The 72,089-nt window shown below is 38.0% G+C and overlaps 1 protein-coding gene and 1 pseudogene across 1 annotated transcript; both read right to left on the reverse strand.

Annotated features, from left to right (window-relative positions):
- Positions 1-21,463: 21,463 nt before the first annotated feature.
- LOC149158479 (uncharacterized) lies at positions 21,464-26,019 on the reverse strand. Its single transcript, XM_089437752.1, has 6 exons — positions 25,902-26,019; positions 25,628-25,777; positions 25,307-25,431; positions 24,305-24,418; positions 24,102-24,174; positions 21,464-21,501 (listed from the first exon to the last, which is right to left on the reverse strand). Exons 2-6 carry the CDS (start codon positions 25,767-25,769, stop codon positions 21,464-21,466), a joined length of 492 nt encoding a protein of 163 aa, XP_089293878.1. The 5' UTR covers positions 25,770-25,777; positions 25,902-26,019.
- Positions 26,020-26,692: 673 nt separating this feature from the next.
- Positions 26,693-53,135, reverse strand: LOC149158480 (uncharacterized; annotated as a pseudogene).
- Positions 53,136-72,089: the final 18,954 nt, after the last annotated feature.

Here is a 72,089-nt window from a genome sequence, read left to right on the forward strand (position 1 = left end):
TGGGATTTGCATGTACCACATCCGTAGCTCATCCTGAAGTGCTCCAAGAGAATAAGATTAAGTTTATAGTCCAAATATTATTGTGAGATAATAATATTTGACTTTTCTATTTTTGACTTTGATCACTCACACTGTGATCACTCACACTTTCATCAAAAATAGAATTCCATCTATTTTTTTCCCAACTTGATCAATCATCCATAAACAGCAACCTGCAATCCATAGACATGATCCATATGTCTAAAAATAGACATAGTCTAAAAATAGACTTGCGCCAAAAATAGCCTGCGGGCCCACTTAGTGAAGGCGACTCTTTTCACTAAGCTCCATCATCTTGTTGCAATCTCAACAAGCATTTCTTGTTGCACACTTTTCAACACATGTATCTCATCCATGCTAAGTTTGTCCAAGTCTAATCTATCTTCTAGGAAAAAATAATTTAGGATTAAATCTTTTTGGAAGAGATATTAAAACTTTCGCACAATAACCTTTTTATCTACTCGTTCTCCTAGTCCTTCCAGAGCATTTGTTACTTCATCCACTCAATGAAAATAAGCTACAATATTCTCGTCTTCTCTCATCTTAAGTTGCTCAAATTGTGCTCCAAAACTTTGAAGTTTTTCTTCTTTAACCTTTGACTCTCCTTCAAATATGTTTTGAAGCTTGAACCAAAGTTCCTTGGATATTTTACAACCCAAACCCTTAACATATACAAATTCAGAGAGTTCACTCATAATGGCATTATTGACTTTGGCATCATTCTCGACAAGTTTCTTAACTTTTTCATTTAATGGAGGAGAGGATGGTGTAGTGTAACCATTTTCAACAATGTCCCAAATATCATATTCTTGTGCAAGTATATATACCTGCATCCTTGCACTCCATAATGCATAGTTTCTCTCGTTGAACATAGTAACTCTGTTTTCAGTGTACTCCATGATCTCCCTTCAACGATTAGACTGATTGTACAGGGACCCGCTCTGATTCCAATTGTTGGAAATACTGAGAGGGGGTTGAATCAATATTTGACTCACATTTAGTTAATTTTTATTTTAAAAACATTAATTAAAACCATAAATCAATAATGCACAAAACCAAAGACAATATACACCAAAATTTTAGGTGGAAACACTTCTGGGAGAAAAACCATCTAACACTTCTCTAATAACTTGTGAGTACATCAATGCTTCAACTCCAACTGAAAGGGAAGCCCCAACTCCCTAGTACTCTATAAAAACGTTCAATTTTCTAGTTGCAACTAGAAGAATTCTCCAATGCCTTGAATCTATTAGTTGCTACTGATAAGGTGCTCCAACACCCATGCAAGCTCCAACTTGCCCTACCACCACCCTACCACCTTGAAAATGATAATGGATTTGACAACTATTATGGGCTCCCGTACTAGGGACAATGACCTTATAACAACCCCTCCCACATTCACCCACTTTTACAAGCTCTTTAGGGTACACATGAGTTGAGTGATACTATGACATGACCTGACCTCCAAGTTCTAGTTATGGATGTGGGCCTACTATTAAAGCTTACTTCCATCCCTCAGGGAATACAGATCACTCAGGAGATTAATAACCACCCTAGGTGATCAATCCCTGAGATGGAACTCTTTTTCACTTACTTAACTCCACAACTGCACCCTTGACAGCTCATGCATGCAGTTATTAGGCCCCAACCACACCATTGTATAAGCGATTATGACCTGAAATCCTCATTTTTGTGCTTGCAATTGCAAGATCTGTGCCACTTTTTCAGGCTAGCCTCCAGACCATTTCCCAAAACTACCTATAACTTTCCACAAACATATGGTAAACATGAATGCTACAGGTCATAAATACATATTTGATCATAAACTTTTGAAATTCATCTGAGAATCACCAAGAAGGCTCAATTCCCTCTAAATCTAGCCGCAACAACAAGTTTTAGCCCATGCATTCATCAATCATTCAATAGATTATCAAATCGTGAACAAGAGCGATAGCTAGAGCACATCATAGAACCTTGCATATAACCAACATATAACTAAAATAGAAACCATGACTAATCAGCCACAAAACACCATAATAACCAATACATGTGCTCATTAATCACATTAGGAAAATATTTCATATTGACATATGCCAAATCCAACCAAGTTAGGGACTTCCACGTACCACCCGACCATAGATTGAGTTGAACAAAATATTTCTTTCATCCAATCACCCTCGTTCCATATTCAAAGCATGAACGTAGAATCGGATGGAATAAACCAAGACATAACCAAATAGGGAATCCAAAGGTTAAACCACCTCCACCCTCAATCTACCTTGATCTCACCTAAACTGCTCTTGAGATCACAAAACCAAACCAAGCTTGTATGCCTCAGAATTCCTTCACCATACCCAGAGGAATTTTCTTGTCTCCGTCCACTTTTCGAGGGCTTCCTATATAAGATGATCTCCACCCCCTACCCTTGGGATTTTCTTGAGACCACCTCACTCAGATCCAAAATATTTCAACATTCCAAAGCTCAACCAAGAATATATCCCATCACACCATGGTTATCTAGGAAATGGAAAGGAAAGGCTGAAACCACTGACAATATAGGAAAATACCATGACAATGACATCAAATGAAACAAGTAAACAAATGCATGTACCATGCATTCACATCCCAACAAAAAAATCACACAGGCAACCTATTACCTGCAAAATCTTCCGACTGAAGATGTTGATCCAACCTTCTCCCTGTGCTCCCTTACTTTCCTTTGCTTGCTTGCTTTCATGTCAACAAACCCAAGTGAATGCTAGAGTGCTCCAAGAATTCTCTAAGTGTGTTGGGGTCTATTAGAGCCAAAATCTAGACTAACAAAAGCAGTGAATTGTTTCTCTTATGCCTATTTATCATTGATCTCTCTTTTTTTTCCTTCATTTTCCTTCATTTTCATAATTAAATGCTAATTATTGCCTCTTTTCCTTTGCCAATTTCCAATGCCATTAATAAACCACAAGTGATGCCCACTATAGTGTTTTTCCACCATTCAACTTGGAATACGTGTCCCATTACCTTAGTCTTATTGTTTTTGCCTTTAATATCCTTTATTACATGAAACTTCAACCCGGGGCTGTTACAAACCCCTCCCCCTTGGGGGAACACCATCCTAAGTGTTCTATGACACCTATGACCAACAAACTACTGAAAACAAAACATACTTCCTATGGAGCTTTAGAAGATAGCTCGTTGCAGTATCTACAATAACATCCTACTGAAAACAAAATAAACATACCACTTATTGGAGCTTTAAAACACAACTCAGTGTGGCATTTACATCAACAACCACACACGCACAAAGATATATATATATATATATATATATATATATATATATATGAAAAACTCATTTTCTTCAACAAACAAATAATGAAGGATACAATGCTCGCATCTGATAATCTCCTAGGTAGCTTTAGCGAGACCAAAGTGCTTCCACTACACTTTAACTTGCTTTATTGCTTGGTTCCGAAGCATGAGTTGTTTCCATTATAGAATGTATTGTGGCTCTGGTTGGAACTCTCCCTCTGGTTCCAACTACAATATAAAGAAATGAATCACATGATCAACATCATGCACATATCTCAAGTAATGAAACGTGGAAAACATCATGTACTTTCACTGTTGGTGGCAATGCATTTTTGTAGGACACTAATCCAATCCTCTCAAGGATCTCAAAAGTCCCACAATAATGAGGTGCCAACGTGACACATGATCTAATCCTCAAGGAGCTCCTCTTGGGCTTGATGTGCAAGTACAAAAGCTCTCCATCTAAAACTCCTCAAATGCCTTATGTTGATCCGCATAACTCTCTTTCATATCCTGTGTTGCCTTCAAATTCCTTTTGATAACCTGCATCTCTTACTCCATCTCAACCAACATATCTGGTGCGATCAGTACCCTGTTCACTGGATTACTCCAGCTGATAGGACTATTACAACTCCACCCATAAAGAGCCTCAAATGGACTCATCCTCAAGGATTCCTAATACCCATTATTATATGCAAACTCTACTAGTGGAAGATACTCTTCCCACTTCTTCTACTGATGCATGACATACACCCCTAACATGTCCACAAGAATCATGTTAACCCTTCCTATATGTCCATCTGTCTATGGATGATAATTTGTATTGAAGGCTAACTCTATCCCAAAGGTTGCAGACAATTCCTTCCAAAACTTGGAAGTAAACTTGGCATCTCCTTCTAATATGATCTTCTTGGGAACACCATGCAACCTCACTATCTTCCTGATGAAGATTTTAGCTACCTCACTGGTTGAATTTGTAGACTTTACTGCAATGAATTGAGCCACCTTGCTCACCCTGTCAACCACAACCATGATGGAATCATGCTGCTTTGATGTCCTTGGAAATCTTGTAATGAAGTTCGTGGAAATGACCTCCCACTTCCATTCCAAAATCAGAATGGGTTGTAATAGACCAGTTGGGTGCTTTCACCTATTGAAAATCCCTAAAATCCTAGCAAAAAAATTGGCCACTTCCCTCTTCAAGTTTAGCCAATAATAGAATTCCTTAAGAACTTTCAAAGTCTTATGATGTTGAAAATGCAACAAGAAAATCTAGTTTTGACTTTAACTTGGTCAAACTAGATTAAAATTCAAATTTCTATTTCAATAGAATACTTGGAGGTAGTTAAATAAGGTGACATGGCTCTTGTCACTTAGTTAACTTAGTAAATTCAAGTTGGGGAAGCTTAAGTAGCAATATGTTTAGTTAATTTGAGTTATTGTCAGTTTAACTAGTTCTATCTGTCAGAAGAACTAGTGGAGGTCAAGTTGTGGAAGTGGAACTTCAACCACACTCAATGATTAACCAGTTAACTAATCAAGCAACCCAAAATAATTTTTGCATGCAAAGAATTCGTCTCAGTTGATATGGAGATTCTAAGGCAATGTACTATCAGTTATAGCATATTCCCATGTGTACAAGCGACGCATGCAGTCAGAGATTGACCTAAGGCTATTGCACTATTCCAAAGTGTGAAATTCCTAAAAAATAGGGGCAATTTACCAAGGGAACAATGCAAGGAAATAAGAGCTTGGGAAGGATTGAAATTAGCTAAGTGTTGGTCAGGTTTAGTCAGTCAGGCAGAGGGATAAACTATACACTTGCAGGGTGGGCTCAAGTTTGAGCAAGCATTGTATTTCTTCTCCATTCTCTGATTATTGCAATATAGATAGTTTTGAGCAGTTGCTTTCCCCTAGATAAATATTTGTGCATGTGTGATGTTTCCTTTTGCATGTCTACGACTCTTGTTTTAGATGGTGATCTGACTTCTGAAGATCAGTAGAGTAGCTTCAAGCCTTGTGATTTAGCAAATTTCAAGAGCAATATTGAACCTACACATTAATTTCTACATGGTATCAAAGCTAGAATCATTATAGAGCAGATATTTCGAAGTTGTCATTGCAGGAGGTTCGAATTTGCATATCGGGGTTGCAGGTTTTCTTCAGGACTAAGAATATGGATTTAAATGGACTAAGGCTCGAGTATGCCCTTGAGGGAAGCTCAAATTATGTTGCATAGAACGACCACATGGAGGCAGTATTGGAGGAAATGTGTTGAAGGAATTCATTGATAATGATATTACGAAACCAACAACATCTGATGAAAGGGATCTAACAGAATGGAAGAAGTGTGTTGCTAAGGTGAGGAGGATCATATTGGAGGGAGCACGAGACCATATTGTCTCAAATATCCACGCGAAAGAGACTTCATATGCAATGTGGCAAACGTTGAAAAATTTGTTCCAGAATAATAGTGACCACACGAAATTGGCACTCAAGGACAAGCTTCAAAATATCAATATGCAGAGGAATGAGACCATTCCATAATACCGGAGCAGGTTCACATAGTGCCTTGATGAACTTGGTCAAGTTGGTGTTACTGTAGTAGAGGATGCTTTGGTGATCCTGTCCCTTCTAGGCTTTCCCATGAGTTGGCACATCTACCAAGATTCAGTGAACGGGAGGGATAAACCACCAAATTGGGAACGCTTATGGTCCAATTTGGTACAAAAGGAGATAAGGTGGAATACCAGAGACAATACTTCATCCAAGGGATAGGATGAGGAGAACTGTGCCTTGGATGCAAAGGCAAAGAAAGGGAAAGGTAAGAAATCCCAATCCAAAGTAGAATCGAGTTAAGGGGGAAAGAAGAGAGAATTGTATAGAGTCAAGTGCTTTCACTGTCATGAATTCAGGTAATATGCAACAAACAATCCACACAAGAAGGCAAGAAAGAAGACCGCAGGAGGAGTAATGATTGAAGCCTTGGATTCATAGTTCGAGCTTGATTTTACTCTCATTGCATGCATGTCCAATACGGTGATGGGAAGTTTGTGATATCTCGATAGTGGTGCATCATTCACATGATGGGGAGCAAAGATTTATTTAGTGATTTGGAGGAGAAGGATCTCTAGATGCACATCGAGATGGGAAGTGATGGAAGGTACAACACAACTAATATTGGTACCATCACCTTTCAAAGGCAGTAGGGCTCCCCTCTCAGGCTCAAGGATGTGATGTTTGCACCAGGTCTAAAGAAGAATCTTGTCTCCATTACAATATTGGAAGATCGTGGCTATGATGTGATCTTCAAAAAAGGAAAGGCATTCTTGAGACACATAGCCACGAGACAGGTGAAGAATATTGAGGTTTGGGTGAAGAACCTCTTTAAGCTAGATGTGGAGGATTTTGTTGCATTGAGCACAAAGGTAGAGAAGGTGCAAAGCCACAATGTCGATGAATTTTGGCATATAAGACTTGGCCATTTGCGTCATAGCACTTTGAAGATCATGCAACAAATTACCACAAGCCTCCCCAAAGGATAATTAGAGTATGAGGACACATCCAAAGGGTGTACCTTGGGGAAGTACACAAAAGCCACTTTCCATGATCAGGACAACAGAGCACATGCAGTTCTTGAAAGGATCCACTATGATGTTTATGGACATTTCTTGACAACCTCCATGTCCCTACACAAGTATTTTATTATCTTTATTGATGACTATTTGTGGAAGTGCTAGATATTCTTCATGTGGAAGAAGGATGAGACTTTATGTTGGGTTGTGTTATATTCTTTCCACAACTAGCTCCCCTAGTTAACTAGGGGGTGGATCCTCCCCTTCGTTGCACTGACTCCATAATAGGGGGGTCGTAGGGGGTTTTAGGGGGGTGATTAGCCCCCCTCTACGGGTTCTGGGGCAGCGCCCCAGGGAAATTTTTTTTGGACCCTATATTATGTGGGCAGACCTACCTATGGTTTTTGTGCATGGTTTTCGCACATGGTTTTGGGCACGATGGTTTTCGGTCCATGGTATTGGATGCTTCGACATGTATATATATGTATTGTAATGTTGAAAGGAATATAATGAAAAAGCAAGTTGGTAGTCCCGGTTTTGGGATCCAGGGGGAAATCTCTGTGTATATGTGTTTTATGTGTTATGCTCTCGCATTTTTATTTTCTATGTTTTAGAATTCGTATGTAGGTAGTCTCTGTACGAGGTTATAACCTACATATTGTATCAAAGTTGTTTTGGCTTTAGGGGGGCGTCTTTGTTGCTGAGGGTTTCGCTCGGGCCTGTGGTAGATCCTATTTAGTGGGAGATCTACGGGATCAATTCTGGTGGTGAAAAAAGATGGCGAGTAGTGGAAAGATAGAGATCAAGAAATTTAATGGTCAAAGTTTTGAGTTATGGAAACTCAATATGGAGGATTTATTGGTAGATAAAGATCAGTGGATCATGGTAGATCCAAGTACTAAACCAATGGGAGTGTCCGATGAAGAACAGAAGAAGTTGGATCGGAAGGCAAAGAGCACAATATGATTGTGTGTCTCAGATTCAATATTGTTGAATGTATCAAGGGAAGCTATGACTAAGGCTTTGTGAGACAAGTTAGGGACTTTGTACCAATCTAAGTCTCTGGTGAATAAACTATTCCTAAAGGACGAAGAATCAGACTCTACAAAAGAAGAGGAATCAGAAGATGAACATCCACAAACTCCGGTTGTGAGAAGATTAGTTCAAGAAAGAAAGCAACCAAAAAGGTATAGTCCATCTGCTTTCTGTTCAAATTTTGCTTTATCTATTACTGATGATGATCTCATAATTGTGAAGGAAGAAGTAGATTCAGAGTATGGAAAAACTCTGGAAAGAGGCCATGGTTTATGAAATGGAATTTTTGCACAAAAATGAGGCTTGGGATTTGGTGGAGTTTCCGGATGGAAGGAAACCCATTGGCAGCAAATGGGTGTTCAAGAAGAAGACAAATGCAGAAGGAAAGGTGGAGAAATGCAAAGCTTGGTTGGTAGTAAAAGGTTATTCCCAGGTGCCAAAAATTGATTTTGGTGATATTTTTTCTCCTATTGCCAAGGTAGCTTCTATTAGATTACTTTTATCTATTGTTGCTGCTTTTTATTTTGAGGTAGAACAGATGGATGTGAAGACAACATTTCTTCACGGGGATCTGAAAGAGGATATCTACATGAAGCAACCTGAAGGCTTTGCGGTGAAGGGTAAGAAAGAACTAGTATGCAAGTTAAAAAAGTCTTTGTATGGTTTAAAACACTCACCAAGGATGTGGTATCAGAAATTTGATACATTTATATGGGGACTTGGCTTCACAAGAAGCAAAGTAGATCATTGTGTGTATTTTTAATTAATTGGTGACCGTGTTATTTATTTGGTCTTGTATGTGGATGATATGTTGTTCGTTGGAAATGACAAAGAAATTATCCATGATTTGAAGACCCAATTGTCCTCCAAATTCGACATGAAATATGTTGGTGCTGCAAACTATTTTTTGGGCAAGGAAATTAAAAGAGATCAGGCAAAGAGGAAGCTCTGGTTAAACCAAAGGAAGTATGTCGATACAATACTGCAGAGGTTTAATATGCAGGATAGTGAACCGGTGAAGGTTCCTATTCCTGTAGGTGTAAAGTTATCTGTTGAACAGTGTCCCAAGACACAAGAAGAGGAAGAGGACATGTCCCATGTTCCATATGCAAGTGCAGTCGGTACCCTGATGTATGCGATGGTCTGTACTAGACCAGACATTGCACATGCAATGGGAGTATTGAGTAGGTTTATGTCAAAACCAAGGAAGGAGCATTGGACAACAGTGAAGCGGGTTTTCAGGTATTTGTGTGGCACTAGTGATTATTTTTTGTGCTACCAAGGAAGACTAGGATTGGACAAAGTTTTGGATATTCGCGGCTTTGTTGATGTAGACTGGGCTGCAAATATGGATCAGAGAAGATCTACAAGTGGGTATGTGTTTAACCTATTTGGAGGTGCAGTCATTTGAATGAGTAAGAAACAATCTGTAGTGGCACTATCAACTACAGAAGCAGAATATATGGTAGGCACTCATGCAAGAAAGTAAGCAGTTTGGTTGCAAAGATTGTGTTCAAGTATGGGGTTAGTACAGGGATCTATAAGGATAGAATGTGACATCCAAAGTGAAATGTTTTTGGCAAAGAACCCTGCTTACCATTCAAACACAAAGAACATTGATGTTCAGTATCACTTTGTGAGGGATATGATAGAAGACAAAAAGGTGTTGTTGGTAAAGGTGGACACTTTGAAGAATATTGCAGATGCATTGAGAAAATTTGTGAGCTCTAGGAAGTTCTCTTGGTGTAGAGAAATAATGGGTGTTGCAGGGCTGGATAAATGACTAAGCTCTCCTGTGGAAAGAAAACAACAAGTGGGAGAGTGTTGGGTTGTGTTATATTATTTCCATGACTAGCTCGCCTAGTTAGGCGGGGGGTTAGAGGGGGCAAGAGCCCCCCCTTTGTTGCACCGACTGCACAGCGGGGGGGTCACAGGGGGGTTTGAGGGGGGTGGTTAGCCCCCCTCTATGGGGTTTGGGGCAGTGCCTTGGGGAAAAAAAATTTGGACCCTATATTAGGTGGGAAGACCTACCTATGGTTTTTGTGCATGGTTTTTATACATGGTTTTGGGTGCGATGGTTTTCGGTCCATGGTATTGGATGCTTCAACATGTATATATATGTATTGTAACATTGAAAGGAATATAACGAAAAAAACAAGCTGGTAGTCCCGATTTTGAGATCTAGGGGAAAATCTCTATGTATATGTGTTTTATGTGTTATGCTCTCACATTTTTTATTTTCTATGTTTTAGAATTCGTATGCAAGTAGTCTCTGTATGAGGTTAAAACCTACACTTTCTCTAAGTTACTAGAGTTCAAGGCATTGGTGGAGAAAGAAATGGGAAATAATGTGAAGGCTCTTATGAGCGATAATGGAGGTGAGTACGTGTCAAATGAGTTTAATTTTTTTTGTGAAAACGAAGGATTTCAACGAGAGTTGACAGCACCCCACAACCCACAACAGAATGAGGTGGCTGAGAAGAAGAATTGAATCATTGTGGGAGCAACACAGGATATGTTGCATGACCAAAGCCTACCTCTGCACTTGTGAGATGAAGCATGCAACACAACGGTCTATTTGCAGAATAGGAGTCCTCATTAGATTCTTAGCATGATCACACCAGAGGAGGACTTCTCAGTGAGGAAGTCGGATGTGTCGCACTTCAGGATCTTTGGAGCCTCTTATTATTGCCATGTCTCCAAATATTCAAGGAAGAAGTTAGAGCCAACAACAAATTTGGCGGTATTTGTGGGTTACATAGAAACTCCCCAAAACTGTCATGTGTATTTTCCATCCCTCAAAATGACAGTTATGCAACGAGATGCCACTTTTGTTGAAGACAAATCCATGCAATGCTCTCTTGAGAGGAAGCCACAGATCCCACCATAGGAGGAGCTCTTAGCTCCAGAGGAGGAGCCTCAGGATGTTGTGGAACAACCACAAGTTGAGGAGTAAAGAGTGGAGACATCCACTCAAGGAGAATGGTAGGACGAGAACTAGAGAAGTTGAGAGACTTGTGCAGGATGCAAGGGAGAATGTGGGTGCTCCTTCAAATCAACTTAGGTAGAGAAGGTCATTAGATCAGTACACTGGCTATATTGCTCTTATGATTGAGCTAGTAGAGACTGAGCCATTCTCTTTTGAGGAAGTAGTAGAGCAACCAGTATGCATTGATGCAATGATGGAGGAGTACAAATCCATTGTGAAGAACAATATTTGGGAAGTGGTCCCAAGACCAGTAGATAAGTTAGTTGTGGTTTCAAGATGGATCTTCAAGGTGAATCAGGCAACAGACAAAAGCATAGAAAAACACAAGGCCAAATTTGTAGCCAAGGGGTACTCTCAGGTGGAGGGGATTGAATATTAGGATACCTTTGCTCATGTAGCAAGGTACTCATCCATCGAATCAATCCTTGCTTTGGCTGCGTAGATGGGGTGGAAGATACACCAGATGGATGTGAAAACTACATTCCTCAATGGATTTATTGAGGAGGAGGTGTATATCGAGCAACCAGAAGGCTTAGAGACTTATGACCGAGAGGCTCATGTGTGAAAACTAAAGTGAGCATTGCATGGTATCAAACAAGTACCCCGTGCTTGGTACACCAATATTGATAGTTATCTCACCGGTTTGGGCTTCACCAAAAGTGAAGCAGATGCAAACCTTTATAATATTTTCGTAGAAGGTAAATTATTGATTATTGTTTTATATGTTGATGATTTGATCCTTACAGGTGATGAGAAGCTAATCATATCTTGCAAGGAGGACCTTGCAAGAGAGTTTGAGATGAAGGACATTGGTCTCATGCACTACTTCTTTAGATTGGAAGTATGGCAAGGTGATGGGGAACTATTTGTCTCTCAAGGAAAGTATGCCAACAAGATAATTTAAAGGTTCTACATGGACATGTGCAAACCCATGGAGACTCCTCTAGCGACCAACTAGAGGAAAGAGGATAGCCACTTCAAGTGAGGGAGTGGATGCGACTGTTTACTGGCATTTGGTGGGTTTACTCATGTATCTTATGAACACACAGCCATACATGTGTTATGCAGTCAGCTAGCTTAGTCAAGCTATGGTTAGGCCAACCAAATTGTTTTGGAAGGCAACTAAACATGTTCTACGGTACCTCAAAGGAACTACCTAGTTTGGACTTTGGTATAGATGGAAAAAGGGAGTGAAGTTGTGTGGATTCACTGATGCAGATTGGGCAGGAATTCCATTAGACCGGAAGAGTACATCAAGTGGAATTTTCAATGTTGGGCTTGCAATAGATTCTTGCTACAGCAGGAAGCAAAGACCAATGGCACTCAGCTCAACAGAAGCAGAATACATGGCTGCAAGTCAAGCAACATGTGAGGCAATATGGGTGAGGAAGATAATTGTTGGCTTGTTTGGTTAGATGATGGATCCTGTTGTGATTTACTATGATAATCAAAGTTGTATCAAACTTTCTAAGTATCTTGTTTTTCACAATCGATCCAAGCATATTGATATCTGGTATCACCATCTACGGGATTGTGTGCAGAGGCAAATTATGTTGTTGCAGTACATTCCAACAGAGGAACAAGATGCAAATATTTTTACAAATTGTTTGTTAAGAGGCAAATTTGAGTTCTAGAGGTGCATGTTAGGGGTGGTTGATAATCCCTTTCTTGCTGAGAGGGAGTGCTGAAAATGTAGCAAGAAAATCTAGTTTTGACTTTTCCTTAATCAAACTAGAATAAAATTTCTATTTCTATTTCAACATAATACTTTGAGGTAGTTAACTGAGGTGAAATGGCTCTTATCACTCAGTTAGCTCAGTAAATTTGAGTTCGGTAATCTTGAGTTCAATTATACATGATTGATTGCTAATTTATAGCAATCTATTTTAGTTAATTTGAGTTATTGTCAGTTTAACTACTTCTAATTGTCAGAAGAACTAGTGGAGGTCAAGTTGTGGAAGTGGAACTTCAACCACACTCAATGTTCAACCATTTAACTGAACAATCAGCCCAAAATAATTGTTTCATCTAGATTATTCGAGTTACCTAGTTGAGATGGAGATTCCAAGGCAATGTAGTATCAATTGTAGGATATTCCCATGTGTACAAGCGATGCATGCAGATAGAGATTGACCTAAGGCTATTGCACAATTCCAGAGTGTGAAATTCCTAAAAAATAGGGGCAATTTCCCAAGGGAACAACACAAGGAAATAAGAGCTTGGGAAGGCTTGAAATTAGCTAAGTGTTAGCCAGGTTCAGTCACTCAGGAAAAGGGATAAACTATACATTTGCAGGGTGGGCTCAAGCTTCAGCAAACATTGTATTTCTTCTTTATTCTCTGATTAATGCAATATAGATATTAATGGGTTTTGAGCAGTTGCTTTCCCCTAGATAAATCTATGTGTATGTGTGATGTTTCCTTTTGCATGTCTATGATTCTTATTTTAGATGGTGAATTAAATTCCACACATCAGTGTAGTAACTTCAAGTCTTGTGATTTAGCAAATTTCATGAGCAGTATTGATTATACACAATTTTTACATATGATATCTCGGGTGAGCTAAATATGGCTTGATGTGAAACTCCCTCAACATGAGCTTCTTCTAATCACTACTATCTGGCACATGAATCTTGTTCTTGAATCTCACCAAGCCATCTGTCGTGAAGTGATACTCCATATCCCTATCACCATCACCCTACTGCTGCAATCTTTGCATCAACAGTTGATACTTGTCATAATGCTTCCTTGCATGCAAGATTCATTCATGTAAATCTAACCCATATGAACTCACAGCTGAAATATGATTTACCTGTAATATCCTGCTAAGAGCATCCACAACTTGGTTCTCCTTGCCCCTGATGTATCCGATCTCAAAGTCAAACTCACTGAGGGTAGCCAACCATCTAGCTTGCATGAAATTCATATTAGGTTGTTCAAACAAGTACCGTAGTCCACCATGGTCACTTAGTAGAACAAACCTCATACCAAGGAGATAATGTCTCCACATATTCAATGCATGAATAATAGTTTCCAACTCAAAATCATGAGTGACACAATTTTGCTCGTGCTCATTCAACTTCCTTGACTAATAGCATACCACCTGTTCTTCTTGCATCATGAATCCACCAAGTGCTTTCTTGCAAGCATCTGTACAAACTACAAACTCCTTATTAGGATCTGTAATCTTCAAGACTTGATCATGTAAGCAAATGCTTCAATTGATCAAAACTAGTTGCACACTCATCAGTCCATTCAAATTTCTTTCCTTTTCTCTGCAAAGATGTAATAGGATAACCAATCCTTAAGAAGTTTCTGATAAACCACTTGTAGTATCCTACTAGTCCCATAAATGATTTGACCTCATCCAAATTCTTAAGAGTTAACCACTCCATGATAACGTTAATTTTTTTCGAATTCACTGTTATCCCTTCCTTGGAAACAAAATGTCCCAAGTAATGAATCTGAGACTGAAATAAACTGCATTTGCTGAGCTTGGCATACACCTTATGCTCTCTCAACAATCTCAATTCTGCTATTAGATTCTTTGCATGCTCCTCCTAATTCTTGGAGTATATCAATATATCATCAATAAACACTATCACAAACTTGTCCAGATAAGGAGGCAACACATTGTTCATCAAACACATAAAGGTAGTTGGACCAATGATAAGAGTAAAAGGAACCACTGCAAACTCATAATTCCCATACCTCATGCGAAATGAAATCTTGTAGATGTCTTATTCTTTGATGTGCACCTGATAATATCCTAATCTTATATCAATCTATGAAAACATTATTGCTCCCTTCAGTTGATCAAACAAGTCATCAATTTGAGGCAAAGGGTACATGCTCTTGATCGTCACCTTGTTCAACTTCCTATAATCAATGCACAATCTGAGAGTACCATACTTCTTCTTTACAAACAACATTGTTTCACCCCAAGGTGACACACTTGGCCTTATGTATGATCCCTTATCAAGCATTTCCTTAATTTTCAACTTCAACTCCAACAACTCCAGAGTGCTCATCTTGTAAGGTTCCTTAAATGCTAGTGTGGCTCCCAGAACCAACTCAATAAAGAAATCCACTTCCCTATGAGGCGGTAACTCTGGAATCTCTGCAGGAAATACATCCAGAAACTTCTGTAAAACAATATATCTCTTCAGGACTTCATTATCCTCAACATCCTTCCCTTTGTCACTGGAAACATGAACTACAAACAATAAATACCCCTTCCTGGGACTAGCTTAACTTGCATATTTGTAACCATTCTTGCTAATGTAGTCTTCTTCTTTCCTTGCAAGATTCTCCTTTCTCCATCATCATCCAAGCACTCAATAGCCTTCTCATAATAATCTACCTTGGTCTTGTGAGTAAACAACCAATCCATGCCCAAAATAATGTTAGATGAACCCAAAGGAATCACATTTAGATGTGTTGATGTAGGCATACCATTCAACACAAATGCACAAGATCTCACCCAATAATGAACTCTTCTCTTGGTCCCTGTAGCTAACTGCACAAACCAAGATTTTGCATGAAGTTCTTTACTCAAACTACACTGGTTCACCAGGTCAGGACTAACATAACTATAATTAGATCCATGATCAATAAAAATGGAAAAAACTTGATCACAAATATTACCTTCCATCTCTACAATGGATTTCTAATGATATACTTGCATGTTATCAAGTGCTCCATAGATCTGAGGAATGCTTTGACCAACATCCCCAACTGTTTGTGCCTCCTTAGCACTATAGATTTGAGGCCTACCACCTTGGTACAATGGACAATCCTTTTTGTGAGGGTCTTTACCATAAATCCAACACTACAACGGTCCCCTAATGTTACCTTTATCTTGCTGCTCTTGAAGTTGGGACTCATGTCATTTCTCGGCTACATTAAAATTATTATAGGGAGCCACAATTTATTTCTTACTTGCATCCTGAGATATTCCTCGCTTATTAGGCCATTTTCTCTTGGTATTCTCACTCCCTCTCTAGTCACACTTGTACCCAGGTTGCGCTTTGACTACTCATAACAATGCTTCAATTTTCTGGTGGCTTCCTCCAATGACTAAGGCTCATCAAAATCAATCATGTCTTTAAATGCTATTGGCAACCCACTGATGAACCTTTGAATCTTCACTTTATCATCCTTGAGGTAAGGCACATGCCTCAACAACTCCAATAACCTACTAGTGTACTCATCATCTATCATAGAACCCATCTTCAACTCATAGAACTTCTTAGCTTTGTCATCATAATGTCTTTCAGATAGGTACTTCTTCTTAAAGAGTCTCCCAAAATCATCCCAAATCAACTCCTCTTCTCTAATACCCTGACATTCTTTACATCTTCCCACCAAATATCTGCGTTCCATTTAAGACTAAAGGTAGCTATCATAGCTTTCATTTTCTCTGAATAGTCACGCAATCTAAAGAATTTCTTCATCCCACGTAACCATGCTTCTACTCTTCTGATTTCTTCATCTCTCCATAAAAATAGGAGGCTTTAATTTCTTGAATTCCTCTGGCACATACTCTCTCCTCCTATGGTGTTGGTGGTGATGGTGATGGTGTATCCTAAAAGAATAACTAGAATACAACCCATATGTACCAATCCTCCTGTTAAGTTTATCAAAGAATCTTCCACTCTTGACTGTATCCTCCCTATCCAACCTGTGTTTCCTCTGAGACCTGCTACCATCTACCCCATTAGCCTTCTCCTCCTGCTTCTACAACTATGAAAAAATTTGTAACATCACTGCATTAAATTTCACCTGCTTTTCCTGAGCTCTGGAGATCCTTTCTTGTGCCTCAATCAACCTATTATTAACTACGTTGCAACTTCTGATCTCTACCCTTAAAATCCTCAATGTATCTACCAAATCAAGAGAATACTCTTCTCCTTACTGCTCAACTGACTTTTCCCATTCCATGGCATTCACATCAGGCCTATAAGGGGAGTCATGTGAATTATAGTCCACCATCTTTCTCTTCATCTTTGACCTTCTCTTTCTTGCAAACATTTCATGTTAGATAAACCGAATAGAAATCATAATAAAAATCATACCTTTATGAAGTTCAGGGGAGGTTATCACATCTACACAAATTAGTCCAAATTAGCACGATATATATATATATATATATATATATATATATATATATATATATATATATATATATATATATATATATATCTCAACATCATGCATGATAACACAAAAATACAACACTAACTATGCACATGATAACCATGAACACCACAATGCATGCATAATAGGCACATATACAATTAACATGCAAGCATAACAACATGCATTTAGCCCATCCGGTCTAAGTCTTTGAACCTAGAAGCTTTGATACCAATCTATAACAACCCCTCCCACATTTACTCATTTTTACAAGCTCTCCAGGGTAAACATGAAATGAGTGCTACTATGACATGACCCGACCTCCAAGTTTCAATTATGGAAGTGGGCCCAATACTGAAAGCTTACTGCCATCCCTCAGGGACTATAGATCACTCAAGAGCCTAACAACCAGCCCAGGTGATCAATCCCTGAGCAGACACTCTTTTTCACTGACTTAACTCCACAATTGCACCCTTGACACCTCATGCATGTGGTTTTTAGGCCCCAACCACATCCACAAGCATGTCTACCAGTGGTTATGACCCAAAATCCTTAATTTTGTGCCTGCGGCTATGAGATTTGTGCCACTATTTAGGCTAGCCTCCAAACCACTACCCAAAACTGCTTATAACTTTCTAGAATTATAAATAAGGCAATAACAATGCCAACCATTTAAAAATTGAGTGAGACCTTAACTAAAACATGCCTAGTGCATGATATAAATTTCATCAAACATATGGTAAACATGAAAGCTAGAGGTCATGAATACATATATGATCATAAACTTATGAACTTCATCTGAGAATCACCAAGAAGGCTCAATGCCCTCTCAAGCTAGCTACAACAACACTTGTTATCCCATGCATTCATCAATCATTTAATAGCTTATTAAATCATGAACAAGAGTCATAACTAAATCACAGCATAGAACCACACATATAACCAGCGTATAACCTGAATATAAACCATGACTAATCAACCATAAAAACAACATAATAACCAATATATGTGCTCATTAATTACACTATGAAAATATTTCATATTGACATATGCAAAATCCAACCAAGTCAGGGACTTCCACGTATCACTCGACCATAGATTGAACTGAACCAAATATTTCTTTCAACCATTCAGCCTTGAACCATATTCCAAGCATGAATGTGGTATCTCATGGGATAAACCAAGAAAATGACCAAACACAGAATCCAGAGGTTAAACCACCTCCACCCTCAAGCTACCGTGATCTCACCTAAACTGGTCCAGAGATCAGAAAACACTAGTACAAAATGGCTAATTAGTTACTAAAAAAGCGACTAAAATTTGCATATAGATGACTATTTTTCAGTTAGTGACCAATAGTAGCCAATTTACAGTATCTTATAATGCAACCAACTTTTAGTCGTTTTTAGCTTAGTCATTAATTGACTATCTCAATTTTATCGTCTATTAGTATATTTAGTCATTAATTTGGTCATTAATTTATTCATTGACTTAGTCATTAATGCCACAATTAATGACCAAATATACAACAAAATATATTATTATATGATCACCCGAGAAAACCAATTAATGACCAAAAAAATATGACGAAAATGTTTGTCATGTTATAAGATACTATAAATTAGCTACTAATAGTCATATATATGCATATTTTAGTCATCGTTTAAAACCAATTAATGACCAAAGAAATATGACTAAATTTTCGTCATGTTATAAGATACTATAAATTAGCTACTAATAGTCATATATATGCAAAATTTAGTCGTCATTTGTAATCACAAATTTATCATTTGTAGTAGTCATTTCTTTTTTGGTAGTTTCATATTCAGTTTGTGAGAGATTTTTCGGTGAAAATCACATGAAATACCATTTGTCGACGCGTTTCGAACCAACCAGTGTGGTTCATTTATATAAATGATTAATTTAATAGTTTATATCAATTTCATTTACTTTCATTATTAATCATTATAAATGAATAATTTAGTCGTATATTCATTTTATTTATGTTCATCATTAATCAATATAAACTACTAATTTAGTAGTTTTAGATTGATTTTATGTGTTCATTATTAATCAACATAAATTAATTAGTATGATTTTGCAACTAAATTTAAAAAATGTCATGCAATGTGCATGTTCATCTAATATGAAAACACAAAGTTACATATGTTAATTACAATACTAAACAATATCAAGTGCAACTATAAATAATTTTAACCACATAAATTATATTATATGAAATGTCAAGTATTACAATATGAGTTTCTAACTTAATATTTGTTGGATTGCAATTTACACATGAAATGTTATTTCATCACTTCAAAACATTATCATTGTATTACCAAGGCATTGTAGGTGAATTCACCAACTCTGAAGACTTGACCATCAGCCTCTTTGTGTGTGTCTTATGCGGGATATTGGCTCTAAGGGTATCACTAGACCATTTCTCTTCTCTCTCTCGTTTTGCATTTGTCACTCCAACGTTATTGTTCTTCTCTTTCTTCAATTCCTACTTCTTACCATCAATACTGAGTTCCTATTCTGAAAGCAAAAAAAGTTACAATGAAGAGTGTAAGACATGAAAGACGATTAACACTAGAATATAAACTGAATTAGTCTATAAAGGATTTATACGACATATACCTCAACATCGCGAATGTGAAAGCCCATTTCCCCCCATAAAAGCAAGAAACTCGAACAAGTTTTCTTCAGTTGGGTGTTAGTGGCCACTATGTGGCTAGATGACCTGTATAAACAAAGCAAATAAAAAATTACCATAGAAAATAACACCTTATTAACTTAGTATTCAACCTTCAGGGAAAGATTAGGCACAATCATGCCAACTAAGTTACATGCTAAAAATCTAAAGTTGTAGATAATTCGTGAAAACAAATAATCTGAGGTGTGATGTCTAAACAACATGTGCTCAAATAAAAATTTATTTCCTAGAAACATATGGCAAAAATTAGACAGTGAAAATGGGAGCAATCAAGCTCCAAAATGTTATATGCACATCCTTGAATGTCTCATACCTTCCTTTGCAAGACTCAAACCTAGTAATTCATAAAGTATAGAAATCAAAATTGAAAAATATGATAGAAGGCCAATCTAACGTGACAAAAATAGCTTGTCAGGTAATCCAAATTTTCAAAAGTCACAGGTCAAATTAATTTGAATTCTCAACAAAAGAGCTTAACCAATTATTGGGGAAGGTGACCTATCAACCTTTACAATCAAACTTCAATAATAAACATCATTCATGCTAGAAGGCTCCATGAAAAAACAATGATTGTGAAAAAGATATATCTAAAATAAAAGTTGGCTATTTACTCATCCAACTATATGAGTGGCAAACTAAATGTTTCATCTTTGCCCCCTCTTCTAATTTTCATAGATATAAAACTACCCAGTTTATGCCACCATTTCCACATAAAAAAGATAACCGATGCATTTCCTTCATTAAGATGATTTTACAACTCAGTTTTACCTAACTACAAATGTATAATGAAGCAGAAGTGGTGGACACCATAACAAACCTGTAAAATTGAGCTATGAACCATGTTGAAGCTTAACAAACATTATTGATCTAACGCACCACACCTTAAATAATATCTATGTTTGGTAACACCTTTTTCACATTTGAAAACAATCCCTTTGTCTTGTCTTCTTCAATAGTAAAGCTTAGGAATAACACTATAGCTTTACTACTATAAAATACCTCCAATTACTTATACATGTATGTCCTATTGATAGTCTTTGACCAAAGCATGTTTCAATCATAGTCCACAATGTTAATATAATCACATCTACTCAAATAAAATAATATTGAACCTTTTTTCCAAGGAAAACCTCACATTGAAACCCAAGGGGTGATTCCCCACATTCTATCACATTCCTATTAAACCCATCAGCGAAGACTAGCACACCTCATCCAACAGGGATTCAAACCAGACACATTCTAGCTTTGAGCTAGCCATATATTCAGAAGCGTTGGTAACAACAGTTGAACTAAACCCTTAAATTTGTTGTTTATTTACAAGAATGCAACATGTCAAGGTTGTTCGACATTCTGAACTGAAACTATATTTTAGCTCTGCATAAGATATTAAAACAATATGAACTATCACAGAGAATTAAAATGCTTAAAACAACATAATGATATCACTTAAAATACAATGTTTTTGGATACTGCAAATGAGTATACTATAGCAGAGTTCTGCAAGTATCCACCACATCAAAGTTTATGACAAAATCTTACTATAATCAAAGACACCAAAAAAATTAAGAAATCAAAACCTAAACATCTTTAAGCTTGATAGAAAACAACCAGAGACTTGATAGTTTACAAAAATATATACATCCATAATAATTTATGATGCTTATCCCAACATTGTACGCTTTCTATAACGCAAATGAACTACAAAACAAACCCAAAAATGTAAGTTATTGCAGTGAAAAACTGTATTAAATTGCAATTATGAGAAAGGAAGAGTTTTAATACCAAGACAATAAGGACAAGTTGACAGTCACAAAGAACAATCCACCTAACAAATATAAAACAATTGCAAAAAATTCCAAGAACTATATTAAATTGGAATTATGATAAATAAATATTTTTCAATACAGAAGACAACAATGACAACTTGACGGTCACCAAGTACAATCCACCTAACAAATATTTTAGTTTGGAATAAGGAGCTAAGTGAAAACATAAATTCATGAATACAATCCTCCACTGTGATAAGAAATTATGTGTTGACCAAATAATAGATACAATTGCAACAAATTCCAGGAACTCAGATTTACCTTGACCTAGTTTATTCAATGTAGTTGACCATTTCTTTGATGATTTTATGTAAGAAGCAAGTACTCTTTCCATCTGCAATCCAGTGGAATAAAATATCAGTAAGTAATAAGATACACCAAGTCATAATAGAAATAAGAACAATAGATTATTGGCATTAAAAGACAAGCATATGCTAGAGTTAAGAGTTAACAACAATGCAAACTTACAACATTCCTACTAGAAGAATGCATTGACAATAATGCTCTCTAAAACGCATAAATCTACAACCTTATCTTTTGGCAATGTAGATGTGAAACTAAGGCCAAAGTCGATTAGGACCTGTTTCAAAAACATTATAATTTACAAATATCAAATATTCATTTTCCATAACATTATATATTGGAAAGATAGTTTAACATGCTAAACATAAAAGACAATCCAAATCATTATGCGCTATGTACATGGCATCAATTGAGAAGACTTTCCAAGCCACTAAAGACAAGTTGTATATGCATTGAGTTTGAACAAATCTAAGGAAACTTAATTTTTCTTTTAGATTTCCAAGAAAAATGGGAATTAAAAAATTGTGCATGTCTTTATGGTTTGCAAACACAAAGATATACACGTAGTTAAAAGGAAGTAAAATTTGTAATTGCATTAAATGATTTTCATAGTTTAGGTTAAAAAACAAAGTCTACAATCAGCCAAGGGAAATATTTTTCCAATAAATGTATTTATATTGGAAAAAGGCACCATTCAAAACAACTTCATACCAACTGATTGGAATCTTGATGAATTATCATATTTGATGTTGTCATATCACCATGCACCAAATCTCGATCATGTAAAAGTCCAACAACTTTTCCTCTCTATTGAGAAATATCTCCTATTTGTTCCTCTGCAGTTACAAAGCAATCAAGGATCTTTCTTGTTTAGCTAAGACAAACATAAAATTACAGGCATAGGGGATCAAAGGAAGACCAAGTAAATTGGATCTAAAACAAATTAAAAACGGTTATTCCAAGCCAACAATGGCTATCCTTAAATTCACACTGTAGATCATATTACATTTTAATATGACTAGAAAAACATACCATAGCTAGGGAGTGATCCTAATGAAAACACCTCTTTCATATATAGACCCTCTATATGTTCAAATGTAAGGGTGTGAAGCTCAGAATCTAGGGAAAAAAGAGTGGGAGTTGCAACTCCAATCTTTCTAGCCTTAGCAATGCAATGTGCTTCCTAGAATCACATTTTTATAAGGATCCCACTCACAACCACCTTAGGCAACATGCATAATAATCTATCTCCTTATAGCCATGAAGTAAACATAAAAAAAAAAAAAACAAACTAATTTGTCTCATACATTGAGCCCATAAAGACATTTCAAGGTCAACGTTGAATCCAAAATCGGATGCCTGTACTTCTTGGAGAAACACTCTTTAATAGTGGCCCTCCTTCCTAACAAAGTTGCATTCAAGTATTCTCTGGATACAAACAGTTAGACTCTGAAACAAAAAATAATACAGAAAGCCAACACCCTAGCAAAACTCAAGGAAACAATAAGACAACCAACTAATTTCACTCACGACCTCTGCACCCTACTTCACCAGCTTCCTTGATGGAAAATGTTTCTCCTCACATTTAATATCCATGAGAAATTTGTCTACAATATTTTGTGAGACAATACAAATCACGTTGATTTGAAGTGATGGATAGATAATAGATATATAATTTACAAGTGCTAATTTGTATTAATCCTTGCAAGCACAATGCACAAATGCATGTTATATGGTAAGAAAAATATTAATAAAATGGACATCAAAAAATCATAGATGGGCCTCGGCTGTTTGCACATATGTAGGGTTCAAAAAAGTTTTGTCGACATTTATACATATGGAAGTAAACAATGGAATAACCTAAAAAAGTGGTCCCTAAGAAGAAGAATCTCATATTTATGCATTGTGCCAAATGATAGATACAATTGCAACAAATTCCAGCAACTATATTAAATTGCAATTATGAGAAATGAAGAGTTTTCAATACAAAAGACAACAAGGAGAAGTTAAAAGTCACCAAGTACAATCCACCTAACAAATATTTCAATTGGGAATAAGGAGGCAAGTGAAAACATAAATTCATAAATACAATCCTTCACTAGGATAAGAAATTATGTGTTGTCCAAATAATAGATACAATTGCAACAAATTCCAGAAACTCGTATTTACCTTGACCTAGTTTATTCAGTGTAGCTGACCATTGCTTTGATGATTTTCTGTAAGAAGCAAGTAGTCTTTCCAACTACAATCCAGTGGAATAAAATATCAGTAAGTAATGAGCTAACCCAAGTCATAACATAAATAAGAACAATAGCTTATTGGAATTAAAAGACAAGCATATGCTAGAGGAGTTAACAACAATGTCAACTTACAACATTCCTACTAGAAGAATGCATTGACAATAACGCTCTCTCTAAAACATATAAATCTATAGCCTTATCTTCTGGCAATGTAGATGTGAAACTAAGGCCAAAGTCGATCAAGACCTGTTTCAAAAACATTATAATTTACAAGCAGGTGAAAACATAAATTCATAAATACAATCCTTCACTAGGATAAGAAATTATGTGTTGGCCAAATAATAGATACAATTGCAACAAATTCCAGAAACTCGGATTTACCTTGACCTAGTTTATTCAATGTAGCTAACCACTGCTTTGATTATTTTTCTATAAGAAGCAAATACTCTTTCCAATTGCAATCTAGTGGAATAAAATATCAGTAAGTAATAAGCTAACCCATGTCATAACATAAATAAGAACAATATCTTATTGGAATTAAAAGACAAGCATAAGCTGGAGGAGTTAACAACAATGCCAACTTACAACATTCCTACTAGAAGAATGCATTGACAATAACGCTCTCTCTAAAACATATAAATATATAGCCTTAACTTCTGGCAATGTAGATGTGAAACTAAGGCCAAAGTCGATCAAGGCCTATTTCAAAAACATTATAATTTACAAATATCAAATATTCATTTTCCCATAACATCATATATTGCAAAGATAGTTTAACATGCTAAACATAAAATACAAGCCAAATTATTATGCGCTATGTACATGGCATCAATTGAGAAGACTTTCCAAGCCACTAAAGACAAGATGTATATGCATTGAGATTGAACAGATCTAAGGAAACTTACTTTTTCTTTTAGAAATCCAAGAAAAATAGGAATTAACAAACTGTGCATGTCTTTGTGGTTTGAAAACACAAATATTTACATGTAGTTAAAATGCAGTATAATTTGTAATTGCATTAAACAATTTTCATAGTTTAGGATTAAAAACAAAGCCTGCAACTAACCAAGGGTAAGATTTTTCCAATCAATGTATTCAGATTGGAAAAATGCATCATTCAAAATAACTTCATACCAATTGTTTGGAATCTTGATGAATTATCATATTTGATGTTGTCAGATCACCATGCACCAAACCTCCATCATGTAAAATTCCAACAACTCTACCTATCTGTTGAGCAATATCTCCTATTTGTTCCTCTGCAGTTACAAAGCAATCAGGGATATTTCTTGTTTAGCTAAGACAAACATAAAATTACTAGCATAGGGGATCAAAGGAAGACCAAGTAAATTGGAGTTAAATCAAATTAAAAATGATTATTCCAAGCTAGCAATGACTATCCTTAAATTCACATTGTAGATCATATTGCATTTTAATATGACTAGAAAAACATACCATAGCCAGGAAGTGATCTTGATTGCAAAAACACCTCTTTCATATATAGACCCTCTATATATTCAAATGTAAGGGTGTGAAGCTCAGAATCCAGGGCAAAAAGAGTGGGAGTTGCAACTCCAAGCTTTCTAGCCTTAGCCATGCAATGTTCTTCCTAGAATCACATTTTTATAAGGATCCCACTCACAACCACCTTAGGCAAAATGCAAAATAATCTATCTCCTTATAGCCATGAAGTAAAGATAGAATAGAAACAAACTAATTTGTCTCATACACTAAGCCCATATATAAAGACGTTTCAATGTCAACGTTGAATCCAGAATGGGATGCCTGTACTTCTTAGAGAAAGACTCTTTAATAATGACCCTCCTTCCCATAAAGTTGCATTCAAATATTCTCTACATACAAACAGTTCGACTCTAAAATAAAAAATAATATAGAAAGTCAACACCATAGAAAAACTCAAGGAAACAATAAGACAACCAACTAATTTCACTCATAACCTTTGCACCCTACTTCACCAACTTCCCTGATGGAAACTATTTCTCCTCACATTCAATCTCCTTGAGTAATTTGTCTACAATATTTTGTGAGACAATACAAATGACCTTGATTTGAAGTGCTAGATAGATAATAGATATCTAATTTACAAGTGCTAATTTGTATTAATCCACACAAGCATAATGCACAATTGCATATTATATGGTAAGAAAATGATTAATAAAATGGACATCAAAAGATCATAGATGGGCCTTAGTTGTTTGCATATATGTAGGGTTCACAAAAGTTTTGTCAATATTTATACATATGCAAGTTAAGAATGGAATAACCTTAGAATGTGGTCCCTAAGAAGCAGAATCTCGGCTTTATTCATTGTGCCAAATGATAGATACAATTGCAAAAAATTCAAGGAATTATATTAAATTGCAAGTATGAGAAATGAAGAGTTTTCAATACCAAAGAAAACAAGGAGAAGTTGACAGCCACCAAGTACAATCCACCTAACAAATATTTGAATTTAGAATAAGGAGGCAAGTGAAAACATAAATTCAAGAATACAGTCCTTCACTGGGATAAGAAATTATGTGTTGACCAAATAATAGATACAATTGCAACAAATTCCAGGAACTCAGATTTACCTTGCCCTAGTTTATTCAGCGTAGCTGACCATTGCTTTGATGAATTTCTGTAATAAGAAAGTACTCTTTCCAACTTCAATCCAGTGGAATAAAATATCAGTAAGTGACAAGCTACCCCAATTCATAACATATAAAAGAACAATAGCTTATTGGCATTAAAAGACAAGCATAGTCTAGGGTTAAGAGTTAACAACAATGCCAACTTACAACATTCCTTCTATTAGCACGTCGTAAATCCCTTAAGGCTGAAGAAAGGGATCCTAGAGGTAACCACAAACCACTCGTAGGTTAAGGTCTAGTCCCCCTAACCTTGAAGAGGGCTCTATCACTGGATCAACTATTAATCAAAAACATCGATATGATATGGATTTTAGACTGGTTATTAAGCTTAGAGGTAGATGACATAAAGTTCAATGAAAATTGTTGGGAGTGAGGGCCACTGAAGTATGATTTTATAGAACATCAGGACATGCATCCATCTAGAAAATAGATGCAAGGAAGGCACATATTTCAATTCAATTGTCAATTGTAGTATAGCGAAGAATGAGGGAAACACATAAATATTCATTCAAATATAACAGAGCATAAGGTTATAAATTTTGCTACACTACTTATAACCAGATATTTAGAAGAAACATGATAGAGCAATAAATAATTTTATCATGTATAAGATCCAAAATTGTCCTCAGCATATAAAGATGAATTCAAGACAACAGTTTCGGAAATGGATATTAAATTAACATAAGGAAAACACAAACTTGAAACCACACACCACATGAATCTTTGAAACGAATAGCAAAGTCTGTTCTGAGTTTTAATTAAAATGTTTACAATACAGGGCCTCTTCCTACCCTCAAAAATTCCCCATTCTTCCTATTACATTATATACTTAGCCTTTAAATATGATTTTGTCCAAGGGCCAAATACATTGCATTTACCCATTAAGTGCATCAAGGGTGCATTTTATAAAAATAACAAGATTAAGGTCAAATATAGGAACAACATTGCACTTAGAAAAATCAATTTTATCCTCATCTACACATAGTCTTTTGGAAAATCTCGAACTTCCTGACACCGTGCCAAAAATCCTATTAAAAATGGGAAAAAATCCTCTGCTTTAGGAATGGGAAAAGAAGAAACAGTGGCCCATTCGTGTTGTGCAACAAATGTGTGATAGTCCTTGTTGGCATGCCTTAATACATTTCTTTGTCTTGCGACCAAGGGTAAGACAGCGGGCCGATACATCGGAACTTTATAATACAATTTATGTTGAGTGTCACTTTGAACTGTGTCGGGATGAAACTTTGCGATACGCTTAGCCCAGGGCTTAGGCAAAATCTTTATGACTCGATGGGGGCCAATTCTTTGAAATATCGCTACAATGTATGACCCTTTGGAACCATAGAACCAATTATAATAACCATTTCAGGACTTGGTGAAAGGGGTCTGATTCTAAGTCAATTCGCCGCTTTACATATCAAAGCTTTTAATCGACACCTTTAACTTAGGAGCAACGATAATGCTTGAACCTCTGATCATTGATGTGTGATGTGGCTGATCCATGTGGAGAGGTGATCACGTGCTTAGAATTATGCTCAAAAATCAAAGTGTCAAAATCTTCTCAAACTCAACTTCAGATTGAAGAGCTCATCATTCTGAATCCAATAGTGTGAACGCCACTCAAATCCAAGTTCGTGTGCAGAAGTTAGAACAAGTGAAAGTTCAAGTTTGACTTGCCTACATGGCAGGATTGGGATGATGTGGCAACTCCTCAACAAATAAGGATGCGCCAAGTGGCATCCTGCCATTGGTCCTCGCAAATCGCATATCACAATGGTAGGCGGAAAAGTTGTTTCAAATCGGCCCCCGATAGGTTGGGTTGCGATGCAATCAAATCGCAATCGCAATCGGTGAAAGGGATCAGAGAACGGGTATCAACCCTGACCCCAGCCCCCAGCCTCGGCAAGGTTAGCGATGCGATCACATATCATAATTGCAACAGTAATAGGAATCGACCTCGACACAAGTTAAGTCCCAAATGCGAAAGACCCCGAACACAATAACATTATATGTCATAGTTTAAAACTCTAGCAGGTCCGTGATATTGCAATCGTAGTAGTAACAGGAATCGGCCCGATGCAAGTTAAGTCCTAAATGCGAAACCCGGACGTGATAAAATTATATGTCACAGTTTAAAACTCAGGCAGGTCCGAAATATCACAATCACAACATTTCACTGGGTAAACAAAACCTTACACTCGCTGAAACCTGCCGATTGCGATATGCAATAAGGCAGATAGGATATGGCCCGCAGTGTGGCAAAATTCTTGCTCAGTTAGCGGATTTTGTGGCTAATTTGTAGTTTTTTGCCGATTTTAGAGCGTTTTGTGGAATGATTAGAGGAAGAACTAGGAGAAGTCATAAGAACTAGGAGAAGTCATAACTCCTTCAGTTCTTATCCAAATTTGATGCAAAAATAGTCAATTCTAGCATTTTTTGGTATTTTGAACTCATTGAGATAGGTTTCAGAGGCATCTAAGCATTGAAAGCACACTTTTAATGTAATTTGAGCATAATAGAAAGGCCCAAGCCATTGGAAGTTGGACCCAAGCCATTGGAAGTTGGACCAAGGAGACGTAGCCCAGGAGGGGTGGACTCCTTTATCATGTGCTTGTTGTGTGTTATATTTTGATGTTCATTGTTGTTATATTGTTGTTGTTCAGCATATGTTTTTGTATGTTAAATTGTTCACAACATTTACATAAGAAACTCTCATGAAAATTTGTTAATTAAGCAAAAGTTTTGAATCCTTAAGCACTTGAAAAGCAAATGATAAGAATCTTGGGTTTAATTATAAATGGGAAATTAAAATAGCATTACTAATCTGCTCCATTTCAGATCAAGTTGGTATCAAAGCACTGGTTTTTCTTACTAGATTTGCTTTGTGAAAGAAGGAATTAATTGTTTGCAAGTTTATGGCATGCTCACAAGGTTAAAGCTCAAAAGAGGTGAAGGAAAGCTAGTTGAAAGCCCTGAAATTGGGTCAAAGGGAAGAAGAGAAAGGTTGCCAAATTCTTCTACACTAGTTCAGCATCAAGTTGCAGTTGAGACCAACACCATTACAACCTCAAGTTGTAGTTGAATCTTTAGAGACAATCTCTCATGAATGATCAGGTGCTCAAAATTATGCTCAAAAATCAAAGTGTTATAATCTTCTCAAACTTAGCTTTAGATTGAAGATCTCATCATTCTGAATCCAACGGTGTGAACATCACTCGAATCTGAGTTAATATGCAGAAGTTAGAGCAAGTCAAAGTTCAAGTTTGACTTGCCCACATGGCAAGATTAGGATGATGTGGCAAGTCTTTAGTGAATAAGGAGGCACCAAGTGGCAACCCGCCATTTGTCCTCACAAATTGCATCATAGCTGTAGGTGGAAAAGGTGTTTCAAATTAGCCCCCGATAGGTTGGGTTGCGATGCGATCAAATCGCAATTGCAATCGGTGAAAGGGATCAGAGAATAGGTTTCGACCCCGGCCCCAGCAAGGTTAGTGATGTGATGCGATGTGATCACATATCGCAATCACAACAATAAAAGGAATCGGCCCCAACACAAGTTAAGTCCCGAATGCGAAAGACCCTAGACATGATAATATTATATGTCATAGTTTAAAACTCTGGTGGGTCCGTGATATCGCAATCGCAACATTTCACCGGGTAAACAAGACATTCTGCCCGTCAAAACCCGCCAATTTTGATTCGCGATAAGGCTGACGGGATATGGCCCATGGTGCGGCAAAATTCTTGCCCGGTTAGCAGATTTTGTGGCTAATTTGTAGTTTTATGCTGGTTTTAGAGCATTTTGTGGAACGATTAGAGGAAGAACTAGGAGAAGTCATAACTCCTTTAGTTCTTATCCAAATTTGATGCAAAAATAGTCAATTCTAGTAGTTTTTGGTATTTTGAACTCATTGAGACAGGTTTCAGAGGCATATGAGCATTGTAAACACACTTTTGATGTAATTTGAGCATAATAGAGAGGCCCAAGCCATTGGAAGCTGGACCAAGGAGACGTAGCCCAGGAGGGGTGAACTCCTTTATCATGTGCTTGTTGTGTGTTATATTTTGATGTTAATTGTTGTTATATTGTTGTTGTTCAACATATGTTTTTTTATGTTAAATTATTCATAACATTTACATAAGAAACTCTCATGAAAATCTGTTAATTAAGCAAAAGTCTTGGATCCTTAAGCACTTGAAAAGCAAATGATATGCATACTGGGTTTAATTATGAATGGGGAATTAGCACAATCTGCTCCATTTCAAATCAAGTTGGTATCAGAGCACTGGTTTTGTTTACTAGATTTGCTTTGTGAAAGAAGGATTTAGTTGTTTGTAAGTTTATGTTACGCTCACAAGGTTAAAGATCAAAAGAGGCGAAGGAAAGCGAGTTGAAAGCCATGAAATTGGGTCAAATGGAAGAAGAGCAAGGTTGCCAAAGTCTCGTACACCAGTTCAACCTCAAGTTGCAAAAGTTGCAGTTGAGATTCCAACACCAGTACAACCTCAAGTTGTAGTTGAGTCTTCAGAGACCATGTCGCATAAAGGAGAACCTATCATGACAAAAGATGAGAAGACCTTTAGAAAGGCTTTCTTTGATATGACAGAGATGTTTAAGGTCCTCTACGAAGAGAGGAACAAAAAACTACAAGGAGAAAGTTCCAATCCTCCCAATGGAGAAGGCTCTTCAGGAGGAGGTAATGGAAAAGAAGATAAAGGAAAAGGAAATAATGGGAATGGAGACAAGCCTCCACCATCTCCACCATCTTCTTCATCTTCTTCTTTGAAATAATCTTCACATTCTTCCACCAATACCACCGTTACTAATACTCATCATCATTCTTCAAAAGGGGTTGGTAAATCACCTTTTTTAAAGCTTGATTTTAAATTCAAGTTTCCTATGTACAATGGAGAAGTTAATGCAGAGACATTGGATAACTGGATTCGTCAGTTGGAGGTGTATTGTAGAATTCAGAACCTTTAAGAGGATGATATCAATATTTAGTTGGCTGCTTTGAGAATAGAGGGTTCAACACTTATATGGTGGGAAGCAAGGACTCAAGACGAGATCAAAAAACATGGTAAGATCTTTATTACTTAGTATAATTTCATTGTTGCTATAAAGAGATAGCTCTACCCTTTAGCTCATATGAAAAAAGCCATTATGAATTGGAAAAATTTTAGATAGTTGAAAGGTCAAAATGTGCAAGAGTATACTCAAGAGTTTAGGAAAAGAGCTCTTATGCTAGGAGTAGACTTACAGTCACAAGTTACCTTGCTGAAATACATAGGAGGGTTACATAGCTATATTTGACATACTATTTTTTTGTTCAGTCCCACAAATCTTGATGAGGTCTGCGTTCAAGCTACAAACCTTGAAGTAGGAGGGAAAGATATATAGGAAGAAGGTAAGAAGAATCCATTTCAGAATGTTGAAAAAGGGAAGAAGTTTAAAGGACATAAGAAGAAAAATGCTTCTATTAAGAAAGAAGGGGAGAGACCCATGTGCAAGAATTGTTCCAAGGAAGGGCATGATGAAGTGCAATGCTGGAAGCTTCATCCAGAATTACGATCGAAGAAATTCAACAATAAAGGGAAACAAAATACCAATGTTGTTGCACAACAAGACTTGGGTTCAGACTCAAGGGATGAAACAAAAATCATAACCACAGTCACCAACGGAAAAGTCATGGAAAAATCAAGAAAATAGACAGTCGTAGCAAGTACCAATGCAAAAAATAATACCCACAACATTTCAATTGAGGAAAACCGAATAGATTTATTCCATATATGAGTCATTTCCAAACATATAAAAATCGATAGGCTGTTTGGCAGTGGATCACAGGCCAACTTAATTTCTGCGGATTTGGTTAAGAAAATGAATTTGGAAACCGTGCCCCATCACAAACCGTATCCATTGGGATGGATAACCAAGGATGCTAATTTACAGGTCACACGGAAATGTATTTTCAGGTTTTCCATCATTGCTAATTTCATTGATGAAGTTGAATTAGATGTTGTGTCATTGGATATCTCAGGAATTGTGTTGGGAAGTCTATATTTATATGTCAGGAAGGTTGTTTTCCACAGATTTGAGAACAAATACCATTTGTTCAAAAACGGAGTGGAGTACATTGTGAGAGCCCATCATAGGAAACTTAATATGTCTTTGGCAAGCATAAGTGAAATGAAACGACTGGTTAATTCCAGCAAGAGTCTCGTGCTCCTCATGATCAAGCAGAAGAATGAAACGAAGAAGGAATGCTTTGCAAGTTGTGATGTGAAGCTGAACACTGAATCGATTGATGTGGTCAATAAATAAGGGGACATGTTTCAAGAACCAAAGGGAATGCCACCAAAAAGAGGATTTCAGCATGAAATTTAGCTACAACAGGATTGTCCACTCCCAAACATTGGTATGTATCAAATGCCAATTTTGGAAAGTTTAGAAATTAAAAAAACATGTCTAGGAATTGTTAGATAAAGGAGTAATCCATCCTTCTAATTCGTCATGTGGTTCACCAATTGTATTAGTACCCAAGAAATATGGAACTTGGCGCATGTGTGTAGATTATCAAGCTTTAAATAAGATCACAATAAAGAATCGATAGCCACTACCCATAATAGATGATTTGCTAGATCAGTTGAAAAATGAAAAGTATTTTACTAAATTAGACTTGAGAAGTGGATATCATCAAGTAAGAATAGATGAGGAGGACATTTGGAAGACTACTTTTAAAACCAAATAAGGATTGTTTGAGCGGCTAGTTATGCCTTTCGATCTTTGCAATGCTCCAGCTACATTCATGAGAGTTATGAGTGATGTTTTAAGATCCTTTCTTGATGAATTTGTAATTGCCTATTTATATTTTTAATATTCAACAAATCACGAGAAGAAATGTCAAGCATGTTAGGAAAGTGTTGGATGTCTTGAGAAAAGAACAGTTATTTCTGAAGATGTCTAAATGTGAATTCAGGAAAGGTTCCTTAGTGTATTTGGGCCACATAGTTGGAGGATGTGAGCTGAAGATTGATCCCTCTAAAGTTTCGGTCATTGTGAATTGGACAATACCCAAATGAGTCACAGAAGTAAGGAGTTTTTTAGGAGCAGCACAGTAATGGAGGAAGTTTATTGCTAATTTCTCCTCCATAGCAGCTCCACTATATGCATTGACCAGCATGAAGGTTATCTTCCAGCGGGGAGGAAAACAACAAAAAACATTCGATGCTTTGAAACAAAAGATCAGTTCAACCCCAGTTTTGGCATTGTCGAATTTGAAACAACCATTTGAAATACAAACAGATGCAAGTGACTATCCCATGGGTGCAATTATTTTATAGCATAGTAAGCCCATTTCATTTCATTCTAAGATTTTTAATGGTGTTGTTATTAATTATCCTATGTATGAGAAAGAGCTTTATGCATTGGTACAAAGTGTGAAGAAATGGAAGCATTATTTGATGGGACATGAAACCATTATTCACACCGATCATCAGCCTCTGCAATACCTACAATCTCAAACTAAATTGCAATAGTCAAGGCACTTTCGTTGGATGGGATTTTTACAACAATTCCACTTGGTAATTAGGTACAAGAAAGGTATATATAACGAAGTTGTTGATATTCTTTCTAGACTGATTGAAAATGTAGCCATTTTACTCAAGAATAATTATGTTTTTCCTGAAATTTATGTCGAACAATATGCACAGGATGTTGATGTTCAAGAGGTATATTTAAACTTGAGTCAAGGCCACCAAGTTAAGGAATTAGACTACCATGTTCATGATAATTTGTTGTATCATTTGGGAAAACTTTTTGTTCCATAGGGAGAGAGAGTAAATGTCACAAGGGAAGTGCACACTTCTCTTATCGCTGGACAGTTCGGTGTAAGTAAAACAATGGCAAATCTTCAAAGGTATTTTTATTGGCCTCGAATGCTTGAAAGTGTGTCATGTTTTATAAGAGGTTGTTCATTGTGTGCAGTTAGTAAGCCTAGTAACAAGAAACTAGGATTGTACACACCACTTCCAGTGCCTTCACGACCATGGGAAAGTGTTTCTATGGATTTTGTAGGAGGTCTTACTTTATCAAGGAAAAGTCATGATTATTTGTATGCAATTGTGGATAGGTTCAACAAGATGTGCATATTAATGCCTTGTAAAAATAAAATTACAGCTCAACAAACAACTCAAATTTTCTTTCAAAATGTATGGGTTCATTTTGGATTGCTTACTTCTATTGTAAGTTACCGTGATTCTCGATTTATTGGGAATTTTTGGTCAAGTTTATGGAACTTGATGGACACCAAATTGAAGAAAAGTACAGCCTTCCATCCACAAACAGATGGTTAAATTGAAGTAGTTAACTTGACAGTCATTCATTTTCTAAGAGGATATTCTAGCAAACATCCTAAGTTGTGGGATGAATAGTTGCATTATATTCAACATGCTTACAACTGAGCAAAACACACTTCTACTCTAACTTCACCTTTTGAGGCATGTATTGGTTATTTTCCTAAACCACCTTTGGATTTAAATTTTGAGAAATATGTAGTTATAGATGGACATAGTGACATAGATAGAGAAAAGAAATTCATTGAGCAAATTCAGTTGATTCACCAAATAGTTCAAGAACAACTAGAAAAGAGTCATGGCAAGTATAAGGCAAGGCATGATAAGCATCGTGTGGATCATCAGTTTCAAGTAGGTGATGAAGTTTGGCTATACATTAGCAAGGAAAGGCTTCAAGGTGAAGGTAAAAATCTAAAACCAATTCGTTATGGTCCATTTAAAATTTTAGAAAAGATTGGTAATAAATCTTCAAGCTTGATTTTCCTTCATATATGAAAATATATTATGTTGTTAATGTTGAAAAATTGAGATTGTACGAACCTCCTTTGATTGAAGATCATGGAGAGAATGTTCAAATTCCATCTATTGAAGACTTTTCTCCAGAATTCCTTGATGTGCTTAAGCAAGACACTATACTTGACAAAAGGACAAGGACAACTAAAAGGGGAAGTATTGATTATCTTCAGGTGGGTCTCAAAGGTACACATTCACCAAAGGCAAAATGGATTGAAGTGGGGAAGGTGAGGGAATAGTACCCTCATATGTTCAATAATTGAAAGTGATCCTTTTGGGATCCAAAATGCTTCTAGTGGGGAGGAGTGATTAGGTGATCAAAATTATGCTCAAAAATCAAAGTGTCAAAATCTTCTCAAACCTAGCTTTATATTGAAGAGCTCGTCATTCTGAATCCAACGGTGTGAACGAAACTCGAATCTGAGTTCATAAGCAGAAGTTAGAGCAAGTCAAAGTTCAATTTTGACTTTCCTACATGGAAAGATTGCGATGATGTGGCAAGTCTTCAATGAATAAGGAGGTGCCAAGTGGCAGCCCACCATTGGTCCTCACAAATTGCATATCACAGCAATAGGAGGAAAAGGTGTTTCAAATCGGCCCCCGGTAGGTTGGTTTGCAATGCAATCAAATGACAATCGCAATCGAAGAAAGGGATCAGAGAATAGTTATCGGCCCCGACCCCGGCAAGGTTAGCGATGCAATGTGATGTGATCACATATCGCAATTGCAGCAGTAACAGGAATCGGCCCCAGTGCAAGCTAAGTCCCGGATGCGAAAGACCCTGAACGTGATAATATTACATGTCATAGTTTAAAACTTCAGCGGGTCTGCGATATCGCAATCGCAACATTTTGCCGGGTAAACAAGACATTACGCTTGCTGAAACCCGTCGATTGCAATCTGCGATAAGGCCAATAGGGTATGGCCTGTGGTGCGGCAAAATTCTTGCCCGATTAGCGGAGTTTGTGGCTAATTTGTAGTTTCCTATCGGTTTTAGAGCATTTTGTGGAATGATTAGAGGAAGAACTAGGAGAAGTCATAACTCCTTTAGTTCTTATCCAAATTTGATGCAAAAATAGTCAATTCTAGCAGTTTTTGGTATTCTGAACTCATTGAGACAAGTTTAAGAGGCATCTAAGCATTGAAAACACACTTTTGATGTAATTTGAGAATAATAGAGAGGTCCAAGCCATTGGAAGTTGGACCAAGGAAACGTAGACCAGGAGGGGTAAACTCCTTTATCATGTGCTTGTTGTGTGTTATATTTTGATGTTCATTGTTGTTATATTGTTGTTGTTCAGTATATGTTGTTTCAATGTTAAATTTTTCATAACATTTACATAAGAAACTCTCATGAAAATCTGTTAATTAAGCAAAATCCTTGAATCCTTAAGCACTTGAAAAGCAAATGATAAGCATATTGGGTTTAATTATGAATGGGGAATTAGCATAGCATTACTAATCTGCTCCATTTCAGATCAAGAGGGGATGAGGGAGGGCCCATGCCTTTGTTAAACCTTTCTCTGCTTTATAAACCTTTACTAAACTTTTCTCCCAACTTTATGATTTTAACACATAAAACATATATTAATGTTACCTCCCCTTTAACATGCCAATAGCCCTCGGTCCTTTGAGCTCTTTGTAACCGTGGGCCACCCTATACATCAGAGAATTGCAATCATTTATTTTAACTTTATACAACATTGTGCCTCAACCTGTGATCCCCGATATGTGACCTAACATCATCCTCTGCCACGTGTCACCCTGTGAGTGGTGACATATGTCACGCTGAATTGCCCCCTTAGGACCCCTTAAAATTCTAAATCTGCATGCCACATGTCCACCGTACCTCCATGTCATTACTGACATCATATGACACGTGGCATATCAGAACCAATCATGCACTACCACGTGTCTCTCTAGAGGAGAGAGAAAAGACCCTAAAGTGCTCTGATTTTCCAACAAATTCTTTTGTTAAGTTATATTCGGCCCTCCCGATGCTTTAACACTAGCGGCTCTAACAATATCGCATATCGCACTTTTCAAAATTTGTCACCCATATGACATGCAAACACCGATTGTCGATTGCAATACGTTGATGTGCCTTCATTGTTGTTATGTGTGATATGTCCATGACCCTCCGATGCACTGATTGGACCCCACCGATATGCCACTTCGTTGATTTGTTGTTTTGTTTGCGCTATGTATCAGACCTTTGATCGCTAATATGCGATATCGCCTATTGTTGATCGGTAATATTCTTTTATCCTCTGCTACTTCTCCTTTTAAAACTTCAGTATGCGAGATCCAAGATTTTACACTTAGGCATTTTTCCTTTTTTCTTTGGTTTTGATGAGCAAATTTCAACTTACTCTATCTTTTGAACCAGAAATCAATTTGAAGAACTGGATATACAATTGAAAAGATACTTCTGAGAACTTTATCATGAAAAAATCTGCAACAAGATTTGAACCAAACTTTATATGCAAAAAACCCCCCAAAACTTCAGACTTGTTTTAACCATAGGACTTCAAGGATTGAATGGCTCCTTGCACAAATAAACCTTTAGGCTATGACACCTTGGTGTTTTTTTTTTTTTTAGCTTAGTCTCAGAGTATCCACAATAGAAACCATATTTCTGTCAACGTTTCAAATCCCAACAGGGATCCATCATCAGGACCAACCTGAATGATGATAGAAGAAGAGCTTTGTGAAAGGAAGATTTGCAGCTCTTCTTGCTATCTTCACCCTGAAATTTTTGAGTAAAATAGTTTCACTCCATGTATCCCCTCCGTACAGGGAAATGATTTTGGATTTTAGGCATATGTGGTTCATTTTTTTTAGCTTAGTCTCGGATTATCCACAGTAAAAACCATATTTCTGTCAACGTTTCAAATCCCAACAGGAATCCATCATCAAGACCAATCTGAATGATGATAGAAGAAGAGCTTTGTGAAAGGAAGATTTGCAGCTCTTCTTGCTATCTTCACTCTAAAATTTTCGAGTAAAATAGTTTCACTCCATGTATCCCCTCCGTACAGGGAAATGATTATGGATTTTAGGCATCTGTGGTTCATTTCTTTTGAGCTTAGTCTCAGAGTTTCCACAGTAGAAACCATATTTCTGTCAACGTTTCAAATTCCAATAGGGATCCATCATCAGGACCAATCTAAATGATGATAGAAGAAGAGCTTTTTTAAAGGAAGATTTGTAGCTCTTCTTGCTATCTTCACTCTGAAATTTTCAAGTAAAATAGTTTCACTCCATGTATCCCCTCCATACAGGGAAATGATTCTGGATTTTAGGCATCTGTAGTTCATTTCTTTTGAGCTTAGTCTCAGAGTATCCATAGCAGAAACCATAATTCTGTCAATGTTTCAAATCCCAACAGGGATCCATCATCAGGACCAATCTGAATGATGATAGAAGAAGAGCTTTGTGAAAGGAAGATCTGCAGCTCTTCTTGCTATCTTCACTCTGAAATTTTTGAGTAAAATAGTTTCACTCCATGTATCCCCTCCATACAAGGAAATGATTCTGAATTTTAGGCATCTGTGGTTCATTTCTTTTGAGCTTAGTCTCAGAGTATCCATAGTAGAAACCATATTTCTGTCAATGTTTCAAATCCCAACAGGGATCCATCATCAGGACCAATCTGAATGATGATAGAAGAAGAGCTTTGTGAAATCTTCAGCTCTTCTTGCTATCTTCACTCTAAAATTTTCGAGTAAAATAGTTTCACTTCATGTATCGCCCTCGTACAGGGAAATGATTATGGACTTTAGGCATCTGTCGTTCATTTCTTTTTAGCTTAGTCTCAGAGTATCCAAAGTAGAAACCATATTTCTGTCAATGTTTCAAATCCCAACAGGGATCCATCATCAAGACCAATCTGAATGATGATAGAAGAAGAGCTTTGTGAAATCTGCAGCTCTTCTTGCTATCTTCACTCTGAAATTTTCGAGTAAAATACTTTCACTCCATGTATCCCCTCTGTAAATGGAAATGACTCTGGATTTTAGGAATCTTTGGTTCATTTCTTTTGAGCTTAGTCTCAGAGTATCCATAGTAGAAACCATATCTCTGTCAATGTTTCAAATCCCAACATGGATCCATCATCAGGACCTTGGTGTTTCATAGGCTAAATAGACAAAAACGAATGGTAGGATACCAACACCATTGATTCCTATTATGGGACCTTGACATCAGCTCCAATGGGGATGGCATCCTCCCTGTGAGGTGCCAAGAACAAAAAGCAAACTAGTGGCCTAACCATTAGGTAATGGAGTCAACATAAAAACTAAAAAATTAACTGATTGACTGAAAATTGAATAAGTGAATTACATAGCTAAAAAATTTAAAAGAAATAAGAAATTTGACAGCACATCACCAAAGTCTTACGGCCTTCTCCTCGAACTTCAAACCATGATGATAGTTGTCCACACCTAATGAAAGTATATAAACTAGGTGATCTCTTCTCTCCAATGTATCCAGTCAAGCAAATGTATACTTGCCTAAATTTTGCTCATACTTGCCTTGAGAAGACAAAAGAGGAAAGAGAATGGCAACTCAAAATTCAACTGATCCTGAAAACCAACATTGATAAAGAGTGCAAGCTTCCATAAACCCTGCAACAAACTGGCCATGGAATGACAATCCTCTTCTTTCAATGGTTCCAAGAGGTCAACAAAAGAGTCTTCAAAAACATGATTGGTTACCTTCACTTGATGATTGGTAAGAGGACTCTGTTCTAGAGAAATGGGAACACTCAGTTCATTAATCTCGCCCTCTTCAATTGAGGCAACCACCTCATCCACAACAATAATGTGCACATCCATAGGATCTAGGACAACCTGCTCTTCTTCAGTAGACTCTTCATTTTCTGAACCTGGAGGTAGATCTTCATATGAAAGAGGCTCTAAAACAACCCCTTCTCTTTTGTTGCTCTCCTCTTCTTGATCATTAACATTCTGTTGAATATGTTCATCAGGCTCAGGAAGTCAAACATGTTGCATTTCTTCATCGACCTCTGTTTGATCAGTTTCATCTTCAGCTGCAGAAATCATTGCCTGTTGGGAATCTTCGTGAATATCAAGGCAACAAGCCTCTTCTATTTTCTGTTCTTGAAATTGGGATTAAAATTCCCAAAGAGATTCTTTAATTTCATCATCCATACATACTTCGTCACCATAAATAATTTCTAGATATTGGAAGAAATCTTCAAAACATGCACAACATTTTTCAGCCGGAGGCATGGGAGGACAATTTTTTTTTTTAATTCTCATAAAATATTGTGTGAAAATCTGTAAGAGAACACAAACTGGCATATGGCAAGCCTTCATACCGAGATCTAGCTTTGTCTTCTAAGGTTTCCATTAACATTTTCATTAAACAATCCTCAGGAAACTTAACCCCAAGATTATGTACATGCAAATGAAACAAGAACAGATGTAAAGAAACATCATCTTCTTTTTTATATTTAAATAATGGAAGATAGGTTAACCAATCAACACGAGGCACAAAATTTGGAAAAACAAGAATACGAGATATGTCCGTAGGTGCATACTGGCATTTATTCTTGAACCCATATTGAAAAAAATCAACCAAAATTAATGACCTTTGTTCTAGATCCTTTGAAATCAGAGACACTAGGTGAATGATTCAATCTTTCTGTGTCTGACTGTTGTTCACCATCAACAATCTGAAACTTTGGTGATATTTCCCAGAGAAAATGAAACTTTCGCTCCCCGACAACGACACCACTATGTTAACACTTTGTAAAACCCTTAAGGTTGAAGCAAGGCATCCCAGAGTGTTAGGTCCCTACACTAATAGTGTAGCCCCTTATTGTTATTAGTGCAACCCCCTTATTGTAATTTTGTGTCCATGTAGTCCCCATATTGTTATTATTGTTCCCCATGGAAGCCCACTATTATTATTGTTGTGCACTTATGTTATTATTGTTATGTCGGCTCTGATTATATTGTGACCCCTTAGACTCCTTTATATAGAAATGAGGTATTGTCATTTGTATCATCCAAGAATTATTCATTTGTGTAATGTAAAGGAGGTTTCCCCCTCGAAGAGGTTTATTTTTAAGTCGTTGATATTTTTCTTCTTCTATTTTGTGAACTGGTTTCATAACATTTGGTATCAGAGCTTTGGATTCTAGGGTTTCGCTGCTTCAAACAGGTCATCATGGAATTTTAGCTATAATTTTTTTTTATAAAAAGTTTCAAAAGATGAAACTAAAACCCATTTGAACCGATAGCTTGATGAACATCATACACAAATTTCAGATCTTTTTCCTCTATATTTTCGGATATATGATCTTAGGAAGTTATGGTTTTTACAAGCTCGAAAATTCCATCTCAAATAGGACATCGTGGAATTTTCGCTATAACTTTGTTTCTACGAAGCTTCGGAAGCTAAGATTAAAACTCATTTGAACCAAACTCGTTATTCATCTTGTGTACTAATTTTAGAACTTGGTTCACTACAGTTTCATAGATATGATCCAAGGAAGTTAAGGTTTTTTTGTTCTCCCAAATTCCATCTCAAACAAGTGACCTTGGGAAAATCACCATAACTTTCTCTCTGAGAATCAGATTCAAATTTCGTAAAAATTGAAAGAAAGAGGATGTATTGTACTATGTTGGGTATTTTGTTCAACCTTGAAGATTAAAACAATGACACCTAGGACTTCATACAATTTTTCTCTATTGAACCAGTCTATAATCATGTCATCGTAGGAAATTGGGCATAACACTTCCTTGAAGAATCCAATCTCGATAAAACCTGTAGGGTTAGAAATAGAACTTAGAGGGATACCATAGTACAAAATTACAAAAATTAGAGATCATAAATTACAGATTTACAGTCGTTTCAAGATCGAGCTCCTAAAAGCAAGAAAAGGAGATATGAGAAAGTTTGATGGCAAGGATCTGGTAACTTGGATACTACATATGGAGAAATATTTTGATCTACATGATGTGTAACTGTTACAAAAGGTATGTATTGCATATTTATATTTGGAACCGAAGAAATTTGTATGGTATAGAGGGATTTGTTCTCGTAAACCACTTGTCACTTGGTCAATTTTCATGTAGGAAATGATAGCACATTATGAGGATACAAAGAGTAACACCTTCTTTAGCCAATTGATAAATATCAAACAAAAGAGTTAAATGGTAGATCACACTGAATACTTCCAAAAATTGAATATAAGGGTAAATGATATTCCATAGAAGTAGAGGATTGATGTCTTCATAGGGACTTTAAAGGATAACATCCAACATGAGGTTTGCCTTTGGGAACCTGATTCATTGGAGAAGGCATACAGGTTGGCAAGAAAAAAGAAAAATTATCGAAATAAGGAATCCTACCACTCATAACTATAAATATGGAAGTGTTGTTGCTCCTAGCCTTCCATAACCTACAAGGTTGACACCACAATAATTGGAAGAAAAAAGAGAAAAAGGGCTTTGTTACAGTTATGCTAGAAAATACACTAAAGGTCATAAGTGTGCTGAGAAGAAATTATTCTATATAGATTGTGAAGAGGAAGAAGAAAAGGGTCAAGAAAAGTCAAAAGAAGAGGATATACACCAGAAACAAACCCCAGAGAAAGAAGAAATGAATCCGACCATATCTTGTAGTACATTGGCAGGAATTACCTCTCCTGAAACCCTCAAGATAGAAGGACATATCAAGAAGAAAAGGGAATTATTTTCTTGTCTGGGTACTCAATTATTTCATAGCTCATCTTATCATCCTCAATCTGATGGAAAAACAAATAGAGTGAACAAATGTTTGGAAGTATATCTTCGTTGCTTTGTATCTGATAAACAAACACAATGGGTCAAGCAGTTATCTCTGGCTGAATGGTGGTATAACACTTCCTTCGTTACTGCAGCAAAAATGACCCCATTTCTAGCACTTTATGGATATCATCCACCATCCATCACATCATATTTAAGAGAAAATTCTAAGGTTCAAGTAGTGGAATATCACATTGAGCATCAACAACAATTTCTCCAACTCTTAAGGGATAACCTCACTTTGGTGCAGAATTGAATGAAACAACATGTAGATCAACATCACAATGAAGTTTTGATGTAGGCGACTGGGTATTTTTTACCGCTGCAACCATACAAACAAATGTCCCTCAAGTAATCTAATAAGGATAATAAATTATCACCAAAGTACTATGGTCCTTACAAGGTGTTGCAAAAGATCGATACTATGGCATACAAATTGGAGCTTCCTGCATCTTCCCGAGTGCACCCAATTCTCCATGTTTCATGCTTCAAGAAGGTTATAGGTGACAAGCTCCCAGTTCAAACAATATTGTCGGAAATTGACAAGGAAGAAAAAATCATATTGGAACCTAAAGCAGTGACAGAATCAAGAACATGCGAGATATGAAATCGATCAATTTCAAAGTATCTCATCAAGTGGAAGAACTTACCCGGTGACTATTTCACATGGAGACTGAGAATTTTATATAGAAGCATCTATAACTACTCAAGCGCTGAGGACAACACTTTTTGAAGGAGAGGGCATGTTAGGTCCCTATACTACTAGTGTAACCCCTTATTGTTATTAGTGCAGCCCCCTTATTGTATTGTTGTGCCCATGTAGTCCCCATATTGTTATTATTGTGCCCCATAGAAGCCACTATTGTTATGTCAGCTCTGATTATATTGTGACCCCTTAGACTCCTATATATAGAAAGGAGGTCTTGTCATTTGTATCATCCAAGAATTATTCATTTGTGTAATGTAAATGAGGTTGACCCCTCTAAGAGGCTTATTTTGAAGTCGTTGATATATTTTTTCTTCTATTTTGTGAACTGGTTTCATAACACAGAGGTAACCACAAACCACCTGTAGGTTAAGGTCCAGTCCCCTAACCTTGGATAGGGATTTTTCGCTAGATCAACTATCAATCAAAAATACTAATAGGATATGGATTTTACATTGGTTATTAAGCTTAGAGGTAGATGACATAAATTTGAATGAAATTTTTTGGGAGTGAGGGCCACTGAAGTATGAATTTATAGAACATTAGGGCATGCACGATCCATTTAGATAACAGAGGCAAGGTAGGTACATATTTCAAGTCGATTTCCAATTATAGTATAACGAAGAATGAGGGAAACACATAAATATTCAGTAAAATATAACAGAGCATAAGGTTATGAATTCTGCTACACAACTTATAACGAAATATTCAAAAGAAACATGATAGAAAAATAAATAATTCTATCATGTATAAGATCAACATTTGCCCTGAGCATATAAAGATGAATTCAAGACAACAATTTAAGAAATGGATATTAAATTAACATAAGGAAAAAACAGACTTGAAACTGTTAGCGCTTGAAATTTCACCTCAGGCTGAGAAAGGTAAACCTCAAGGCCACATCAAACCATTTAGCCTCGTAGCTAGCCCTACGGGGCAGGAGAAGGCTCTCTCCGGTCTATCTCAGTAAAATCTTCAATGGATGAGATGACCAATATGTTAACACTGATTTTAGGCTAGTAAACTGATCAAAAAGATTGTTTTGGGGTTTTTAGGGTTTTTGGTGGCAAATTGAAGAGAGGGCAATTTTGGGTGCGGGGATTGGACACAGTTTCTGCAGGGGGTTCCTTGGGGCGAGGTAGGAAATAGTATTGATGCCTTAAATTGAGATGGATGATCGGGAATGAAAGATGAGGAGCTAAAGAGAGCAAACAATGACTTTTAATTCTCTTTAGACAGTAGAAAACATTGAAATTAAACAAATTTAAAAGCAGAGCATGGCAAGCATGAATTCTTACTTTAACACTTCATTTGTTTAATGTGCAGAAGCAAAAGAAAGGAAATGATTCACATAAACACACTTACAAGAACATAGAGAAACACACCATCAACACATGAGTCCACAAGAATCCCAAAGAGGACTGCAAAACCCTGGTCTTCCTTAGCCAAAAATTGCAGAGATACAGTGAAATAATACAATGATAGTTTCTCCCTCAAGAGTCCAACCATGAAAATGAGCAAGAAAGTACATAATATAGATGATCTAACCTCTTTCCCTGCCTCCATGGGTCGAGCTCACTATCCTAGGAGCTGTTTCAACCACTTCTAAACTAAGCACTACAAACTAGGCAGTCAAAACAACTTGCCTCTATAAACTTGGAAACCAATCCATTCATTACATATTTACCCTTTACATGAATGAATCTTCTAGAAGTGTTAAACAAGAGTAAAAGTGTCTTAGAGTTACAATAATTACATCAAAGATAATCATCTTCCACCCCAAAAAGTCAAACTGAGTCAAATCTGCGTTTTCTGGGCTGTACAGTGCAATCTGGCAAAAAACTGCCTGACAGGTCGCGCGCCACTGCCTGACGGGTCGCGCGCCTTTGGAGCGATGTTTGAGGCACTTGCAGGTGGCCAAATTGAGCAAAAGTGGGCTTGTTGGAAAGGTCTGTGAGTCTACTTTCCAACCCAACTGGAATTTTTGAATTTGGTGGTCATTTGCCCTGTCAAAACTTAATTCTCCCAAGACTGGTTTCTGCAACTCAAAAAAGGGCCAGAAAGTCAATTTTTGCTAGTTTTTTGACCTTTTGGGGGACCAAAACTGCACAAAATCTCAAGTCCATTCACAGGCATGTGTAACTTTGCATGAAAAATCTAGAAATGCTGAGTTTTTGCCAAACTGAGTTGCCATGATGTAGGGTCGCGCGCGGGGTGAGACCCGTTAATGGGAAAAACCTGCAAATTGCCAAAAATTGCCAAAATTCACCCAAAATTCTCAAAAAATTTTGGGATTTGTGCTGTGGTTGAGCTAATTAGTGCCTTGATCTTTGAGGGAAGCCTCAGCCAAGATACGGAGTGGATTGGTCTTCTTTTTCCGTTTTAGGGCCTCGGACAACCGCCTTTGAAACATTTTCATCTTGGCCTTGCACACATGCATTCTTGCCCAATAATGATTTTTCATGTTTCTTAGCAGCCTCTTGTCTTGTTTGGCCTTCGCCAACAGCTTCTCTAAGTGTGCATTGACCCGGATGAGCATAGACTCCCTCTCCTTAGGCAATAGGTCACCGGGCCTTCTTCGGTTCAAGGTTCGGTCACTACGAATCCTCCATAGCTCATCGAGGACTTTTTCCTCCTCCAACTGCTTGTTGCGCTGCTCAAGGTAGGTGATGGTCCATTGAGCTCCCTCTAACCTCCTCTGCAAGGCATCATTTTCAGCTCTGAGATGCTGAATGACCTCCTTTGCCTCCTGGCTAGGAGAACTGGCCTCAAGATCAACAAACTCAATATCGGGAACTCCTGATGGACCCTCATCAACCATGGGCTGTTTGCCCCTCTCTGGTACCTGTGCTGGTGAAGAAAGCGAGGCCCCTTCCACCTGATGTGGAGATAACACTTGCTGAGCCGATGATGAAGGCGAGACCCCTTCCACCTGTTGTGGAGATAGTACTCGCCTAGCTGCTGCAAATAAGGCCCTCGGGCCTTTCTGATATGTGAGTTGAGGTGAGGAACTAACATGTCTAGTGACCGGAATATTAGGCTGCTGAGATGGTCCTCCCTCCTCCTGAATGACCTCAGGATGTGGCTGGGGTGGTGCTGTGAAAAACTCACAGGAAATGAACTCCTCCCATGAGATGCCCTGCTGAGCCAACTGATGCAAGACTACGAGCTGAATCAAGCCATAATGACATAGGCTCCTGTACTGCTGGGCCGGGCTCTTCCTCTACATGACGGAGACCATCCTCTCAATGTTCTGATAAAAGAAGACCGGGATGTTCATCATCCGCACTCGAGTGAAGTGCATCAAGAGGCAAATGTGATATGAGTATACCTGGGAAAATCTGCCCTCGCAGGTGAAATAAAGCATAATGAGTCTCATCATGGGGGCATACTGACTCCGGAGGAACCTGAAAGGAAACACACCCGCCAAATGTCTCATGAATGGTGGCCGGACAAAAGGCTCAAAGTGAACTGTATCCAGTACCTTGCGCTTATTCCAAATCTCCCCGACATTTGGAATCCCTGTAGCCTGTGCAATGATCTCAGGTGTCAAAATGAACTCCACCCCGGCAAGGTTAACATGTCCCTCATGCAAGTGCAATACAAAGAGGCGGGCCAACTCTCGGTGATGCTGAATCCGAGAGATCCTCTCACAAAACTCATAACAGGACATGTACTGAAAGCAAGAAACTGCCATAGGACAAGCTTGTAGACCTGCCAAAGAAGTAGGTTCCTCTCTCCTGTGATGGCCACCTTTTCCACCCCTATGTGGCCTCCTCTGTACCTCAACCTCTGGAGATGATGAATGGTCATCACTCTGCTCATATGTTTCAGTGTCTGACATGTTTGAGGAGCAGAATGGACAAAATGGACTGCTGTTTCTGCTTGTAAAAGTGCTGAACTCTATGCTGTTTCAAGGGGACAATGACATGAGGGAAATGTTAGGGGAGGGACCTCTTGCACAAGGAATTGGGAATATATGAATAACAGGGAATTTAGGGAATACATTGCAAACAAATATTTGCATATATACAGGCATACATGTACATAACAAGGATATAGGGAATCATTTACAAAATCACTGCATATAGGAATACATGTAAAAACAGTGAACATAAGGGAAAACATGTATGTAACAAGGGGACATTTGGAAACTTATTTACAAAACCTTTCACATATTCACCAAGAATTTTTTATGTTTATAACATGCATATGGTGAAGCAAGAGTAGGGTTTTGAGTTTTTGATGCTTTGGGGAGGGGTAGGGTTTGTATTTTTGGTGATTAGGGAGAGGGAAGGGTTTGCAATTATTTACAACATAGCATGGGGAAAATAGATATGAATGCAAATATGAGTAAAAGGGAAGGAAGGGGACAATTTATAAGAGGGAAATACCTTGAAACAACACAAACCCTAGCACATTTAAACATTAACAATGCAGTCATTTGAAATTTCATCCACTTGCACAATTTAATCTTTAAACACAAGCATGAGGGCTATCAATCATAACCAATCACCAAACTGAAGTGTAGAGGGCCTACCTCGAACAATCTTGAAGATTTGAGGGAGTTTGAGCGATTTTATTTAGTGTTTGCAGGGGAAACCTTGACGGGTCGCGCGCCACGCCCAACGGGTCGCGCGCACTTGACGGGTCATGCCCGTTCAAAACTTGAACTGTGGGATGGCCTCTAACGGGTCGCGCCCTCCTGACGGGTCGCACGCCTGTCTTGATGGGTCGCGCGCCTGTGCTGAGCCCGAAATTCAACCAATTTTCGCCTTACACTCTTGATGCTTGCTCACTCTCTCTCAACAATGCCTTAGATGCACAATGAGAATAATAGGAGCGAAATTGAGCTTTTATAACCTCCATTTGAAAAAATTTCATGCTCAAACCCACTTTCTAAAGTTTATCTTTGACACTTTATAAAACTGACTTTTTGGCTTCCTTTGTCCTGAAATTGACTCTTTTAGTGCTTTTTCTTGATTCTTTTTGCAGGTAGATCATCTGAGGGATCTTGGCAAGGGGACCAGGGTTTCATGATGTCTGTTGCAGTCTTTTGAAAATTTCATCACTTTTTACAAAAATTCAAAAAATGACCTTGGCTTTAAAAAACAGAGTTTTTAAATCCAAGGTGAAAATTCACTGTGCAAGATAAAAATATCGAAGAAACATGTTTACAATCCTCCCTCTGGCTTGCTGAGCACTCATGGACTTTCAGAGACATGACCTTGCAGAGATAAATGACCAAAACCCTAGACCTAGGACTTTGACCTCAAGACAAAACAAGACAAGCTTGAAAGAGCTCAATGACTGATATGACCTGATCCAGCAAAGCCAAGAGGGGTATAAATAGACCAGCTCCTCCATCAGGGTTATGGCATGCCTAACGGGATGCAAAAATTGACACTGATGAGACACCTACCTATGCAAATGCAAAGAGCTTTGATCACTGATGGAGGGCTTCAAGACCGACACTAACAGAAACCACACACCACAAGAATCTCTAAAACTAATAGCAAAGTCTGCTCTAAGCTTTTATTAGAAATTTTACAATACAGGGCCTCTTCCTACCCTCAATAATTCCCCATTCTTCTTATTACATTGTATACTTAGTCTTTAAATATTATTTCGGCCAAGGGCCATATACATTGCATTTACCCATTAAGTGGATCAAGGGTGAGTTTTATCAGAACAACAAGATTCAGGTCAAATATAGGAATAGCATCAAACTTAGAAAAATCCATTTTATCCTCATCTGCACATAGTATTATGGAAAATCCTGAACTTCCTGCCACCGTGCCAAAAATCCTGTTAAAAATGGGCAAAAATCCTTTGCTTTAGGAATGGGAAAAGAACAAACAATGACCCCTCTGTGTTGTGTAGCAACTGTGACAGTCCCTGTTGGCGTGCCTTAATACATTTCTTTGTCCTGCAACCAAGGGTAAGACAGGGGGTCGATACATCAAAACTTTATAATCAGTGATTTCCGTTGAGTGCCACTTTGAACTATGCGGGGATGAAACTTTGCGATATGCTTAGCTCGGGGCATAGGAAAAGTCTTTATGACGGGGGTTGTGACTAGGATAGGGGCGGATTCTTTGAAATATCACTGCAATGTATAGTCCTTTGGAACCATAGAACCACTTATAATAACCATTTCGGTACTTGATGAAAGGGGGTCGATTCTAATTCATTCACAACTTTACATATCGGAGCTTTCAATCGACACCTTTAACTTTGGAGCATCAACAATGCTTGAACCTCCAATCGCCGATGTGTGACATGGCATGACCCATGTGGGGAGGGGATGAGGGAGGGCCTACACCTTTGTTAAACCTTTCTCCACTTTATAAAACTTTACTAACCTTTTCGCCCAACTTTAGGATTTTAACACATAAAACATATATTTATGCTATTGCCCCTTTGACGTGTCAATAGCCCTCAGTCCTTTGAGCTCTTTGTAATCGTGGGTTAGCCCCTACATTGGAGCTCCTTTATCTGATACTTTCAATCGTTGGTTTTAAATTTATGCAACGATGTGCCTCTACCTGTGATTGTCGATATGCGACCTAACGTCATCCTCTGCCATGTGTCACCTTGTGAGTGGTAACATGTGTCACGTTGAATTTCCCCCCTTAGGACCCATGAAAATACCGAATCTGCATGCCATGTATCCATCATACAGCCACATAATTGTTTACGTCATAAGACACATGGAATATCGGAACCAATCATGCATTTCCATACGTCTCTCTGGAGTAGAGAGAAAAGACCCGAAAGTGCTATAAGTTTCCAATAAAATCCTTTGTTAAGTTATATTCGACCCTCTCGGAATTTTAATGCTAGCGACTCTAACAATATCACATATCACACTTTTCAAATTATATCACCACTGTGACACGCGAATTCCAATTTCCAATTATGATACGACGATGTGCATTGATTGTTGCGATGTGCGATATGTCCCCAACCCTCCAACGCGCCAATTGGACCCTGCCGATATGCCACTTCAATGATCTGTTATTCTGTTTGTGATTTTTATTGGACCTCCGATCACTGATATATGATATCAATGATCGCTAATCGGTAATATGGTTTGATCCTCTGCTAATTCTCCTTTAAAAGCTCTGATATGCAAGATCCGAGATTTTACACTTAGGCATTTTTCCTTTCTTCTCTGGTTTTGAGGAGCCAATTTCAACTTGCTCTATCTTTTGATCTAAAAGTCAGTTTGAAGAGCTGGATATACCGTTGGAAAGATGCTTCTGAGTACTTTATCATAAAAAACCCTGTAATAAGATATGAACCAGAATTTATATGCAAAAAACCTCCCAAACCTTCAGACTTGTTTTGACCACATGACTTCAAGCACTGAATGGCTCCTTGGACAAATAAACCTTTAGGCTATGACACCTTGGTGATTCATAGGCTAAGCTGACCAAAATGAATGGTAAGATACCAACACCACTAATTCCTATTATGGGACCCCAACACCTACTAGAATAATGCATTAACAACAACATTATCTCTAAAACATATAAATCTACAACCTTAGCTTCCGGTAATGTATATGTGAAACTAAGGCCAAAGTCAATCAGGACTGTTTCAAAAACATTATAATTTACAAATACAAATATTCATTTTCCCATAACATCATATATTTTAAAGATAGTTTAACATGCTAAACATAAAAGACAAGCCAAATTATTATGCGATATGTACATGGCATCAATTAAGAAGACTTTCCAAGCCACTAAACACAAGAGGTATATGCATTGAGATTGAACAGATCTAAGGAAACTTACTTTTTTCTTTTAGAAATCCAAGAAAAATAGGAATTAACAAATTTTGCATGTCTTTGTGGTTTGCAAACATAAATATTTGCATATATTTAAAATGCAGTAAAATTTGTAATTGCGTTAAGCAATTTTCATATTCTAGGATAAAAAACAAAGCCTACAATTGACCAAGGGTAATATTTTTCAAATCAATGTATTCAAATTGGAAAAAAAATATCATTCAAAATATATTCATACCAAATGTTCAAAATCTTGATGAATTATCGTATTTGATGTTGTCATATCACCATGCACCAAACCTCCATGATGTAAAAGTCCAACAAATCTGCCTATCTGTTGAGCAATATCTCATATTTGTTCCTCTGCGGTTACAAAGAAACCAGGGATCTTTCTTGTTTAGATAAGACAAACATAAAATTAATGGCATAGGGGATCAAAGGAAGACTGAGTAAATTGGAGCTATGTCAAATTAAAAATGATTATTCCAAGCTAGTAATGACTATCCTTAAATTCACACTGTAGAACATATTACATTTAATATGACTAGAAAAACATACCATAGCCAGGAAGTGATCCTAATTGCAAAAACACCTCTTTCATAGATAGACCCTCTATATATTCAAATGTAAGGGTGTGAAGCTTAGAATCTAAGGAAAAAAGAGTGGGAGTTGCAACTCCAAGCTTTCTAGCCTTAGCCATGTAATGTGCTTCGTAGAATCACATTTTTATAAGGATTCCACTCACAACCACCTTAGGAAACATGTAGAATAATCTATCTCCTTATAACCATGAAGTAAAGATAGAATAGAAACAAACTAATTTGTCTCATACACTGAGCCCATAAATATGTTTCAAGGTCAATGTTGAATCCAAAATAGGATGCATGTACTTCTTGGAGAAACACTCTTTAATAATGGCCCTCCTTCCCAGAAAGTTGCATTCAAATATTCTCTGCATACAAACAATTAGACTCTGAAATAGAAAATAATACGGAAATCCAACACCCCAGCAAAACTCAAGGAAACAATAAGACAACCAACCAATTTCACTCATAACCTCTGCACCCTGCTTCACCAGTTGCCCTGATGGAAACTGTTTCTCCTCACATTCAATCTCCATGAGTAATTTGTCTACAATATTTTGTGAGACAATACAAATCACCTTGATTTGAAGTGCTGGATAGATAATAGATATCTAATTTACAAGTGTTGATTTGTATTAATCAATGGAAGCACAATGCATAATTGCATGTTATATGGTAAGAAAATGATTAATAAAATGGACATTAAAAGATCATAGATGGGCCTTAGTTGTTTGCACATATGTAGGGTTCACAAAAAGTTTTGTTGATATTTATACATATGGAAGTCAAGAATGGAATAACCTAAGAATGTGGTCCCTAAGAAGAAGAATCTCATTTTTATGCATTATGCCAAATGATAGATACAATTGAAACAAATTCCAGGAATTGTATTAAATTGCAATTATGAGAAATGAAGAGTTTTCAATACCAAAGATAACAAGGAGAAGTTGGTAGTTGCCAAGTACAATCCATCTAAAAAATATTTTAATTTGGAATAAGGAGGAAAGTGAAAACATAAATTCACGAATACAATCCTTCACTGGGATAAGAAATTATGTGTAGACCAAATAATAGATACAATTACAACAAAATCCAGAACTCATATTTACCTTGACCTAGGTTATTCAACATAGTTGACCATTGCTTTGATGATTTTTTGTAAGAAGAAAGTACTCTTTCCAACTGTAATCCAGTGGAATAAAATATCAGTAAGTACCAAGCTACCCCAAGTCATAACATAAATAATAACAATATCTTATTGGCACTAAAAGACAAGCATATGCCAGAGTTAAGAGTTATCAACAATGCCAACTTACAACATTCCTATTAGAAGAATGCATTGACAACAACACTCTTTCTAAGAAATATAAATATACAATCTTATCTTCTGGCAATGTAGATGTGAAACTAAGGCAAATTCGATCAGGACCTATTTCAAAAACATTATAATTTACAAATATCAAATATTCATTTTCCCATAACATCATATATTGCAAAGATAGTTTAACATTCTAAACATAAAATACAAGCCAAATTATTATGTGATATTTACATAGCATCAATTGAGAATACTTTCCAAGCCACTAAACATAAGTTGTATATGCATTGATATTGAACAAATCTAAGGAAACTTAACTTTTTCTTTTAGAAATCCAAGAAAAATAGGAATTAACAAATTGTGCATGTCTTTGTGGTTTGCAAACACAAAGATTTACATGTAGTTAAAATTCAATAAAATTTGTAATTGCATTAAACAATTTTCATAGTTTAGGATTAAAAAAAAATCTCTTCTGTAACTCCCTCATTCACATTTATAATTCTTTGTATCACATGATATGCCCATGATTCGAAACAACTTGTTCCTGTGTGTAGCCAAAATGTCCCTCCTTGTGTGATATGTATTAACTTATTTCTTATATTGAACATCAGCCATGATGGGAAGGTGGCGGAGTGGAGAATCATATGTCGGAGAATCAACATCAATCTTGAATGAGCAAATACCAGCAAACTAATTGTAGGATGTTGAGTTCCAATGGAGTTACATTGTTGAGGTTAGAAAAAATATTCTCTGCCATTTTGATATTTTCAACCACATTCGAAAAATGAAAATCCATGAGAAGAACATCCAAATGAAATAGGGATGGAAGACTTGCATAGACTTATTTCATATTTAAGCACACTAAATATGTAACTTTCACTTTCTCAACAATAAAACCTATGTAGCCCCTGCAGATTTTAAATCTCAAAGAGTCATCACCCAAACTGGACCATTTGGATTTCCTTATGATAAGATTGCGAGCTACAAGAAGAAGATCATCATCAATATAAAAAAACCTCCCCTCCTCTACCTTCATAACTTCATTTAATAGGTTTTCTTCAAGTTTGTTGCATAAGGAACGCCTCATAACAAGTTCATGTAACAGGTTAAGGCATTGTTGTAGTGGTTACAACCACCCTCCAGAATTTTTCCTACCCTTCGTTTTGGAGCCTCCCTCCTAAAATCCCAACAAATTGTTTCACACTGACCTAGGTACTTGTGCTTTCATTGAGTTTATCTTTTTCTTAATAGCTTGTGTTTGCTTACTTGCTTTGTTGTCTAACCACAAGCTGACCTCTTGACTTGGCTGTAATCTGGTTCTAGGCCTGCCTTGGTGATCTGCGCAATCCTAGAGGCAAACCAAACTTGCTCTCAGGAATTGCGCAGTTCAAGCCCACAGTGAGCTTCAGCTCCAAAATTGCGCAAACCCAACTAGTAGCTTGTTCTCAGCTAGGAAACTACACAGAGAATGAGAGGTAGTCGAAGCCACTCAACCCAGGAATTGCGCAGAAGCATTCCCTCAGCAACTACCCGATGCATCTGCCAATGAGTTTCCCAGTTCTCCCCGGACTGTGAAATTTCTCTGTGCATGCATGACAACCTTTCCCGAAAAAGAAAAAAGTAGAAAACATCCCCAAAAAATAGGGATCTATTTTTAGCAGTCGGAGTTACACTTGAGTTATTTTTGGAAACTATCTCCATGTGTCGTTTTTCCTAGATTTTTGGCCTTCGCGTCATAAACCCTAAATCGATCAAATCTATTTAATGGATGTCGCCAAAGCTCATTTTCACATTTGATCTTGGAGCTCTAGCATTCCCGAGGAGATCTAGGAACCTTCGACACAGTCGTCGCAACTTTTCCGAGTAAGTCTTGCTTTTCTAGTCTTTTGTTGCTTTTTATGTCGCTTTTGTTTCCTTGGCTTGTGAGAGTGTTGTTTTACCCGTTTTATTGAACGACTACTGAAATTTTGATTTATTTTAGTTTTTAGAAGTGTTGTTTTAAGTTTTTCATTGCCTTTCCTAAGTGTCGCATGCATAACCCAGTTTTTGCACTAATGGTCATTGTTGCAATGACTCTCTCCATAAGCTTCATTGTTCTTTTGTTTGACTGATTCCTGCACTTTTTTTTATTTCATGCATCATCATTCACTTAGATCTACACCAACCATCACTCACACTTTCAGATATGCTCATTTTCATGTTGCCCTTGGGCAGATCTAGGCTTCCTTGGCCCGAATCTAGCTCTTCCCAGCATGCACTGTGCATTTCTGGATCTCAAGGCTCTGCCTTGGCTCCAAGAATTGTGTAGAGGCTGCCAGTGACTGGCTCCAACTACGCACTGCACAATTCCAGGAGCCAATCCCAGAGCCTTGGCCACTGGGATTGCGCAATGCGTAGTCCCAGTCAGCACAAGCTAGACTGAACTGCGCATTGTGTAGTTCCAGTCAACATCACTTCCCCACTAGAAGTTGGGACTATGCAATGCACATATCCAATTGACAATCCCTCACCTCTGAAACCTAGAATTGCGCAATCTTGCCCAGTAGTTGCCAAGTTTGTTGCTTGGTCTATTCTTGAAGTGCTTTTGATTTCAAGCTAGAATTTGCATGCCATGAGTGTCCTCTTTTTCTCCAAGTACAACAGTTGTTGAGCAACTTTTCAGCAATACAGGTAACATGGCTTCCAAGAGAGCTGCATCAAAGGATACTGTTGAGAGCAACACTAGGGATGTAGTTGAACAGGTGTCAATGAAATTGCTAGACTATGCTGACACACAATTGTTCATAGAGAAGGACATGAACATAACATGGCAGGAAATCAAGGATATCTTTGCAGGCAGGTTCAAGTAAGATCTAGAGGATCGGCAGGTCTATGTCAAAATCCACAAATCGGGCTTATATAAGGTTGCATGCAGGTACCCCACCTTCCCATGTGCAGACATCATTCATTGGATTGTCTCACATATTGATCCTGAGAAAATTACATTAAGAAGTGCGAGTGGAACATAGCTTTCTACCTTCAGGATGGAAAACTATCATCAAATGTATCACTTACCACAATCAGTGAACTGCATGGATGCACTTTTCTATGCCCCCAACAATAATGTGAACACTAGAGACATCATAAAGCATTGGGTGAAAGAGTCGTCGAAGTTCAGGTCAACACCCAATCATGTTTACAAGACTAAGTCACTCAGAAAGGCCTACCAACTCTTGATCATCTTTGCATGCCGATTGTATGGTCAAGAGAGCACGAAGACCTTTCCACAGAATTGGGTGGTTGTGTTGGACCAGTTCGCGAATGAAGGAAGGCCATTCAATTGGTCATATCTGTTGGCTCTTCAGCTGAAAGTGCATATGACTAATGCCCAAAATCTGCCCAAGGATGACCAAGCAGGATTCTATATGTTTGTTTACCTACTTGATGCAATATGTGCCCAACATTAGTTTCCTGGCATGGGTTGGACATGGACACTATCAAAGACTACTGTGAATGTTTATTGCAAGTTTATTTCTAAATGAAAATATCGAGGAGTCATGGCTAGGTTATCTGACCATTTCATCATCCCGGTTTACAAGTTGATCTTTGAGCAGGATCCACCTTACATGTCCCAAGAAGCGATGGACGCATTACTTAACATTACAGATTGGTATGACTCACCCAGTGGCACCTTCATCAGGATGTTTGTCGGAGAGAATCCTTCGCATTTGATACCAAGGTTTGCCATAGATAAGTTGGTCATACAAGAGGTTGCATATTACATATCCACAGGGTTATCAACGGGGTTGCATAGGAGGAAGAAGGAACCATGGCCTGCTCTTCCTTTGTGGATTGGATTGTACGAGATTCAAAGCTTGAAGGATGCGGATGTTGAGGCCAAGGACTTAGAAAAGTTTGATTGCAACACCAAGGACTACAATCCGTATGATCCCCACTGTATTTGTAAGAACCATTGTGCAAAGGTGTATTATCCATGGATCCATGAGACATTTCATTTGGAAGAGGAAGATCCTTGGAGGTACTGCTACAACTCCTCTAAGCTCAATGAATGATCAGCATGGCTATAGAATGGAAAGCTGCTCCACAGGAATCAACACTACAGGAAGCAACAACAATAGTAGCAGTGAGTAGCAAACCGACGTAGGACAAAGGCAAGAGGAAGATTGTCGAGAACCCAAAAGCTGAGCAAAGCTACAAGTTCAAAGAAGATCCTCTTGTTGTAGGTTTTAACCCCATACAAAAATTACCTACATTCGAATTCTAAAACACAAAAAATAAACAATGCTAGAGCATAACACATATACACAGAGATTTTCCCACTGGATCCCACAACCAGGACTACCAGCTTGATTTTTCATTATGTTACTTTCAATGTTACAATACATGTTTATACATGCCAAAGCATCCAATACCATGGACCAAAAACCATCGCGTCCAAAACCATGTGCGCAAATCATGCACAAAACCATAGGCAGGTCTACCCAACCTAACATAGGGTCCCCTCAAACTCCCTATGACCCCCCCGCTACGCAATCGGTGCAACAAAGGGGGGGCTCCGCCCCCCTTCTAACCCCCCGATTAACTACGTGGGCTACTCGTGGAAAGAATATAACACAACCCAACATTCTCCCACTTGTTGTTTTCTTTCCACAGGGGGCCACAAGAGAGCTTAGTCATTTATCTAACCCTGCAATGCCCATTGTTTCTCTACACCAAGAGAACTTCTCAGAGCTCACAAATTTTGTCAATGCATCTGTAGTATTCTTCAAAGTGTCCACCTTTACCAGCAATACCTTTTTGTCTTCTATCATATCCATCACAAAGTGATACTGAACATCAATGTGCTTTGTCTTTGAATGATATGCAAGGTTATTTGCCAAGAAAATTGCACTTTGGTTGTCACAGTCTATCCTTATAGCTCCCTGTACTAACCCCATATTTGAACACAATCTCTGCAACCAAACTACTTCCTTGCTTGCATGAGTGGCTAACATGTATTCTGCCTCTGTAGTTGATAGTGCCACTACAGATTGTTTCTTAATCATCCAACTGACTGCACCTCCAAATAGGTTAAACACATACCCACTTGTAGATCTTCTCTGATCTAGATCTCCAGCCCAATCTGCATCAACAAAGCCACGAATATCCAACACTCTGTCAAATCCTGGTCTTCCTTGGTAGCACAAACCATAATCACTAGTGCCACACAAATACCTGAAAACCCGCTTCACTGTTGTCCAATTCTCATTTCCTAGTTTTGACATAAACCTGCTCAATACTCCCACTGCATGTGCAATGTCTGGTCTAGTACAGACCATTGCATACATCAGGCTACCAACTGCACTTGCATATGGAACATGGGACATGTCCTCTTCCTCTTCTTGTGCCTTGGGACATTGTTCAGCGGATAACTTTACACCTACAGGAATAGGAACCTTCACCGGTTTACTATCTTGCATATTAAACCTTTGCAGTATTGTCTCGACATACTTCCTCTGGTTTAACCAAAGCTTCCTCTTTGCTCGATCTCTTTTAGTTTCCATGCCCAAAATATAGTTTGCAGCACCAAGATATTTCATGTTGAATTTGGAGGATAATTGGGTCTTCAAATCCTAGATAATTTCTTTGTCATTTCCAACCAGCAACATATCATCCACATATAAGGCCAACTAAATTATACGGTCACCAATTAATTTAAAATACACATGGTGATCTACTTTGCTTCTGGTGAAACCAACTCCCTGTATAAATGTATCAAATTTCTAATACCACATCCTTGGTGACTGTTTTAACCCATACAAAGACTTCTTTAACTTTCATACCAGTTCTTTCTTACCCTTCACCGCAAAGCCTTCAGGTTGCTTCATGTAGATCTCCTCTTCCAAATCCCCATGAAGAAATGATGTCTTCACATCCATCTGTTCTACCTCAAACTCAAAAGTAGCAGCAACATATAAAAGTAATATAATAGAAGTTACCTTGGCAACAGGAGAAAAAATATCACTAAAATCAATTCTCGGCACCTGGGAATAACCTTTTGCTACCAACCGAGCTTTATATTTCTCCACCTTTCCTTCTGCATTTGTCTTCTTCTTGAACACCCATTTTCTGACAATGGGTTTCCTTCCATCCGGCAAATCCACTAGATCCCAAGCCTCGTTTTTTTGCAAATATGCCATTTCATCAACCATGGCCTCTTTCCAGAGTTTTCCATCCTCTGAATCTACTACTTCCTTCACAGTTCTAGGATCATCATCAGTAATAGATAAAGAAAAATTTTAACACAAAGCAGATGGACTGTACCTTTTTGGTTGCCTTCTTTCTCGAACTGATCTTCTTACCCGGAGTTTGTGGCTCTTCATCTTCTGATTCCTCCTCTGCTGTAGATTTTGATTCTTCCTCCTTTGGATCAAACTCTATCTTCTCAGGTTCCTTTGGTTGGACTTCATGTTTAATAACATCTTTCACCTCTTTGAACACCACATCTCGGTTGTACACAACCTTCCTTGTTGTTGGGTTCCAAAGCTTATAACCCTTTAAACCATCCTTATACCTAATAAAGATGCACTTTTTAGATTTACTATCCAACTTAGTTCGTTTCTCCTTTGGAACATGTACATATGCATCACATCCAAATACCCTCAGATGTGAAAGAGAGGGTTTCTTACCAATCCATGCCTCTTGTGGAGTCTTATCCTCCAACGCTTATGAAGGTGATATGTTAACCAGGTAACATGTTGTTCCACCACCTCTGCCTAGAATTCATGTCCTAACCCAGCACCACTAAGCATGCTTCTTTCCCTTTCCATCAACGTCTTGTTCATTCTTTCTGCAACTCCATTTTGCTGAGGTGTATATGGAGTAGTCTTTTGCCGTGCTATACCACACTTCTTACAGAATTATTCAAATTCCTTACTGCAAAATTCTCCACTGTTATCTGTCCTCAGCAACTTTATCTTCTTCTCTGTCTGGTTTTCCACCAAAGCCTTAAATTCTTTAAACATGTCAAAGACTTCAGATTTCTTCTTAAGGAAATATATCCATGTATTCCTTGAGAAGTCATCTATAAATGATACATAGTACACAGACTTACCCAGTGATGGAACCTTCACAGGTCCAAACACATCACTGTGCACAAGCTCTAATATCTGTTTCGCCCTCTTACTACTAGAGGGGAAAGTCACCCGATTCTGCTTCCCATATACACAACTTTCACAGAAATCAAAATCCAGAGAGCTATTACTCATACCTTCTACCATACCTTTACCATGAAGTATTCGAAGGCCCTTCTCTCCAATATGTCCAAGCCTTTGATGCCACAGCATGGTCTTCGCTCCATATACCACTAGATTTTCTACTCCACTTTTAGGAACCACATAAATGTTGCACCCATCAACAACCATGCTACCTTGCAACTTGTACAGAGTTCCAATCTGAACTCCCCGCATCAATACCAGTGCTCCCCAAACCATCTTGCACGTATCCTTCTCGAACACTGTTTTTACACCTGCATCATCCAACTTGCTTACAGAAATCAGATTTCTGGCCAATGTAGGAATATGCAGAACACCCGAAAGTGTTCTAACCCTTCCACCTTGCAACTTCAACTTTAATTTTCTGTGACCAATGATTCTAGCCTTCCTATCATCCCCTAAGAAGACATCACCACCACCGTATTTCTCATACTCGCAGAACCACTCTCTATGGGAGTGAAGTGAAAGGATGCACCAGAGTCAATCAACCATGCCTCATGATCTATATTTGTACTTGAAGAAGCCAATTACACATCCCCACCTTTATCTAAGGTGTTTTTCGCCTCTGCAGAAGGAGCATCATCAGATCTCTTTCCTTTATCGAGAGCTTTAGATCTACAGTCCCTTTTGTAGTGCCCTTCCTTTCTGCATTTCCAGCACACCACTTTTATAGGTTTTCCTGGAGATTTAGATCTCCCACTCGATGGCTTATTTTTGTTTCTGTTCTGGGACCGTCCTCATACAAACAAGGTATCACCATTCTAGATCTCCATATTTTTCCGTCTCATCTCCTCCATCAGCACGGATGAGACTATTTCATCAAACTACAAGGCAGTTGCATTGCTACCTATTGCAATAACCAAACTATCCCATGAATTTGGTAGAGAACACAACAAACTAATGCACTTATCTTCATTTGAAATTTTGATATCAACAGAAGATAACTGACTTACCACAGTATTAAACGCATTCAGATGCTCTGTCACTGAGTCTCCATCTTTCATCCTCAGGTTATACAACTTATTTCATATCTTAGATTGGTACAAAGTCCCTAACTTGTCCCACAAAGCCTTCGTCGTAGCTTCCCCTGATACATTCAGCAATACTGAATCTGAGACACACAATCGTATTGTGCTCTTTGCCTTCCGATCCAACTTCTTCCATTCTTCATCGGTCACTCCCATTGGTTTAGTACCCGGATCTACCACGTTCCACTAATCTTTATCCACCAACAGATCCTCCATCTTGAGTTTCCACCACTCAAAACTCTGACCATTAAATTTCTCGATCTCTATCTTTCCACTGCTCGCCATCTTATTTTACCACTAGAACCAATCTCGCAGATCTCCCACTGAACAGGATCTACCACAGACCCGAGCGAAACCCCTTAGCAACAAAGGTGTCCCCTTGAAGCCAAAACAACTCTAATACTAAATGTAGGTTTTAACCCCGTACAGAAATTACCTACATACAAATTCTAAAACACAGAAAATAAACAATGTGAGAGCATAACACATATACACTGAGATTTTCCCAATGGATCCCAAAACCGGGACTACCAGCTTGATTTTTCATTATGTTCCTTTCAATCTTACAATACAAATTTATACATGTCAAAGCATCTAATACCATGGACTGAAAACCATTGCATCCAAAACCATCGCGTCCAAAACCATGTGCGCAAATCATGCACAAAACCATAGGTAGGTCCGCCCAACCTAACATAGGGTCCAAAACCAAAATTTTCTGGGGTGTTGCCCCGGACCCCATAGAGGGGGATTACCTGCACCCCTCAAACTCCCTGTGACCCCCCCGTTACACAACCGATGCAATGAAGGGGGGGCTCTACCCCCCTTATAACCTCCCGATTAACTACGTGGACTAGTCGTGGAAAGAACATAACACAGCCCAACACTTGTTGAGAAAGTAGCTTTGGAAATGGAGGCAAAGAGGAAACAATGCATAAAGAGATTAAAACAAAGGAAGAGAGAGAAGCAAAGGTTGGAGGATGCCGAAAGGAAGTTGTAGGAAACAGAGAAAATGTTGAAAGAAGAGTAGGAGCTAAGAAGGAGAGAGAGAGAGAAGAGAAGAAGAAATGGGAACAGGAAGAAGGGCAAGGCGTGATGATAGAGAAAACTGCACCCACATAAGTTGAGGAGTTAGAATAGCCAGCAGATGAAGAAGAGGGTGATCAATTTCAGGATCAAAAACTTTCTCAATAGATTGAGCAAATGGTTGAAGAGATGGTCACGGAGTTGGCACAAGAGCCATAGGACTAAGACACTGACCTCATGCCAAGAGCATCCTAGGTCACCCCATAGTCTCAACCACCTCTAGTATCAGAACCAATCCTGAGTGAACAGGGAGAGGTTGTTCTCCTTGGTGATGATCCGGTGATGGACGTGTACAATCTATCATTTGATGAGTTTCACCAAAGGATTGTACATGCACGAAGAAAGCATATCCCGTATGATCACGCATAACCTACACATATGGAGGAAAGGGTGGTTGTGTCAGATGTTAGGAAACATCCAACTGACATGGCCAATGCCTCTAATGCTTATGCAGAAGCCACGATCTCAAATGTTAATTTCTTGTTAGCGGAGAATGATCAGATGGAAAAGGACTTGCAAGAGGCCAGGAAAAGGGCAGAATAATCTACAAGACCCGCTATGGCAAAGATGAGGAAAGCGATTTTCAGTAGCGGTGCATGAAGATTTCCCAAACTCTCAAAGACATACATGTTGTTATTTCACGCGTATAAGAATGGACAATGGAATACAAGGGAGCCCCACTTTACTTACACAAGACAATGAAGCCATAGGCAGAGCTAGACAAAGCACGAATCCAGATTTGATCTGGAACTATGATAAGCTCCCTCCACTCATCAATAGCATTGAGGCTTCCTATGCACAATTATTTAAGAGTCTATATGTCATGGTGAGGACACACAAGATCCCTTCAATCAATTGCTCACGAAAGCCATTGAGAAGAACAAAGTCTGATAGGAGGTCGACAGGTACATGAAGCAGTTGATGCGAGAGGCCACCAGCGATGACTTGCAGCTGAGTGTAGAAAAAAAGTAGCGGTACATCGGTGGTCCAGTCACACTCAGGACAATGTTGCGCATGCTTCAATATGAGTTAGACAAAGGTTCCAGGACCATATACCCAGAAGCCATGGAGGCAAGATTCTGTTTCCATAAAGAAATCACCAAACAATATGGGGACACCATATCGTAGTACCAAGCTTAGTATCAGTTTGTCACCGAAGACCATCAAGAGGATGTTGTTGATTTGGTCTTTCCCCAAGCTTCTGAGTGATGGTGTTTGTCTTGTTAGGCTGACTCAAGCCTATTTTTTCCCACATGGGTATATGGGGAAATTGTATATTATTTGTAAATATATTGTAAGTTAAATTTCAAGTGTCATTAGTGGAATGTGAACAGTCACTATGTAATGTAAAGAGTTATTTGTAAAGGATTTGAAGAGTCATGAGGGTATTCAAAGAGTCAAAGGGGAATGTCAAGGGTCACCCCACCCTTTGTTATATATAGAACCTCATAACTCATGGTAGGGGATTTTGGGAGCCAAACTTTTGGCTAGGCTTAGGCGTAGAGAAGGCTTAGGAGTATTATGACGAGCCTTGACTTCTCCATTGTGTAGAGAAAGTACACTTCTAGAGGAGCAGGCAGTGTTGACTGTAATGTTCCACTATTGGGGCTAGTGGCTGCCAGTGGTGTATGTATGGATGGAACTTTCACTTAATAATATAATTGAACCAACATGTTTTCATGCATATGTTGTTATTGTAGGTTGACTATTTTGGTTACTTTAGCAATGTATGTTGTTTAACTTATGCATTTTCTTATGAACTATTTTGTATGCAATTGTATGAATCTTTTTGAAGACATGTTGTTGGTTTAACCCATCACTTTGGCTTGTGGACTATTCCACTTCTATCTTGTGATGTCATTTCTCTTGTGTGTTCCTTTAAGGTTGCGTACTATTACAGGCTTCTAAGGGACACACTTCCTTTTCCCCTATGTGTGTTAGAACCCCCGTGCATCTCCCTTGACTCGCTGTAAGGTCATACACTTGCTTCCAACTAAAGTTATCATACTTTCCTCTGCTCGCTACCGCAGTCAAGGCACTACATTACCACCCACTATTGGGACTCCTACTCCAAATGGTTTGAGGTCTAGTTGGGACTTCTTACGGGGGAGATCCCCTTGAATGTTGGCAGGTCCAACACCGTCAACAAGCATGCTTTGTCAAAATGTTCAAGGATTTGTTTTTTCATAAGGCACATCTGAAGCACCAACCCCCTGCATTCTTTCATCTACAACTGAAAGTTGTGGCTGTAACATTTATAAGAGAGCACTGACATGCTCTTCATTAATTTGGTGGCATACTTCTTTGTAGATAGAAGAATGCCAATCTAGAGAAAAGATGCACTCTTAAAGAAAACCAAGCACTTAAATAGCTCCTTGTAAAGGTATATTGGAGTCAGAAACATTGTCGTTTGCCTTTCTCTCCCGCAAAGCTTTTATGTTTTTCTCAATGGATATTTATCTCCAATCCATCCAGCTTATCTAGAATTGATTCTAGAAGCTTTATCATGGAAGAATTATCCCTTCCCATTCACCAATGGGATTTGGCAAGAATCTCATCTCTTGGTGTCTCGCTTTTCCAAGTGATCAATTATTTTATTTATTTCATAAAGTATTTACTTTTCTTGTTACACATTAGACCTAGCTTTTCTCAACTTAGGTTAACAAAATTTTACATATAAGGGGGGGGGGGTTGGTGTTACATACCTCCTCCCCTTAAATTTACACTATCCTCAGTGTTGTCGTTCTATATTTTTGAGGTTGAGGGAGTAAACACATAGGACAGCATCAAAACCACTTTGTAAGTTGGGATCCAGCCCTGCCAGCTTCGGAGAGGGATCTCTTTGTTTAATTTAGCTTTGTTTTAGCGTAAGGTTTAGGCTAGTTATGATTGTACTTGTTTGTTTTGTTTGAAATGTTTTTGTTGATTTGAGTTTTATAATTCCATTGGGCTATGGAGTCTATAAACTAAACTAGAGTTTTTCATCAATTTTTAGAGGAGTTCTCATAGGGCAAGCTAGGTTGCACTAACTGGATCTTTTTAGAAATTAAATGAATTGTGGAATAGCAGAAGTGTAAGGTTCAGTAGAAACCAAGGAACAAGTAAGAATTCCTTGATATGACTTCAGTGGAAAACATTAAAATTATCTATAGCCAAAATAGGGTGCTCTAAGTAACAAATCCTACTTATCACAATTTTTGTTGATTAATTCAGAATTTAGAATAATAGAGAAAGGAAAAACAATGTTTAAACAAATAGACAGAAGAGACACATCACCACTCAGTACACCACATGAATCCTGTGAAAGGTCATTTTATTATTGATGCTCCAGTACTTTCAAAATTACAATATGCAGAAGGAAATTACATTTGGAAATCAACCCTTAATACTTCAAACAATGGAGTATTTATAACGAAAATTACAAAATCGTTGTCAAACCGACAATGTATTATTAGCCTAATTACAAGCAATATGATTTAATCTTGGCAGACGAATAGGCCACATAGGAAGCTGAAAGGAAAGGTGTCGCTATTTTGATGGTTTCAGTTGCTGAGTTGACCCGAAACGATGTTGCATTGCTGAATTGACCATCGTACTAGCTGTTGTGCTGGCAACTTATTTTACTGCTCCTGAATTATCCTTCAATCTAGTAAATCAACCAATTCTTCCCATCTGCTTTCATCTAGCATTGTCAATTTTGTTACCCTGCGATAAATTTCATCTACCTCTGTGTATTTGTCAAATGTTGGATTCACAGTAAAAATGTGTTTTACTTCATTCTATACATAGAAATCATTTGACATGTTTCCAAAAAGGCCTTTGTTGTCATACTGCCCTTAATCCCACTGAGCTTGATGCTGCTTCTAGCCATTTCTTTCATCTTCAGGACATAGTCTTCCTGAGTGATAAAATTGTCATTTATCACATAAATGCTTGGCAGTCCTTTCTGGATCAAAGCTTCAATTCTGTTAGCAAACATGTTTACTTGTAGCTCCAAGGTTTCACATCTTTCTTCTAACTAATCAATGAGATTTCTCTTTGTCAAGACTTTCTTGACTTCCAGAATGGTGGTAGTTCTATCACCGATCCCTACTTCTTCAAGATCATACTTGGACTTTGAGTTCAAGAACTTGATTATGTTAGAGGCTTCTGTGGGCATATCTCCCAGATTTTCTCTTCCCTTCACAATAGTTTATGTAGCCTTTTCTATTTGCCTCTTCACCTATTTTCCTTGTGTTGCACACAAATGGGCCCACCTGTGTCTTTATTCTAAATTGTGACTTCTTCTTGGCCACTACAAAGTGGATGTCATCCAAATTCAGCATCTGTCTGATATACTCCAAGGAAAAATTCCTCATTGGGAGGTGTTTGGGGAGTTTATAGGGTGCCAATTCACATCCATACACTCTGATTTCAGTATAATTTTGGTATAAATACCAATCACCAGTCTTTGCCTGATCTGTCAAATGCAAAATTATCTTGATTTCCTCACTGATCCTAGGATGTACTGCATTGTTCAGAATGTTCATGGCCGGATGAACAAAATATTCAATAAACTACTTATAAGTGAATTCTCGTTGTTCTCTCATGACCAATGAGGTCCAAAAGATTATTGGCTACTGATTTCCTGCATCATCAAGCTTCTACAATGCAAAACCAAATTTGTATGCTTGATAATAGAGGAAAATATAAATCAAAATAGAGGTGTAATTGAACACATGTTCTGTGGGAAACTTTATAAACCGTTCATGAATATTGTCAGCCAAGAATTGACCGAAATTGAACACCAAGGAGGGTTTGTTGTTTGTGGAAAATATGGAGAGGAATCCTAAAATGGGCTCATCTACCCACTAATCAGAATAATAGCCTAAAATGTAGGAAATCATGGATATAATTTGTTGGCCTGATCAGGGAAAATGGAGGAAGGATGTGGAGATTCTTTTTAGCCAATTGGGCATTCTCAGGCAAGAAGATCTGAAAAAATTTGGCTTTGGTGGCAAAATCCAGCTTATGATAAAGCTGGGTGAGGGCTTCCAAGGAAAAAGGAGCAAAATTTTCCATAGTGGGGGCCAACAACATTTGGTCAATGGATTAGGTTGTAATTGTGAAGAGAATGTCACCCGTAGGGGCAATGATGGCTCTTTGGGCAGGGACATAGAAAGCTTGACACCTTCTAGTAAATTTTGGGGCTTAGAGATTGGACTCCTAGAGCCCAATTTCATCGATTTTGTCTGTGTGTTTATCTTCTAGCCAGCAATATAAATCAAGAAAACCACAGTCACATTGGGCTTCGTTAATCCTGTAATCCCTATCGGCTAAAGGTATATGATCTAAATCCATGGAAGGGGGAATCAAAGGATTAATAAGTTTATCTTGAGTCTTAGTCTTTGAAAGCATGACTGTAAAAATATGAGAACATGATGAATTTACAGAGGATCTTACCGATCACAGTTGAATAACGAACTGTCAGGTGAAAAGGAAGAGGAAATGTCAGTTTTTGTCCTGATCTGGTTGCAGAATAGCTCTGAGAGTGATCGTTGTGAAAATATGTCAATAATAGAAAGACAAGAGTGAAAAAGGGATGAGAGCGATAGGTTGAGCAGAGGAAATGATCACGACGGGTTCAGAAGGTTTTAAACGCTACAACAAATCGTTCCTTTGAAATGGCACGGGACCGTTAGGCCCAAACGGTTACCCGGGAGAAATCGAATTTAATGGAGAATGGTCATTTTGGCCGGGAAATCATTTAATAGGCCAACGGGTATGCAACATGGCGAGAGGAGAATGGAAGGGTAAATTGTGGTGGGGCACGGTAAATATGGCGGAGGGACGATAGTTTCAGAGGGGGTAGCGGGCGGTATAAGGTTTTGGTGAGGGGGGGTGCGAAACTGCGAGAGGAGGACATGTAGGGGATGGGGCCCGACAAGGGAAACAACTTTTCGGACCCCCCCAGGTGGTACAAGCAGGATGGGGGGGGGGGGGGGCGCGAAGGTGGATGAGGTTCTTTGATCATGTGCGGGATCACATCCTGATGCTTTCAAACTACTGAACGTTAACCATAAATGACAAAAGAACTTTGTGCACTTGCACCTATTAACTCTTGCTTTCCTGACTTAGGATAAAGGGAATATGAAACATATGAAAGACTTTAAACATAGCGCACATATTTTCCCTTTCACCATATCCTTAAAACTTAGGATAAAAATTACCGGATGCGGGTGCTTTTACTTGTCATTAATAATGCAGCTTGCCACGACACCTACGGCGATGACGGATGGCAGGCACCTGTACTCGGAGGTCTGCAAGGGAGGTTATCAGTTAATGCTCAAGGCGGATGAGCGCAATTTGGATCAGAGCCGAGGGGACTGTACATTCATGACGAGCATGGCAGCTCTGGACTCGATGCGGAACAGGTTTATGGCGATGCGTCCTCCTCCCGCGATGGTAATTGTCTCTGTTCTATTTATTGTAACTTCTATGCCAATTCATGACCAGAATTCCTCTGTAGATGCTTGTGTTGTGAGACGGGACACTCTTGCTTCCAGTATTCAAGGGGTCGAAAGGCTTTTCGGGTCTCTGGCATTCACCATGCCGCGTAGTAGAGGCATTCCGAGAAGAGGAGGGCGGTCTGGCATTCGAGTCGGCCCTGACCTTGAGGATTTGCACCCTGTTTCCCCTATGGCCTCTGTTCCCCCCTCTTCCCCTAGCTCGGAGCAGGAGAGCCTTGTCCCGCAAGGCACTTATCAGACATTCCGTCTCAGGTTCCCGAGCAGGCTTATCAGACCAGAGGTGGTAGTTAATCTCACTGTGTATATTTCTGAGGAAGAGCCCGGCGATCCCATTTCGACCTCTCATGCCTCCGCAAGCGCTCAGGACAGTGACATTCTCCTGGGGGATATGAATGGTTTAGTTTACAGAGCTCACCGCATCGAGGAAGGCCAGGGTCAGGATATCCCGGTATAGGATGCCCCGGTTCAGGAGGTCCCGGCTCAGGATGCCTCGGTTCAAGAATTCCTACCGCCATCAAATTCTGCTATGGAGAGGGACGCGCTCAACGACCGCTCGCAGCCTGGCTTGGGAGAGCCGATTCTGGACGAGGAAGGCATCGTCATTTGGCTAGACTCGCCCAGTCCGGTGAAAGAGAAGCAACCAGCGTCGTCCAGTCAGGTGGCTAACATTCAATGGGTGCATTTGTCAAATATTTTGAACTTGTGTCGATGTTTATGGAGCGTCTTCATTCTATCTGTCTCAGTCTAATGTCTCAGTCTTTCTACTCCGGTATGTTACAATCTATTGCAGTCAGCTTTATCTGTGTTAGAGTCAATGATGTGAACTGGTTTTGCATACCTATTATCACTAATGGTTTTGTCAGTACAAGTCCAGGTAGTCAGAAGGTTAGGAAAAATCAGAATTATGGAATGTTTTTTGTAAATCAGAGTGAACGGATAGACAGTATGGTCCAGATTTTACTGTTTGAGGACTGGCCTCGGCCTCCTCGGAAGGTCTAACTCCATGTACATATTTTTATTTTCTTTAATATAGAACTAGCCTTTACTTAGAAAAAAAAAAAAAAACTTAGGATAAAAATTACATATACATATATTTGCAAAAATGATCTAATCTACCTACCCATGACTAAACTAGCATTTTTTATTCTTTCCTCTAGGGTGCACTTAAACTAGCAGACCCACTTTATTTTATTTTATACCGAATGAAAAAATACCTAACCTATCCCTTATTTCTTCTATCAATCTAGATTAAACAGTTGGATCAATGTCATTTTCTACCTAACTAGTGATTTACCCAATTTAAATTGTTGGGTAAGTCTTTATTCTTTAACTTAACTTACATAAATTTAGAGTTTAATCATGATTACACTCAAAGATAGTGATTGTGGCATTTTGAACAAGCTGCACACAACCCTTTATTTTTCAGTAATGAAGCAAAACTATCTATGAGTAGTGGCATTTAGACTTGCAACAATTTCAGTATTATTCCTTATTGAATTTTCTTTCTTTTGGTGGGGTTCAATCTTTTCTTCTTTTTTCAATATTTTTTGTTTTTCTCTTTTTCTTATTTATATCATCTTTTCATTTTTTAATTTTTTTTCTTTTATTTGGAAATCATTGGCAGATTGACAAGTATTTACAAAATAAGATTCCTGAGATACAATACTCAATTACCTTGAGATCCTATAAATTATAGGACCCTAACAGTGGCTCTAGCTAGGGATGGCACTCTCCCTGTGAGGTGCCAAGAACATTTGATCAGTAGCCTTGAGTCTATTTTAGCAACATCCACCTCTGATTTCTTTGTTGCAGTACTTATGTTAACACATCAATAGAAGCTTAGGGCCTTCTCCGTGGGCTTCAACTTCTGTTAATAGGTCACTCAATCCAAATAACAAAGACAATGATATTTACAATGATAAATGCTAGGAAAACTTCTATTGCTCAGAGAAATAGTGTTTGAGCATCCTACCATTGACAAGTCCACCAGGTATTTTTGTCCCACCTAAATTTCTGATAATGAATGCATTATGCCCTCTGAACGCATAAATGACATAAGCTCCCATCCATAAATTTTCAAATTTTCCATGCTTCCATTTGTTTTCTCTTCTAGAATCCCACTTTAAGACTTTATCACCCAAGGTGAAATCATCTGATTTTGTCCTTCTATCAAAAAATTTCTTGATATTCTCATCGATGACTCAAGCCTTATTATAAACTTCTTCCCTGGATTTTTGCAACTAGATTGTCTGATCAATTCTCCTTTGAATGTAATTTGGCTTAGCCTGCAATTCCT

This window comes from Pinus tabuliformis, chromosome 5_2, assembly GCF_031772625.1.
Source record: "Pinus tabuliformis cultivar Carrire ecotype Pingquan chromosome 5_2, CPIR1, whole genome shotgun sequence".
Taxonomy (NCBI): domain Eukaryota; kingdom Viridiplantae; phylum Streptophyta; class Pinopsida; order Pinales; family Pinaceae; genus Pinus; species Pinus tabuliformis.

Bases quoted from the DNA above. Each gene is read 5' to 3' on its own strand.
- LOC149158479 (XM_089437752.1), bottom strand. From the start codon at position 25,769: ATGGCTAAGGCTAGAAAGCTTGGAGTTGCAACTCCCACTCTTTTTGCC. The intron at 25,432-25,627 runs GTATGTTTTTCT...TTGTAACTGCAG, and splicing joins AAGATCACTTCCTGGCTATG to AGGAACAAATAGGAGATATT. The intron at 24,175-24,304 runs GTAAGTTGACAT...ACTGGATTGTAG, and splicing joins ATTCTTCTAGTAGGAATGTT to TTGGAAAGACTACTTGCTTC.